This window comes from Amborella trichopoda, chromosome 13, assembly GCF_054954075.1.
Source record: "Amborella trichopoda isolate Santa Cruz 75 chromosome 13, AtrichopodaSantaCruz75HAP2 v2.0, whole genome shotgun sequence".
NCBI lineage: Eukaryota > Viridiplantae > Streptophyta > Magnoliopsida > Amborellales > Amborellaceae > Amborella > Amborella trichopoda.
In genome coordinates this window covers 6,604,585-6,669,475 of record NC_142348.1, presented here as the reverse complement: position 1 = coordinate 6,669,475, position 64,891 = coordinate 6,604,585, and the positions used below count along the sequence as shown (strand labels likewise).

The 64,891-nt window shown below is 37.6% G+C and overlaps 3 protein-coding genes across 5 annotated transcripts; 2 read left to right on the top strand and 1 right to left on the bottom strand.

Annotated features, from left to right (window-relative positions):
* Nucleotides 1–4,480: 4,480 nt before the first annotated feature.
* LOC18423970 (F-box family protein) lies at nucleotides 4,481–7,543 on the top strand. The gene is made up of 2 exons (XM_006828564.4): nucleotides 4,481–4,914; nucleotides 6,050–7,543. Exon 2 carries the CDS (start codon nucleotides 6,124–6,126, stop codon nucleotides 7,375–7,377), a length of 1,254 nt encoding a protein of 417 aa, XP_006828627.2. The 5' UTR covers nucleotides 4,481–4,914; nucleotides 6,050–6,123; the 3' UTR covers nucleotides 7,378–7,543.
* A 16,200-nt stretch (nucleotides 7,544–23,743) lies between these two features.
* LOC18423971 (sec34-like family protein) lies at nucleotides 23,744–56,985 on the top strand. 3 transcript variants are annotated; one of them, XM_006828565.4, is made up of 25 exons: nucleotides 23,744–23,862; nucleotides 24,938–25,021; nucleotides 25,635–25,742; nucleotides 28,526–28,570; nucleotides 28,662–28,736; nucleotides 28,885–28,980; nucleotides 33,376–33,453; nucleotides 33,778–33,863; nucleotides 35,665–35,731; nucleotides 35,942–36,004; nucleotides 36,935–37,036; nucleotides 37,394–37,498; nucleotides 37,588–37,680; nucleotides 39,828–39,916; nucleotides 40,484–40,703; nucleotides 51,872–51,955; nucleotides 53,260–53,376; nucleotides 53,491–53,523; nucleotides 53,739–53,825; nucleotides 53,924–53,986; nucleotides 54,185–54,301; nucleotides 54,784–54,876; nucleotides 55,853–55,978; nucleotides 56,102–56,202; nucleotides 56,643–56,985. In XM_006828565.4, exons 1-25 carry the CDS (start codon nucleotides 23,773–23,775, stop codon nucleotides 56,770–56,772), a joined length of 2,352 nt encoding a protein of 783 aa, XP_006828628.1. In that variant the 5' UTR covers nucleotides 23,744–23,772; the 3' UTR covers nucleotides 56,773–56,985. The 3 variants fall into 3 exon arrangements, with proteins under 3 accessions (XP_006828628.1, XP_088710885.1, XP_088710886.1); XM_088854759.1 differs by having other exon boundaries at nucleotides 51,872–51,964; XM_088854760.1 differs by lacking the exons at nucleotides 51,872–51,955; nucleotides 53,260–53,376; nucleotides 53,491–53,523; ... (5 more) ...; nucleotides 56,102–56,202; nucleotides 56,643–56,985 and adding exons at nucleotides 48,633–48,758; nucleotides 48,848–49,430.
* Nucleotides 34,338–34,883, bottom strand: LOC148778970 (uncharacterized). The gene is made up of 2 exons (XM_088855307.1): nucleotides 34,634–34,883; nucleotides 34,338–34,573 (listed from the first exon to the last, which is right to left on the bottom strand). Exons 1-2 carry the CDS (start codon nucleotides 34,881–34,883, stop codon nucleotides 34,338–34,340), a joined length of 486 nt encoding a protein of 161 aa, XP_088711433.1.
* Nucleotides 56,986–64,891: the final 7,906 nt, after the last annotated feature.

Genomic DNA, 64,891 nt, shown 5'->3' with positions numbered 1-64,891 from the left:
ACATTATCTAGACCATCTATTATCAAGATATTTAAGTGTTCATAGATGTGCTAAATCTGAACTATTTTTTAATCTTTCAATTTCATAATAAAAGTGAAAAACACATTTTTAAGGCGAACATAAGAGTATGGACGCCTAAAATACATGAGATTTTGAAGTGCACCCTACCTTGACCTTAACCCCAACCCCTAAGAGTGGAGACCCTTGTTGCTCTTCAAAAACCCTAATTCTTTGGACCATGGAGTCATATAAAAAAACATTAGGGTTTCTATTAGATATGGCTTGCTTTTTTCTCACCAACACCTGGGATTGGCTCTTTTAAGGGCATTGACTTAATCCAAATAAAAAATAGAGGCACGAGCACACACCCACACGCGCACATTACACACCCAAACGTACACGTACACGCATTAGATTCCTCAAACGACGTTGCTTTTGCTTTAACAAGGTCAGCCGCATAGCCCTGACACCCCTTTGACATAGCACAATAAACCCCCTTCCTCCGCTTTTGCTTTCTTGTCACCATTTTTCTTTTCAATTTTATTTGTGACTCAAAACCCTAACCCCCCCCATCACTTTTTAGGGTTTCGTTTCTCCCCCTTTGACAGTGTAACCGGCGGCCACACTGGCTTTTGTCTCCCGAACCTGATTCCGGTTCGGTAAAGCAAAGCGGGTATCTTGGAAATCTTTTCTCTTTTCAATTTCACTATCATTAGAGGATCAGATATTTGCCTGCTTTATTTTTAACGGGTGAGATTCATCCTTTGGATAAGTACCCTCACCATTTCGAAATGACAAGCGTGCCCTTTCTTCTATACTGTTTGTAGGGGTGGCAACGGACCCACGCCCCATCCGGAACATGATGTGTTGACCCACCAGGGTTCAGGTGTGGGTCCAAAAATTGGACCCAATGGATCAGGCTTTCGTTCGGGTCCCATATTATATTTTCAAATCTAATTTATAAAATATTAGTAAAAATAGAGATATTTTAATTTTTACGTTGGGTTGAGTTGGGTCGGGTTGAATCTGGTCTGGGTCCCACAGAAATAAGTGAGATATTTAATACTTGCTGATTGATAAATTAATCTCTTTTCATTGTGCTTCCACGCCAAGTCATCTATATACCCAACAAGTCGATTTAGATCCATGAGAGTTTTAATTGATGCTCAATTCCTATTTTTAAAGGTGTCAACCTTATATTACATAATGTACAACTAAAAAATGCTCTAAAAGAGGGTGTTTTAGTATTGAAAAACCCTCCAATTGGTCATCAAAAACTTCAAGCGTTAGTAGATTTGTTCTACCTTTATTATTTTTGGAATTTTAGATTTTATATCAAGGGATGAAAATAGATTGCCAAGCCACTGTCAGTACTAGTACTACATCTCTGGGCAAAATATGAAGCCGCCTTACTTCTACACAATGAGAAACTAAATTTTACTGCAAGATGTAGTTCTAATGTCGAAAACTTTATGATGGCTTGAAAATTCATTCTCAAGCCTAATTATGAAATTAAAGTTCAAAACATGGTATAGATCGAGCATGTATATAAGCACTTAAATGAAAATATACAGTTCATATAACTTGTTACAAGATGTACTATGTTTTAAGACTTCAAAATCTTTTTTCTTTATATCTATATATATCAAGGTTGAGATGATCAATTGGAAGGTTTTCAAACTTATGAACACTCTTTTCTACTTGATTTTTGAGGCACACTTTACTTCTATAATACAAGATTGAAAACTTGAAAGTTTTTCTAGAAAAAGTTTATATATGGTGTCAACCTGAGGTAGAAAGCTCACCTCCAAAACTCATTGAAAAAGGATGTTCCGGCATTGAAAATCCTTTAATTTGATGATCTCGACATTGAAAAAGTGAACAAAACAAGTTTTCATGTCCCTAAAATAAAGCATTTTATAATGCATTATTGGGACCGTTCATTTTCATGATTTTCAAGTATTCATATATCTTTTCAATCTATGCTATTTTTGAAGCTTTAAATGAAGGATGCAATTGGCATACGGATGCATCCGTAGGTGTAGAGGTAAGGTGCATCTTCAAATTTATCATCGTATATAATTTTGATGTAAAATGGTCTTAGGTTTATCTTAAAATCTATTTTTATATCTAATTATAAAAGTTTAAATTTAAAAAATGGTTAAAATCAAGTAGATTTATAAACATATGAAAATCTTGAAAATGGACATTATAGATAAGAAATTGTAAAATGCACTATTTTTTAGAGTTAAAATCTTTTTATTTTTTATATTCATACATCTCGATATCGAGATGATCAATCAAAGTGTTTTTCAACATTAAAACTACCTTTTCCGATGGATTTTTGAGGGGCATTCGTACTTCTACATTATAAGGTTGCATCCTTATATAAACTTGTTCCTTAAATGAATTAGAATGAGAGGGATTCTTGACACAACATCTTCCTGCACCATTTAAAAGTGCGTCTTATCTTAATTGTCCCAGGCCGAACCATATACAAACTGCACTCTAATATTTTTTTTTCCCTTATATAAAAACACTAATATAGGGCTAAGGGTGGCAATGGGTAGGGTCGGGTTTAGATCTAACCAGACCCGCACTCGAAATATGATATGGGACCTGAACCTAAACCCGAATTCATTGGACCTGGACCTAATGGAACTCGACCTAAAAATTAAAATATCTATGTATTTAATTATATTTAATTGTATTTCATATATTGTGATCCAAACAATACTATCAGCTCTAGACTCAATCGAACCTGACTCGAATCCAGACCCAAATAGTATTCAGGTCCAAGATTTGGACCCGGACCTGACCCATACTCAGACCTAGATCGGGTCCCGCTCGGTGCTGGGTCGGGTCGCGGCCCATTGACCCTTGTCAAAGCTTCCCAATGCATCCTTATACAACATGGCACAGCGAGTGAGGTACATGACATCTCCAATGTCCATTTAAGAAATGGATGGTTGAAGATGATTTCGTTGGATTATCGGAGACATGTTGTATGGGCAGCCACATGTTGCTCACCCCCACGTCCAGTCCCTATCATCCGTAAACGATAAACTCCAGGCGTCGACATTTAAGAAGGCAGGTACGATATCGTACACATTTTAATGTATACATCACTGTTTTGCAACACCTTATACTTTTATGCTCCCATTTTCCAAACGACTTAAATCCTTAGAATTTGTGGCTATCAAAACACATCACAATGTCGTCTATTTCTATTGTACACTTCGATCCGGGCCTTGCAATGGGCTGGGCTTTGCCCTGTCTATGTAGCCCACGAGGGTCCAGGCAGCGTAGCCTTTTGCCATATTTTGTTGTTTTTTTTTGTTTTTAGTTATAAAGGACATGGCTGATTGGGTCTCTAGTTCTATGTACTATATTGTTGATTGGGTACCGAGTTCTAAGTACTCTATTTAGGAAGATTATTTTAGAAGTTATCGAGTTGATTCATAATCACTTAACATAATTTAAAATCACATGGAAAATTTAGAATCACTCTATTTTTTATTTTATTTTTTTAAAAAATAGCTATGTCTAACTTAGACCAAGCGACCTGGGTCAAGACTTCGATGGGTCCAATCCTAGATTGACTTCTTAAGCATTGCTCATGACAATATTCCATTGCTCATGTTATTGAAACACTAATAAGAAAAGGCGGTACTGTGCTCTAAGGTTGTTTACTTCTAGAATATAAATATCACAATCATTCTTGATATCAAGTGTGAAATTAAATACCTAAAAGTATGACAAATTTCAAAAAAAATTCTTTTTGGCTTTGAGCATAGAGAGTAACAATCCTACGCCATACCATTTTGCCCATGATCTTAAGCTCCTTGTGCCAAAGTGGTATTTTAAAACCCATAGATATGAATTGAGAATGGTTGATCCAGATTTGAAATTACTGAGCCCATTCCATAAAGGTACCTATGCCAACCCGATCCCTCCAATAAGATCCCCTTTCCCTAATTTATTTTTTCTTTTTTTAAGGTGTATACAATATTTTTTTGGGTCCTCTCCTAAATCTGCACCAATAAACCCTTAATTTTATTTTAATTTTTTAAATATTTTTTTAAATGGGCAGTTCAACGTGGATATGTTGTTTGACCCATCGAGTTTTGCAATATTGTAACAAAATAAATGGTAGAAAATGAAAATACCTATTTAGTATAAGGATATTATAATTATTTATAACCATCCAATGTGAAATCCAATAGCTTAAGTACGTCATAAAATTCGATAATTTTTTTTTTGAACTTTGAGCTTGATCAATGAAATAAATGTAGCCACCCAACTACATATCTAATGTTCAAGATTAATTAGGGCTACCTTATACCAAACTTATCATGTAATTTTTTTTTAAGAAAAATAAGACTAAGGATGACGACAATGAGAAGTGATTATTGGCATTTAGTAAAAGTGAAGGCTGTTTTGGTAATATGGAAAAGGCATCAGCGTCGGCAACAACGTCGGCGTCAGCGTCAGCGAGCCTTCCGCTACAGTGTACGTTAGAGAGGGAAGCCATGGATCCGAAGCTACTTTTCTTTGTGGCTCGGATAAAATGGCCACTAAATACACACTGTTGGACACCCCCTCCTCCTCGTCTCTCTGTCAACGCAAACAAAAAGAGCTTCTCAGGAAGCTTCCTACTATCTCACCAATTCGCATTTCCCCCACTTTAAAGGGCATCTCTCTCTCACTCTTCTTTCTCTCTCTATCGTCTTACTATTCCTGTTTGTCTCTCTGGATTCTCTGTCAATCGATTCTCTGTGTATTGTGGGCATCAGCATCGGAAGTTACCAACATATCTGTTTCTCTCTCTACTCTCTGTTTCTCTCAATATTCTCTATCTTCCTATTGTTGGGAGGAAGGAGCTAGGGGCGAGCTTGCCTGCAACTCTGTTAGGTACTTCTTCTTACATTACTTAATCTCTTCTGAAAACTGTTCATTTCGGTTTTTCTTGCTAATATTTTGATACCCAATAAGCGGTATTTAGTATTGATTCTCCCTCTAGCTCTGGTTTTTGTTTTTGGGGTTTTAGAGGTTGGGGATTACGATTTTTTTGTTTTTGGTTTTTGGGTTGTTGAGATTTTTTGTTTTTTCTTTTGAGATGGATGATTTGTTCTATTGTGATTTTTTGGGGGGTTTTTCTGTTCGTTTTGTTTTCTTATTTAGATATTGTTGGTGTTCTCGAGTCTGGTTTTCATCTTTACCCCTTTTATCAATTTTGTAATTTGCAGAGGTTTTAGTGGGTATATTTTTCTTTCTCGACCGTCCAATTTGTCGGTTTTTTCATTTATTCTTCTAATTGAATGGTACCCTATGATCTCAACAGCTGGTTGATTATTTCCATCCATCTGCAACTGTTTTGGGTTTTTCTTTTTAGGCGGTTTAGGTTTTTCTTTTCCATTTTCTGTTTTTTTTTTCTAGGGTTTTCAGTTGTTTTCACTTGGTTAAAGCTTTTTTTTTTACATTCCCATCTTCTTTTTTCTGGGGTTTATTCTGTTCTAGGATGGGTGGTTCAGTTTGTTTAGCTCTGCTCTTGTGGACTTTGGGTTTATCTTTAGACTCTCTTCAGTCTTATTATTCTTCTTCTTCTTCTACTTGGGTATTTTATATACTCTAGGTTTTATAATGCAGAGGAAACATGCATTTTATTCTATTTTTCTCTGTACTGATTTTCGATGCATCAGATGATGACTCCTTTTCTGACACTTATTCTGTGTATCTTGAATTTAGGTGTCTGTTTTTTGTTGTCTATCCTTTCTTCACATCTATTCCCTAAACTCCCATTAGGCATTCCTTTTCCTGAAATTCCCATGAAAATCACAATTTGTGAAGTTTTGGATTTTACTAATGTAAAATTGTAAAAAGAAAGGATTTTTTTTGTAATCTTGTTACAGTTATCAGCATCATAATCTATATGCTTTACCATGATCCAAAAATTGAAAAACCGTGTAGACTTTAAGAGAGAGATTGCAAGTGTATTATCTTGTATACTCTTTACTGATACTGATTCATGGGTCTTGTTTATTTCCAGATCTTCATCTAAGGGAGCCCTGTGCCATTCATAATCTCTCTCTCTCTCTACTTTTCTTCCTAATCTTTGTGTGGATGGATCAAAATGGCACCTGGTTCACGAAGAAGAGGCTCCCAATCTACAGATACGAAACCAGAAAGCGCAAAAAATCAAGCGATCAAACCGCTGATTTCTCTTGGGACGATTTGAACCAAGACCTTCTCGAAAGAGTGCTCTCATGGCTCCCCACCTCGAGCTTCTTTCGCCTACGTTCAGTGTGCAAAAGATGGAGTTCGGTTTCTCTCTCGAAAACCTTCATGCTTGCCTGCTCTCAAGTCCCCAAAAGAGAGCCATGGTTCTATATGGTGGATCCCAATTGTAGCAAACCCATCATATATGACACAGCCCAAAGCAAATGGTGCAATATCAACCATCCTGAGCTTTTAGAAACCAACAATGGCCTTTTACCAGTGGCCTCTTCAGGTGGATTACTGTGCTTCCGGTCATTTTCCGGTGAATTTTTTATCAGTAATCCAGTTAGTGGCTCACACCGAAAATTACCCCATGTAGATATCGAAGATACTGTCCATGCCATAGCCATGTCATCCTCTTCATTGTCATCATACAAACTTATCTTAGTCCATGGCGACCCATCTTCTCTTACTGTAAAAACATTTGACTCTACTTTGGACCACTGGACCGTTTCCATGCTTCACCGGAAAACCAAATTCCAGCAACTAGCTTTGCCAGAATCTGGCGATGAATATGGGGATGAGACCCTTTACTATTTGAGTAAGGCTGGAGATGTAGTGGCCACTGATATGCAAAGAAGTCCCTCTAAACAGTTCTCATCGGTTGTGATCACGGAGAAGAATGGGAATGAAGTCCTCTACTTTTTGAGCCAGTCAGGGAGGGTGGTGGGGTGCAATTTGAGTGAGGGGTTTTGGTATGAATACCCCAAGATTTTACCCCCCTTTTTCGAGCACTCACTAGATTTAGTAGAGTGTAGAGGAGAGATGTTAGTGGTTGTTATGTCGGAGCTTTTAGAGAGCGCTAGCCTTCGAGTTTGGAGGTTCAGCGAAGAAAAAGGACTGTGGGTTCAGGTTGGGGCTATACCCCCCTCTATGTCCCATGAATTTTATGGGAAGAAGGCTGATATAAACTGTGTTGGCCATGGAAATTTGATAATGGTTTGTGTTAGTAGTGTGAGTTGTGGTTTTAATTGTGAGGTTTTGTGTAATTTGGAGGAGAATTCATGGGTGGAGTTGCCTGAGTGTTTCATTTCAGGGAAGCCCAAGGAGTTTGTGTCTGCATTTTCATTTGAACCAAGGTTGGAGGCCTGTGTGTGAAGAAGTGGGGGATTTTGTGATTTGGTTTCTTTGAGATATATTTGGCTGTTTAGATTTGTTGTACAAGCTGCTTGTTGTACAATTGCGATGGGAGTTTGGCTGTAATCTGTGTAAACTAACTCTGGTTTTTAATGGAGTTTCTATGTCTGAGATTTTGGTTCACAAAGACATTGTTGCATTCAGGATTAAATCTCACTCTGTCACTCAGTCAGGAATAAATCTCTCTCTTTCTCGCTCATTCAGGAATAAATCTCTCTCATATGTGGGTATGGTTTTCTGACCTGCATTACTCTTAATGGTACATTGCATCTTACTCCACAATTTGTTCATCACGTCTTTTTGTTGTACTTCATAGGTTTTGTTTCGTACATAGGGGTTTTATTTAGTAAGTATTTTGGTTGTTAAGAGGGGTGTGATCCGTTTACATGGGATGTGACATCATCATCATGGAATATTAAATAGAGTGTGACATCATCCACATGGAGCATTAAATATCATTGGTCCATGTGGATGACATTATATCATCCTATGTCCAAAAATACTCTTATTAAAAAAAATACGCAATGTACAAAACAAGAGCATAAAAGTGTTCAAAATCGTTGACAACGATGATAAGTTACCTCATAGTGAGCACCTTGACATTACAATATATTTTCATATTTAATTATAAAATTTAAAGCTTCAAAATAGTGTAAATCAAGTAGATCTATGGAATCTTGAAAATTGACGGTAAAAAAATGCATTACAAGGTGCCATATTTACAAAATCTGAAATCCATTTTTTTCTTGTGTTTATACATCTTATGTCGAGATGATCAATTTGAAGATATTTGTGCATCAAAATAACATCTTTTATTGAAATTTTTAAGGTGGGTTCTAATTTGATTGTTTAGAGTCTCGGCTTTATATAAATTTTTTTTCAAAGGAAAAGTAAAGGTCAATGATCTAAAGGTCAATGATCTAAATATATATATTTTTTCCCCAACATATATTAGTATATTGCATAAATATGTTTAACATTTTTCATACTAAAAATAGTTTTGGATTATTATATATTTATGCTTGATTTTCTAACAAATGGTATTGAGTGGCTTGAGTTTGAGCCTAAACTGTGTCACTCGAAGGTATTTAAATAAGGGAAAAAGAAAGGAAGGGGAGGGATTTAGCTGGTGGCTTTGGAAATGATGATAGTCATCATCAATGCTTTATTCCAATTAATTTGTGTCGGCTACACAAATCAAGTTCTATCAAATGCCATATTTTTGGTAAGATCATAAGTCTTCATATCTTTTTTTACTATTTCTATCTATATCTTTTTGGGCCTTTTTTTTGCTTTATTAGAGCATTCAACTTGAATAAAATCGTATTTCCTAACTGGTATTGTATTCGGTCTGTATTGCACATGGCTAGTCTACCTAAGTTTACTTTCTCTCGTCTTATCGCCTATTAAAACTACGCCTAAGTTCCTTCAAATTTATTTATTTCGATCTCTATCATTTCTTGTCTTACCACTCATTCATCTCAACATTCTCATTTCAACTACCCGCATCTCTAGGTATGTTGTTTCTTGACCGCCAAACATTATGTTTCATAAAATTAAGTTAGTTTCACAATTCTTCTATAGAACTTCCCTTTCAGTTTCATTGGTATACATTGATTATATAAAACTCCAATTGCATATCTCCACTTCGCTGATCTAGCTCTAATTCTATATGCAATATCTTCCTTAATCTCTTTATTTCTTTGGATTATCGATCCAAGTTATAAAATGTGTAGTCTTTTAGATATTTATTGGCCAACAATATTTAACTACTTCTTCATTCCTACTCCTATTATTACAACCTTAGTTTATTTTGCATTTCATGTAAAATAAAGTAAAATATAAGATAGAGTGGCCCTACTAGAAGTTGGGTGTACATGTCCGCTACTTGGAGTTTGGGATTGGTTAGATCTTGGATTTTATTACTAACTTCAACTGCTCTTTGGGGATGTGCTAGTTGAAGCTAACTTGAGTTTTGGCTTGAGAAGGTAGGGGTTTTTTAAAATGCGGGATGCTGCTAAAAGTGTTTGGCTTGAGAAGGTAGGGTTGCTGCTAAAAGTGTTTGGCTTGAGAAGGTAGGAGTTTAAGGCATTGTTTTAAAATGCGGGGTGCTGCTAAAAGCGTTTGGGGAGGAGGGGGGGGGGGGGGTAGAACGTGGCGATGCAGCTCGATGCGGTTTGGTGGAACGTGGCGATGCAGCTCGATGCGGTTTGGATGTGGGTGCATCCCTGTGATGCGGTCAATAAATATAAAAAAATTTTAAAAATTTTGAAAAAAATAGGTTAGTACATAAAAATATATATGGATGTGATATATGTGATAATATGCATTTAGTTTATTCATTAACTCCAAAAGTATTGGTTGTCAGAGATTTTATATCCATTATCCCCTAATAGAAACTAGAAACTTGAAACCAATTTCATAAAAATATTCAACAATTAACTACTATAAGCACAAATCTGCAACCACAAACTTTAAAATTACAAAATACTATAAACTAAAAGCCCATGAAGAGTAAAGAGTTTAAAAGTAAAGCTCAAGAAAAGTCAATACAATCATCATCATTTCTCAAGTCTTGAGAATGAGATTCTAAATTTCAATTTTTAGATACTAATTAGAAAAGTCATCTTGAGAGTGAGATTCTAATTTCAATTGTTATCACAACTTCACCTAAACTTCCTCAAATCAACACCCAAAAGATACAAATCAACAACCAATTATCAACAAATGCACAAATTGAAGAACTTCAATAAATAAAATTTTCACCCAAAGTTTTTTATTTTATTCAATCGATCCAATAAAAGCCAGGGATACGACTGAAAAATGATGTTTGGGACCCAAATCCTTTCCCCCTATTTTTTAAGACCAAAATGACCTTATTACCCCTGCTCGAAGGTTTCAATTTCTAAAAAAATAGAGGATAGATTATGCGGCCTGATGAGCTCGAAACGAGATACGGCTCTGATACGGCGCATATTGGGGCACATCTCTCCAAACAATATATGCGGGCATGTCGATGCCTTGAGCAATACATAGCACTTGATGCGGTCGCATTTTAAAACACCGAGTCTAGGATTAAGTCTCACACAAGGTTTGGGTTAGGGTCAAGCATGGTACGATGTCTTTTTGTATGTTTACGGTAGGGTAGTACTTAAGTTGTATCTTCTGGATCTTAAGGGCCATAGCAAAGCTGCTATAATAGGGAATTAGTGGTAGCATTTGGAGGAAAGCTAGGGTTTGTAGGTTGAGGTCTGAATCCAGTAGGCATTCGCCTAAGGTTAATGAGAAGTCCTGTTGAATTCAAAATAAAAGGGCCTATTTATAAACAAAGGAAAAAGTTTATATAGAGTTGAGGCTCTAAACAATTAAATTAGAGCCCACCTAAACTATTCCACTATAAGAGGTTGTTTTGATGCTTAAATATCTTCAAATTGAGCATCCCGACATCAAAATGCATGGACATGAGAAAAAATAGATTTCAAATTTTGAAAATAGTGCATCTTGTAATGCATTTTTGGATTATCAATTTTTAAGATTTATAAGTTCTCATAGATCTGCTCGATTTACACTATTTTTGAAGCTTTAAAATTCATAATTAAAAATAAAAATATATTTTAAGACAATCATAATGATTTTCAGTATTGAAAACACATTTCTCGATACTATTTGAAGGTACATTTTACTTTAATTGTTTAGAGTCTCAGCTCTATACAAACCGCACCCATAAATAAAATGGGCCGTCCATCTCCACGTGACCCCCGTTAGTCTCCTGACCCAAAGCGGTTGCGCGCCCCCTATTCAGGCTGTTTCGCGCACGTCCCCACACGCCCATTGGAGCATTTTCCAACCTTTGGTGGGCATTTTTAGGGTTTTTAGGTGATAAATGACCAGTTAATAAAATATTGTTAATTATTTAAATGTGTCCATTTTAGATTCGACTAATTAGGTTGCCTTAACTGGTGATCCGGGGCCTAATAGTATAGGATTGGGCGACTTAGCCTGATTTGGGTTGTTCTAAGCTTAAATACGAAGGTTAGAGAGGGGCTTTGGGCTTAATATGGTAGGTTTAAAGGTAACTATCCGGTTAGGTGCTTAGCTAAGTTGGCTTAGGCCTAATTAAATTGGATTTAGTAAATAGAAAAAGTTTATATAAAGGTTGCAACCTTAAAATGTGGAATTACAGATGCACCTTAAAAATCCATCGGGAAATGTTGTTTTAATATTGAAAAAGCCTTTAATTGGTCATCCAGACATCGAGATGTAGGAATTTGGAAAAAAAAAAAAGAGAAAGATTTTGAATCTAAAAAATAGTGCATCTTGCAATACATTATCTAGACCATCCATTTTTAATATTTTCATATGTTTATAGATCTACTTGATTTTAACCATTTTTGGAGTTTAAAATTTTATAATTAGCTATGAAAATAAATTTTGAGATAATCCTAATAATTTTTTTCACTAAAATTACATGTTATGATACAATTTGGAGGTCCGCCTTAATTGGATTGTTTAAAGTTGCAACCTTATAGAAACCACACCCTTAGTAAATAGAAGTAACCTTTTTAGAATGTATGGACTACAGGGTATGGTAAATATGGTGTATCATGTTAATGTGGGCCCTACGGTAGCTTAGGCTAGGCAAAGGGGATTTTGGTGAGGTGAAGGCCGTAATTAGGTCCGGGATAGGCTTGGGGAGGATTTAGGTCAAGGCCCTATGGTTTTTGCGATTCCTGTTTTGTGGAATTCCCTCGGCCGGGAAAAAGGGTGTCTACATTATATTTGTAAGTTAAAATTATCTTGAAGAACAAACAATATAATTATAGATTTGATGAGTTCTACTTTCTCTTAATGGAAATATGATCACAATAGAAAGGAAGGTTCAATTTTTAAGGCTTTGCTTTAGAATCTAGTTACTTATTTTTGTGTTGTTGTCTTAATTACAATATGCTAATAAAAGTAATAATAAAAATAAAGATAGAAAATACTACCTGTTAAAAGTGAAAATCTTTTATGTTGAATACAAATTTTTTTAATTAAAACTAGTATTATGCACGTGTGTTGCACGTGATATAATTGGCTAAAAAAGCAATGGTTAATATGGACGTCCATCACTGCCATTTGCATTATTAGCATTCTGCTGTTTAATGAAAGGACAAAGAGAGTTCGAAATGAATTGATTGATTAAAGCCCTATAAATATATCATTCACGATTTATTAATTGAATATAATTTTTTGGTTTGAACATCTTAGTTATGAGATATTTGCACATGCAGATTCGCGCAGGTGAAGAATAAGAAATTTGCAGTGCATGAATATCTCATTGCATATATTTGATTAATATTGCATCAAAGAATTTTAATCCAAGATAGGGTAGGGATGGGGTTTGTAAGTTAAAAAATCATCATTAATTCACCAACAGAGCATTTTATCGTTTATGTGTTTCTAGATAGTCATGGTTGAAGAAAGTGAGGGTTTGGATGCTTCATCTTATTAATCAACTTGTACTAACTAACCTATACCCACATCCATGTATATAGGATGAATACGATAGTGTATGTTTATTGAGAGGATTTTAAAGCGACGAAGAGATGCACTCAAGTACCTACCTCACCGCGGTTTGAGTTCGTGGGATAAGCTCGGGCTATTGTTCTCTTAGATTAATGAACGAAAGCCCTCCGGCTGTCCAGTAGCGCTGTTTGAATTCGACTCCCTCTCTAAACTCAACACCTCACCTAAACTCTCACTTGAAAACTGCTAATGAAATCCAAATAAAATGTACTCCTCTTTGATGTGTTTTATGGGTTAAAATGGCTCTAGTTTTGGGGGTGGAGAGACGAGAAATAAGCAAGAGAGAAGAAAACGAAAAAAAAAAAAAAAAAACTTGATAAGAACTTAGTTTAGAAGTGAGGAGAAGAAGAAGATGAAGAAGTCAAAGTAAAAAGAAGTGGAGATATGACCCAAAGAAAATTGGGCAGCCTCCCGGTGTAACATCTCCTAAGAGATATTACCGGAGACGAAGAAAAGGACTAGGATTGAAGCCTTGGTACTCGAAGGGTTTGGAAAGTGGAGTTACAAAACTAAGCCTATAACTATGTCACTAAACCAAAGAGCCCTCTGAAAGTGATAAAGGGTTAGAAGAAGGTGAGAAAGAAAGAAAGAGAGAAAGATGAAAGCCTCTCACAACCTGAACACTGTGTGACTCGGTGGTTAGAGTAGTGAAATGATCAGAACTCTAAAGAAAGCTGACTCAGGATGACTCCAACCCGAGTGATTGAGTGTAAGAGAATCAGTATCTCTTATAACCCGACTTCACTGTACGAGCTGATGGTTACAATAATAATTTGAAAGTTAGAACCCTATAGTACTATCTCAGGACGATCCCGAATTGAGTGCTCAAGAGGTGAAAGAAGCAACATACAAAGAAAAAGAATAAGTAACAAAGTAAAATGAATGAGAAATTAAGATACGATTTAGAGCGAGAAAAGAGTGTTAAAAAAAAATGAAGGAAGATGGGTGAATGGGGTCAAGGGATGATTGAGCCTATGAAAGAATGAGAGAAGGGCGGCTAACATGTGTGGAGTGAGAGAGTATGGCGGATGAAGGGTGGATAGGAGGAATGAGAGTGGGGTGGATGAGAGTAGGGCAGATAGGGGGAGTGGAGTGAGAAGAACGAGTAGGGGAGTATGAGAGTTGGGGTAGTTAGGGGTGTGTAGTGAAAGAGGAGAAGATGAGGAGAGTGGACTGAGAGTAGGGGAGGATGAGGTGTATTAGAGTAGGGGGGATCGGTGTATGTAGTGAGAGAAGGGCGGATGAGGAGGCTAGAGTGAGAGAGGGGCAAATGAGGTCTGTGTAGTGAGAGGGGTGGATGAGGAGAATGGAGAGAGAGAGAGGGGCAGAGAGAATAGAGAGAGGGTAGATGGGAGAGAGAGAGGAGGCGAATGGGAGATAAAGGGTGGATGGGGGAGAGAGTAAGGGCCGATGGGTCCAGGTCTGGAATGAGCGAGAGAGGGAGAGAGAGAAAGAGTGAAGAGAGAGAGGGCTTGAATCCACTTTGGGTCTGAGTAGGAGGAGAGAGAGAGAGGGAAAAAGAGAGAAAAAGAGAGAGAAAGAGGAGAGAGACTAGACCTAGAATGTGCTTGAACCTAGATACACTTTCCTTGGTCTCTTCGCATGCACATAAGGGAGAGAGGTCTTGTTTTGTGAGGGTCTAGGTTAGGGTCAAAGGCTTAGGTGTATAGTTTAAAGTAGGTTAGGTTGAGGTATAGTGTATGGGAATTAAGGTATATGGTAGAGGCTAAGGTGTAGGATAATTAAGGTATATGGGATAGGTTAATGTGTATGGTGCGCTATAGTGTATGGTGTAGGGTGACTAAGGTAGGACATAGGGCGTATGGATTAGGACTGGAAGTTAGGAGTTTTAGGGGCGTATAGAAGCTAGGAGTTCTAGAGAATATGGGATTGGGAGTTAGAAATCCTAAGGTAGTTGGAATTTTAGGAGTGTAGGGTTCCTAGGGATATTTTCTCTCTCTAGAAAATATTTCTCTCTCCTCTCATCTTGAGTCATAAGCTTCAAAGAAAAGTAAAAGAACAAGCTCCAAATGCTCAAGTGTTCAAGAGTTTGATTACAAATGACTAAAAGAGAGTATTACAAATGACTCGAGTTCTTTATATAGAGCAACCACAAAACAAGGGTGAAATGCTAAAAACCTACCAAAATTATAAAAAATGCTCATTTTATGAATTAAAATATTAATCCCATTTTTTCTTGAAATGACCAAAATACCCTTCAACACTTTTCCACAAATAACAACACCATCCCTCTATGAGGGGCCTCTTGCCATTGCTAGGCTTCAAGAGTTTTATTGAATGCTTATGATGGTAATTTGGGCGATCAATCGTCATAGAATCGATGCTTGAACTATTGCACGTGTTTTTGATACCCTTTGATCGTCTCGAAACGGATTTTTAACGAAGAACCTAAATCTAGCCAAGTTTTATAAACTCGTGATTCTTCGACCACTAATCTGACACAATCAATGATGTTCCAAGCCTTCATTTTGGTCACAAATTGAAGAGGATACTATCACAATCATTTTATGATAAATTTTGTCCATTTTTTTCTCTGTTTTGGCACGTTCCAATTTTGGGAAGTTGCCGAAAAATGGTCCGGCGACCGGAAAAATATGCCATTTTCGGCCTCAAATTCATGTCATCCGACCTCCAATCATTCACAAAAATTATATCAAACTGTAGCTCTTCGAAACACGGTCTAGGTTTGGATTCTCTATTGGCCCTAGTACACATATTGTCTCTCTCTAAAAGTATGGAATTAATTTTTTCCTTTTTTATAAATTGGAAACATCTTAGTTTTTCCAGGAATAATTTCGTAGAAAAAAAGAGCTTTTGAGTGTTTATAGTAGTTTTTTTATTTTTTATATTAGCTTTTTTATTTTTTTATTTTATTCTGTTTGTCTCTAAAACTTATGAATAAGATGTCACCATCCTTCTAGGCTTTTTAATCTACATAGTTGTATAATTATGATAAATTATTTTGGCACCATCTAGGGCTCAATTCTTATTTATTCTTGATGGAAGATGAAAAGCTACAACTAGAAGAATGATGTACAATTGTCGTTGTAATTGTTGCAAAAGGTTGTAAACAAACTTTAATGTATTGTATCCTCCAAGAATAATTTTCTTACAGTTTGTAACATACGCAATAGAAAAAGACAGGAAATTATTTTGATTAATTGGTTAATCTATTGATAATGGAAACACTACAAGGTTCGAAGTTCAAGACCAACTTATTTCGAGCTATACACAAATGGAACTGTAATAATAAAATTTGCATGAGTTTAGTAGTTGAGATACGAGCTTCTCCTACTCGTCAAATTTGCAACATCATTATAGTAGTAAAACACCTACCAAAAATGTGTTCAAATTTATGAAAATGTTTCACGTAATAATAGATATGTGCTAACATTTTTTCTTAACGAAGTTAAGCATCTCTATAATCTAAATACGTAAAATGTGATCACATCTATTTTATATATTAAGTGAGAGAATCATCCCCCTTATTCATTCACCATATGTATTTTTTTTTTTTTTTTTCAAAACTGCCATATTCTAGATCCTATAAACATTTGTCTCTCCCCACCTCCCAACAGCATGTTAGTCTCCTCTTTCTCTCTTTCTCTCTCTCTCTCTCAATCAATCAATCATGTAAATCTTTTTTCTCAAAACATTCCCAAAAAAAAACCATTATCTCATATGTTTATGTGTGAAAATTTTGACAGGGCAATTGTGCTCTCTACCTTGATTTTGGGCCTAAACTCGTTAAATCAATGGTAGATGAAGGGGTCCCATTGAATTGTAACCTAGTGAGAGACTAGCCACAAGTCTGCTCCCATAGGGGTTACCAGTAATGCCGACTCAGGACAAGGTAACACTAAAAACTCACGAGAAGATTTTGAAATGAGATTTTCTGATACTAGAATGGGCCACTATATACACCCCAATTCCCAACTAAGGGAATTTCAGGGATCTGAAGTACCACAGGCTAGCCACCATGAGCCCTAGGGTAACCCAAAAACCCCAAAAACCAACACCTTGAAACACAGACGGCCCTATTGTCCATTAAGTGGGCTCAAAATCAAGTCCAGAAATCCAGAAAAGTCCCCCAATAGACCAAAGCCTGCGTCATGAGGAGCAACATCAAGAACATGGTGGGCGGATGTCAAGCCTCAAAATGTGGTTGCAGATATTCATGAATATTTCGACAATGGGGGCATCAATTCCAGTGCCATGCCCAACAACGTCGATCTCTCATTGGTCCAACATGCCGGTGAACGTCAAACCTCTGAATGTGATGGAAAGTGGTAATGATTATTTTCACGAGGGGGGTGGTAGCACCGGCACCAGGGCTAGTAATGTCAGTCTCCCATTGGCTCAGACAATCACCAAACCTCAGATCTCAGAATGCTAGAATTGTAACATAAAGTAACCATGATTACCCTGGCAACGGGGTAGCAACGTTGGCGCCAACACCAGCGATGTTAGTCTCGCATTGGCCCAAACAGCTAGTAAGAATTGTAACATAAAGTAACCATGATTACCCTGGCAATGGGGTAGCAACGTTGGGCATCAACACCAGCGATGTTAGTCTCGCATTGGCCCAAACAGCCAGTAGATGTCAGATCTCACAATGCTCGGATTGTGGTGAGAAGTAACCATCATGATCCTGACACTGAGGGTGCCCACGCTGGTACCACGACCAACAATGCCTAGGTCAATCTTGAACAATCTATGCCAATAGCAACACCCAACACTGCCCCTGGTGTCGTCGACCATCTGATACATCACCACCCAAAATCACATTGCCCATAATGAAAGGTTGCCAGTATAACCCTGGGTTCAGTCTAAGGAATTTTGATGGACTCTAAGGATGTTTTATCCATAATGAGGTTAATCCCCAGTGAAAACATATCCTTAATATACTTGATCCCCAATGAAAACATATTGAGCAAGGATATTCTTGTCCCTAGCATGTTCGAATACCACTGGAGATACATCTTTTGCTATCAGTTAGTTGCTGCATGATTTCCACTAAAAAAACCTCGATGACTCATAAAAATCATGGGAGTCCCAACTACCCCATCAACCTGAATTATCATCCCCGTGAGTCAGGTAAAATATCATTTTCTTTACCCAAGAAATTACCCTATCATAAACCATCCTAGTAACCCCTGTTTACTTGGGCTTCACCTCAGAACTCCATTGTCCCCATGGAGCCACACCAAGCATACCCTTCCCATTGAGCATTCCTAAGACCCCATGAGTAATATCATGCTCAAAGAGTCATAAGAACCCCTGATGATCCATCACCCCCAGTGGATCACTACTTCCAGTAGACCATTATCCCAGTAGTCCATCACCCCAATGGTTTGTCACTCTATTGATCTATGATCCCCAGTGATAGGTCATCATCATCAGTAAGGCACTACCCTCAGTGGTGTGGGTACACTATGACCGGCGTCTAGAACATGTTATAATCTCATCACTCAAAGGAGCCTTTCAACCCCCGAGGGAGGTGACCATTTTTTTACCTTGAAAACACATATTATCCCGAGGGAGTTTTTCATGCATCAGTCATTTACTAATCCACCTAAAACCCCCAATACCTAGCAAGTGTGAATCATTCATCACCTTGTATAAACCCAAAACATCTCTAGTGGTGTTCACCTTCCTAATAAAAGCATCACTCTTGGTATCTATTGCCTCAGCGAGCCTTGTACAGTTATAACCCCTCTATCTTACGCATCATGAGGTTAATCTCTTAAAAAAAAAGAAACCGGGTACGATGAGCTTCCGATAAGGATCATCATGAGTAAAAGTGGGAGCTTCAGGCGGACATTGCCACAAAGCGAATGTAAGATCACCTAAAATAAAAATTGGGTATGGTGAAAGCCCAAAAGGGCATCATGAGTAAAACTGAAAGATGAGCATGACCATGAAGCCAAGAGTAAAAATGTTCTAAAATAGAAAATTAGGTATGGTGAAAACCTGAAAGGGCACCATGAGTAAAAATGGAAATAGAAAGTGGACGTGACATCAAAGTCACAGATAAAAGAGCCTCAAAAAAAGAAGAAGAGAGGAAGTTAGTGAAAACCGTTCTGCGACACCACTTCTATCTAGTTCAAGTGAAAACCTGAAATGTCACCTGGACTAATAAACAGATTGATGCGGCATTTGATCAATGCGGCTTTAACTAATTATAGCAAAAATTTGGTAGTTTAGGAATCAATACCCCTCATGGGTACCTTACCATCGAAACCAAAAAACACAGAGCTTAAGAAAAATTCAGCAACTTGGGTCAACCTTGTTGAGGACCCTCTGAATATCAGAAGAATCATCAAGATGGCAAGACAAGATAGCTATTTGTTGAATGGATTCTCCAATCCAAGACGTCAACCAAAAACAAGAAGAACACGTTGGCATTCCGAGATAGAAGTTCTTAGTAAGGCAATTGATTGCCTAGCCTAGATCAATGCCCTGGTTCCGAGGGTAACTGTCTTACTAAGGCTCCAATTGCCGATAAGTTTAGACTTTCTGGATGGCCACCAAAGAGCCCTTGACTTAGCTCGATATATTGAGTGTAAGCCCCCAAAGGGACCATCTTACTAAGGCTCCCATTGCCAATAGGTCTAGACTTTCAAGACGGTCACCAAAGAGCCCCTACCTAAGCTCAGTATATTGGGTGTAAGCCCCCAAAGAGATACCCATTTGTCATCAGTCCAAGTCTTGGTGAAGTAGTTCATATGCCCCACTAAGGGCCATCCTCGGTTGTCTATCTAAAGCAACTTAGACAAACCAAATGTTTAGTGTAAAAAGGGAAGGAAGCCCTTAAAAGGCCCCCCGCTGCTAGCCTTTCAAAAAAAAGATCAAAGGTTCAGTGTAAAAAGGGAAGGAAACCTATAAGCAAGGCCCCCCACCACTAGCCTTTTAAAGAAAAATCTGACGGATTGGGGAGGATATCGACAACACCTGAGAGAGACGCGAGAGCAACGAAAAACTGACTTTCTCTTTAACTAAAAGGGAAATCACTCAAAATTTTAATGAGAACCGATTCTCTACAAAAAAACAAGGCTCTCAATCTTCGAGAGTCTATAAGAGTCACTATCTTAATGTTTTCTTTCCGTAAGAAGCTCTCTTCTATCTAAGAGGAAACCTTGCATCTTAAGCACAGGATGCCCTGCCCTCCCTCTCTCTCAAAAAGAACCAATATTCCCTTATGGTCACTCTCTCTCTAGAGGAACTAATATTCCTATATGGTGACCCAAATAGGGAATACAAATTCTATGCACTTTCATCCTATATATATAAATAGAAAACTTTGTATTGATGATACATATATCTAGAAAAGAGTCATAATTTTTTTTTAGATTTCTATTTTCTTTAAGAAACTTATCAATATCAATATCACATAATAAAAAAATATCTCTATCCCCATATAATATTAGAATATCTCAATCCCACGTAATGTCGGAATATGGGTGATTTTGGATAGCACTAAATCCAATATATTCCTCGCTAAAAACCTAAATTATTTTTATTTTTTTATTTTTTTTGTTCGCTAAACTATTAGGTTCCCACCCATTCGATTAATATGCCAAAGAAAAAAGTACAAAGATAAGAATTACACTGATTATTTGTCAAAAAAAAGATAAGACATACACTGGTCACACAATGTATTGTGTCTCTCCTATATGTATCACTACATGGAATTATCAGTCTAGTGAGCTTTGGGGGGTTCAATTCCTCATATCGTATAAACATTTCTTACTTTTATTCTTTAGTGGGATAAACATATTTCTCAAGATTTATTTTTTCTTATTTATATTATTACATAGTGGAAACTGAAATAACTTACAAACAAAATCCTAATAATAAATGTTAGAAATATACTAAAACAATAAATTCATTTCAAAGCACATGGATTTCTATCAAAGAGGACGTAACATCGAGTTCTTAGTAGGAGGAGATTTTATCAACAATGAAAAACTTGAGCAAAAATAAAATTCATATAATGGAGAGATGGGGTGCGGTGCAGGTGGAATCATAAATAGAGAATGTTAGTACAACTTTTGATAGTAGTCAATGGCAGTCATGCAAAACTCTAACACCAAGAAGATTTGCTATTGATACTTCATATTTATACTAAATTGAAATATAAAATAATTAGCATATAAAATTAAAATACTAAAAAAATAAAAAAATAAAACTGAAAACCAAATAAATTTGACTTTAATGAGGGAAAAAAAGTATGATGATGATACTACGAAGAACCAATTGAAAATAATTCTCCAACCAATGTTTCACAATATGAAAAGTAATTGCAACCAGGAAAAATCCTAAATGACAACAATAATCAATATTTACTCATCCGATCTATTTGCTCATCCTCAAAACTAATTCAAATCCTAAATTTAATTTTATAATTAAATTTTACAACAACAATCAATATTCAAGTCTTCTTTTAAGTTGGAGACCACAAATACAAAATTTAATAAAACTAATTCAAGCCTAAACTCTGAATGCCAAGTTTGTGAGGCTGGTTGGTAAGTTTTCTTATTCATTCTTATAGTTTTGTAATTTTCACTCTTTTATGATTCTAGTTGATTTAATTTTATCGGTAATTTCAATTATGATTTTATCAATAAGATATTAATAAGATATTAAACTCTTTATAAGTAGGAGTATATCTACAAAAGATGGATCTCCATTAATTTGTGGAAAAGAACAATAAAAAAACAGCAACAAAAAGAAGTAAAAATAACTACTCCTTAATAAAAATGTGTGAAACTTGGTTTCAAACATGTCTATCAATGGTCTTTTTTTTTTTTTTTTATTCAATTCTCTTCAAGTATTTTGATAAAGAATGTTCCAAATTGAAGAACTATTAGAGGAAACTCTCTCAACAAAATTTATAGGCATTGAAATTTAATTAAAACGCAAAGAAAATGAAACAAATAGGAAATTTCAAACATGCCACTTGAGGGTAGGGGCATGTTGGTCATATTAGATAAAGGCTCGGTTCGTTACATCTCACGCAGGAGCATACCGCATATTTACTTTCTCAGGTAAAAGAGTGGCCAAGGAGGGTTTATTTTTTGAAATTTTGGATCCACCTAAATATCAACATATGATTATTGTAAAAAGGAAAATTTATCATGAAATAATACTCTTCAACAATTTACATATTTGCAGCTATTCCAACTCATTATCATGTATGTTATGTTAATGAATTTGAAATTATGGCTAAAATGTTAAATAGTTCATAGTATCTTATGGGTATTTCAATAAAGGAAAAAAATTCATATAAGGTTCACACCTTATATTGCAGAATTAAGGTGGATCTAAAAAATCTATCAAAAAAAATGTTGTCTTGACATTCGAAAACTATTTAATTGATTATCTTGATGTCAAGATGTATGGATATGGGAAAAAAAAAGTCCCTATCCAAAAATAATACATCTTGTAACATATTATTTGGACTGTATTTTAAAGATTTTCATACATTTATAGATTGGAAAAGGTTTCTATACTTCCCCTACCATCCAACCGTCCAATTTTGATCAAGAGAGCATCTCACCGTTTGATCTTAGATCCATCGTCTCAAAATATTTTATTTTTATTTTTTTATATAAATTGTATGAATATAAAATTTGGTATGTGCCATCTTCTCATTGGGGCACACCTATAAAAAAATATTAAAAATAATTTTTCGATAAAATATAATAACCAAAATACCCATTGAAACTTTCCTGGGTATTTTGGTTATTTTATTTTATTGGAAATATTTTTTTAATATTTTTCGCTAGTGCGAGTTTATTAGAGGGTATCAAAATAGTTTATGGAAAATGGTTAAAAATAAAATAGTGTAGAGACGTGAGATTGTGATTGGGGCAATCTTAGCCCTCAAATTCATAATGGACGGTTGGATAAGAGGAAGTAAGTTGTATGCTGTAGGGGAAGCATAGAAAACTTGCCCTTATAGATTTTCTTAATATGAACTATTTTTAGAAATTTAGATTCTATAATTAGAGATAAAAAATAGAGTCCCGAGCCTTCTAAAGAATTTTCGATTCTAAAATTACATTTTATAATAAAGTTTGGAGGTGCGCCTTATTTTGATTAGTTAAGGATACAATCTTATACAAACTGCACCTTTTCGTAAATTTCCTTTTTAAAAATTGATTTTTAATTTTTAACAATTAATCTAATCTCCCGATTGGGTATGGCTTTTTGAGGCACATAATATGATTTAAAGTTGTCTTTTTTTATTTTTTTTATTTTTGTTTTTGTTTGGGGGGTTGTTATTTGCCGGGAACTTGGAGTCCTTAAACCAAATACACCGAGATTGGGTTCTCCCATGAGCGATCGTAAATGGACAGTATGATCCGCAGGAGCATATAATCTTTTAACTACGATACATCCTTAAGAGGGAAAAGTTACTCGGGTGTAAGAGCGAGCTGACTCACCAACGTTTACAAAAAACACCCACAGTGCTAAAATGAATTTTAGAAGGTGTCAAAATTTTCTTTAAAAAAAATTACTTTTGGAATGTTAGAAAAAATTATATGTTAGAAAAAATTATATTATTTTATATTTATGATCACCTTAACGTTGGCCATAAATTCTTATAATTTTGGATTAAAAATCTATTTTCAAGATAGGTTTACGTGGGTTCAGCATATGTACAGTATGGATCGGCTACCTCATAGAAATCCATCCGTATATAAATGCCCGAGCCGAACGAAAGCGGAACGAAACGAAATTCAGATTTGGTGTTTGGCGATGGCGGGCAGAGCGAGCCCTGTGACTCCTCTTCGCAAATCATCAGCTGCTGTTTCCAAAGGTTACGGTTTCGCTTCTTCATGGGAGCAGGTATCATAATTTCCCTTTTTCATCACTCTAATAAATCCTAATTTCACCAATATTTACAGAGAAATGCTGCTCCATTTTTCACAGATCTTCAATTTACAGTTCGAATTTCTGCTTTTATTTATACAATGAAGCTTAAATATGCATGTAAATGGAGCTGTGTTTTCATGGATCTTCACATTACAGTCCGATAGTTGTCTTTGTGATGAGCCGTAGAATTCCTGTGAATCTTTTTAGTGTGACAAGTTTTAACATATTACGTGATGAATTTATTTGGTACCTAGATTTATTGTATTTCATGGTTAAATGGGGCTCCATTTTCATGAATTTTGTGTTTTAGTCATGTTTGGTATCAATTGATAAAGTCTAGTTACATCGAATTTTATTACAAAATGCGATTGTGAGACTTATTTGTACTGACTTCTATGATGAAGTGAACTTCCATTTTTGATGATATGTCCCAGTTTGAAATAGTTGTCATTAATCATCTTAAGGAAATTGATTTTGATGAGTTTCTTTCTGAAATGTAAAATGGCAATGCTTGGACCTTGAGGTTTTGTTTCTGATCTGATTCTGTACAGTAGCAATTATTGTAGGTCTGATAAGAAGGAAGAAAAGGCAGGAGAAATAATCATAAAAAGGGAGTGAAAATAAATTGGCCATTCATTTTAAAGTTTTTCTCTGATAAATAACCTAAATTATAAATAGGATGATATACTCTACTATAAAGGTGTAGTTGCTAGGATATAAGCTTTCTTAGGCACTAAGATTTTTTTTGGGAACCCTTGAACTGGCTTGAAGTTGGAACTGCATCCCCAAAAAGCACCATTCCTCCATAAGCTGCTTCACTTTTTACTAAAGGTCCAATTGATTAAAGAGAATACTAAGGATTTCAATTGATAAGATCCAAAGTTTACATTTATTCTACCTTCTTGTTACTAAGGATTCTTAGCATTAACTTATAGAATTTTAAACTTTCCATTCTATTCACGTGGTTTAGTAAAAAATCATTTTTATGTGGGATACAAAGTTGCTTATTAGAGCTGACTACATCCTTACTCATTGTTCTTTCTTTCAGAATGCTCCTTTAACGGAGCAAGAAAAAGCAGCAGTGATTGCACTTTCACACGCAGTCACAGAGCGACCCTTTCCATCGAATGTGGTAAGCATTTATATTGGGGCTGTGGTTTCCATATGGTTGTAACCTTTAAAGTAAGGTGCACTCCAAACTTTGTTGAGATGCAATTTTGGTGTCGAAAATTCTTAAGATGGTGCAAAAATCTATTTTTTATTTCTAATTATAAAATTTTAAACTCCAAAAATAGTTCAAATCAAGCAGTTCTATAAACACATGAAAAACTTGAAAATGGACAGTCCGGATATTGTGTTGCAAGATGTACTATTTTCAGCACTTGAAATCTCTCTTTTTTTTTTTTCTGTAGCTATGCATCTCAACGTCGATATGATTAATTAGATGTTTTTCCAACATCAAAACAACTTTTTTCGAAGCATTTTAGGTGCACCTTAATTCTATAATTTAAGGTGTCAACCTTATACAAACTTTCTCCTTATATTGGCTTGTTTCTATTGATATCACCACCTTCACAATTATTTTCGGTCTCATCATCTTTATAGAGAATGCAATGTTAACTATTTGGAGTGTCTTCTCTAATATTAGTTCGTTCCATGTGTACCATATGCCTTTGACATTGACTTACCTTTTGCTTTTATTTGTTTCCTTGTTTAATAGTTGATGCGCATGTTTATTCGTGCAGTCACAAGAGCAGATTGTAAAGCAGGAAAATAGCACATCAGTTTACACAAAGGACAATTCGTTGGAAACTCCATGGCCCATAGAAGCAGTTTTGGTTAATAGTCATCAGGTGCCTTGCTCAATCTTAATTGTACAGAACTCCATGTAACTGATTACAAATTTCATGTGGACCTCCAGGTCTGTCAATGAGAGACTGCTTGGCTTTATGGTGTGAAAATGGCACCTTTTTGTTGTTTTCTACCATATGATGTTGTGGCTAGGAAGGTCTTTATTCCAATCGTTAGTTTTAGATTTGAATCCATGTTCATAGCAAGCCATCCCTACTCTGAACACTCATGAAAAGAGAAACTCTAAATTAATAGCTATGCCTTCCTGTTATCTGCTTTTTCTTCTCATCTTAGCACTTGGACACATATCCGACACTAGAACTACATGTTCTGACAAAATTTAGAGGTTCCACCTTACATGTACAGTATATGCAGTGTTTGAAAATTTGGCTGCCCGACTGCCTAGGCGAAAAATTTCAAAAACTGCCTAGGCGCTGTTTGGGTGGTGGAATTATGTGGCCTGTCTCCAGGCGCCCACTTGGGCGCTACAGTCTCGGCGCTGCTTAGTGACAATTTGCGGAAGGGCGAAAAAAGCCTCGGCGAGGGTAAAAATAATGTCAAGTTTTCTCCTTTAGAAAGGGGGGAAAAAGGGTTTGGGGGGTATTCTAAATCCCAAAACAAAAACCGTAGCTTTTAGGGTGAGAAAAACTCCCTAAAAAACTACTCTTTTGTGATTTATCGAAAGATCGATAAAGTTTTGATTGCGATTTCTTCCCAAAACAAAGACAATAGTTCGTGGGTGGATTTAGAGCTTCTAGTAGTTGCTTTTGAGGACTTTTGGCGACCCAATAGATGAAGTATGCAACGACATCGATTTGATTTTGATATTTTTAAAGTATTATCGTATTTGGAAGAGGGTTTTGATTTTATTTTGCTCGAACATATTATGTTGCGAATCATGTGTTTTTTCTTTTACTTTTTTTTTTTTTTTACAATATATTTACATGTTTGGTTGATGACTTGATGTATTTGTTTTTTCATTTTGTCTTGTTGACTTTGTGTATCATTTCTAGTTCAGACTTCTAGTTTCCTACAATGATATTTGGGATTTCAAACATTTTTATGTCTTACAAGTTATAATCTCTTTGAGACTTGTATCTGTAAATCTGTTATGTGATTGTACTATTACAGTTTCGTCTATTTCACGAGGAGTTTGGGGCTCTAAAATTTTCCCTAAAAACTCCTAGAGACTTCAAACCATGCCCTAAGAATTCCCTTGTTTTTTTTTTTGAGGCGGGGGGTGGGGGGGGGTTGAATTTTGGTGAGGGCCCCCTGTCTTTGGACGGGCACCTAGGCGGCCAGGTGGACGGGCACCTAGGCGGCCAGGCACCCAAAATGCCTAGGCACCCGAATCCACATTTTTGAACATTGAGTATAAGGTGGGCACCTTATACAAACCTCACCCTTGGAAATTGTATTTTACACAAGCAAAATGGTGTGCTTCCAAGTCTCAGCCACTCATACTTTCACCAAGGGCTTGCACTTATCTTGTTTTCAGCCAAGGCATCTTGAGGGCTTATCAAGGCCGCTCTCAAATTGCGCCTAATGGTTATAAGGTCAAAAAATCATCCTCCCCTTGGTTATAATGGTTATATAGGTGACTGCAACTTTGGTCTTTTCCCCAGCCTAGGCAAGTCATTTAGGACATGATGTCTGTTCTTCCACTGTTGGCTTGAAAACGTTTTTGTGGAACCAATGGGTATCAGCCCTGATCATAGGTATGTACAGTCATGCAGGACCTTAGCTATTCTTTGGAATATACGAACAATGTTTGACATGAATATCCACTTCTGAGTCATGTCTAGTCACGTGTCAAGACACATGATGAACGCATCTATCAAGACACATGATGAACGCATCTATTTTAGACGCTTTGAAACATGCTTGACACGCATGTTATTATATCATAACGGGTACGTTTTATTTGATTGGATTGAGTTTAACTTTAGCAAGTTCATCATTGTTTTTATTTCTAGTTGGGTTAAGTTTTATTTGATTGGCTTGAGCTTAACTTTAGCAAGTTCGTCATTGTTTTTATTTCTAGTTGCCATTCATTTTAAATAGAAAATCGTTAATGGTTTTTGCTTTATTTAAGGCCTCATAAGCCTTATTGAGGATCTAACCACCTCACTTCTTAACTTACCCATTCTCTTTTCTATTCTTGAATTACAGTATCTAGAAAATATTAGTGTTTACATTCTATGGGGAAACCTCTTTCTGATTAAATGGAAAGTAAGGGATTTTTTAGTGATGCATTTCCATGAAATTATGGAATGTTTGTTAGCAAGCTGCTTGTTCTCCTCTCCTTAGGATAAAGGGCTTTTTCCTTCTTCTTTTTAGATAATTTATTGTAAAAACTAGTTCGATGCATTCTTTCTTTCTTTTTATTGAAAGAGTTGTTTCATGCCTTTATTGAAATTTTTTTTTTTTCTTTTTTGTTAGTTATGATATTTAACCGTGTTTTATGGCTTTCCAGAGTTTTTTATTGAGATTTTTAAGTCTGTACTTATTTTAACTTTTATTGGATTCTATGAATTTTCCTTGAACATATTTTCTAGGAAATTATGTATGACTTGGTGGGTGTGCACATGTGTACGTGTGTGCGCGGGTGTTGTGTGATGTGCCCATGCTTGCACATGTTCATGCATGCATGGATGGAGGGAGGAAGTGAGGGAGCTTATCTTGCTCCTCTTATCCTCGAGGTTTCTGGTTTTATGAGTCAACTTACTTGTTATCTTTACATTCGTTGTGTGATGGTTGCTGATTTTACTCTCTTTTTGTGTAGTTCTATAAATGGTTCACTAGTCTCGAATCAGCTATGAAATCAGAGGTCAGTCATATTCCTCTCATTTTTTTTGGATAATTTCTAGCTTTTTAGAAACAAACACTTTAATAACTGGAGTTTTTCTTCCATTGCATAGACTGAGGAGAAGTATCGGCAGTATGTCAACACCTTGACAGAACGTATACAAACATGTGATGGAATTCTTTCTCAAGTATGGCTGATTTTATTCTCTATGTAATATCAAGTTATATTGATACTGTAATCTTAGTTTATGTTTTTGAGACCCAGTTTAATGTTTGAGCTAGATGGTCATGATTTTACTTTCCTACACTAAAGTTATTCTACTTATGTGAATGCAGGTCGATGACACATTGAGTTTGTTTGATGATCTACAACTGCAGCATCAGGCCGTTGCAACAAAGACTAAGACCTTGCATGATGCATGCGAACGACTAGTATGTACATTCAAATCCTTACTTTCGCATCCTTTTTTATTTAGATTTTTTTTGAATTTTATAAATCGTACATCTCATCCAAGACACATTAGGAGAATGCCTTGTGAGTGTGATCATCTTACTTTAGGGGACTTTTTTCCTATTGAATGGATAGATAGTACCGCTGGTGAGAATGCAGTAAAAGGACTGTTCACATTGAGTAAAAATACTTTTGTTACTGTTTGCTTTCTTTCTTCTTGGTTGTGAATGAGGTTCTTGGTTGCTTTTGATGCCTTGAGAGGGTAAACATATGCCTGTGTACTGTTGGGGCCACATGGACATCTTTCGGTGCTTTATAACTGATTTGGCGAGTTGGTCAATAATCAGCAGCAGCAGAGAAGTTTTCTACTTCCAGTAGATGTTCCTGGAGATGCTGGTAATGGGAGCAGGATTGAGCATTTGTTGCTTCATTGTTATTGGGTTCTTTTCTGGTTGTGTTACTGCATTACTGGCTGGGTGAGGGCACATTTTAATTCTTATGCGTCTCATATATTGTCTAAATAGCAAATATTTTGTTCTTTCTCAATGCATCACTAATTCACTCTGTTATTTGGGTTTAAGGCATATATCCTACTAAAGGGTGGTGTAATTGACAAATAAAGTTTCTTGTCTGTAATCCATTCAACAAATTATATAATTGATATATTCTAGTTTTTGTCGTATAGTCTTTAGGCATAGTTATATCTTTCTTTATTTCTTTTTTAATTATTTTATTATTTTTTTAGTTTGGGGTTGTTTTTTTTTTGTGGGTGGGGGGGGGATGTTAAGGGGAATACTACTGTCATCAGGCATATGATTTGGTGATTGCAATTGTAAGGAGTAAATAAATCTATCTAATTAAGATTCCATATTGAAATTATCAAAAGAAAAAGAGAGATTGGGAATTGAGATTTGAGCTCCGTGATCAGGGTACTTAAGGTTGAATTGCAACATCCCAAGTGAGATTTGAGCTCCGTGATCAGGGTACTTAAGGTTGAATTGCAACATCCCTGGTTCGAATTCCATTACTTACCCACCTTCAAGTCATCATTGAAGCCTTTTTCCAACTAATTGGGGTCAGCTACATGAATCCTGGTCCACCATTCTGCTCTATTAAGGGCTATACCCTCAATGAGGCCATAAGTCTCTATATCTTTTCTCATTACTTCCAACCATGTCCTTTTGGCCTACCCTTTGCCCTTTTTGAGCCTTCTATTTGAACTAACTCGCACCTCCTAACAAGTGTTATTTTAGGACTGCACTACACATGCCAGCCCACCTAAGTCTACTTTTTCTCATCTTATCGTCTATTGATGCCACACCTAAATATTCTTGAATGTATTTATTTCGAATCATTGCTCCAAAAGGCGGACCGCCCAATGCCTTGACAGTCCAGAGGGCCTGGGCTAATGTTATCAAATTCGCTTTGCTTCAGCTGAAGATGTCGAAGCCTTTGGATTTTATGCATAAACCAAAGAGAAGCGAGGCCTAGTGCTGTTGCTTCGGCTAGATTCGAGGTGCTTCGGTTAGATTCGGGTATACTTCGAGTCTACTTTGGCCTGCAAAGAAATAACTATATAAAAATATAATTTTTAATTTTTTTTTTATTTAAAATTTTCCATTATTTGTATATATAAATATCTAATTTATTTACACTAAATTAAAAAAAAGTTCGAAGTCTTCCCCTAGATCGGCCGAAGCACCGAATTGCTTTATTTTTCTCACCAAACTGAAGAAGACTTCGGAGCGAATCTGGCAACATTGGCTTGAGTGCCTTGCCTAGGCCTAGGCGGCCCATCCAAGCGGTAGGGCACCCGCTTAGGCGGGTCCTCAGTGTCTAGCCTTGGGCGGCTTCCCAGGGCCTGCTCCCTGCTTAGGGGAGGAAATGCCCCTTTTTTAAGAGCATTTTTGGATTTTTTTTTGGGTTTTAAGTTCATTTAAAACGTAACCCCATTGGGGCACATTTTAGAGAGAAGAAAACCTAAAAAAAAAGCTAGTTTTTTTTTGTGATTTTCATAGGATCGAAGGATTTCGATAAGTCACAAGAAATCGATCCAAATATCACCTATTGAGATTGAATTTAGTTTTAGAGTTTTTTTAGGCCTATTAGAGGGTGATTTAGAAGATTTTGACACTAGAAAACATTCCAAAGGTGGAAGTTTGGAGATCAAGCAATCAAAGTAAGTGCAAAATTTTATTTTTTTAGATTGCTTGTATTATTTTGAGATGTCTTCTTTAGGATCTAATCGAAGTGGTAATCTGAGTTAGAAAGATGGCTATAACCCAAATCCTGTAGATAAGAATGGCATAAGATGCAATTATTATGAAAAGGATGCAAAAGGGGGCATAAACTAGTTGAAGAAACAATTTTCCAGTATTAGGAGGAATGTTGCTTTTGTAAAAATGTTATTGAAGCTATAAGAGAGGCGATTAAGCACTATATGAGTTCATTAAAACACAAACAAGAATAAAATCCTTGTCATTTGGATGGGTCTATTTCTGGTTATGCTGGAAGAGGTGATCCGGATTGGAAGTATGGTTATAACACGAAACCAAATGATAAAAATTGTATAAGGTGCAATTTTTGTGAAAAAGATACTAATGGGGGTATTAACCAATTTGAGAAAATATTGCTTCTTGTAAAAAGGTTCCTGAAACTATTACGTATGAGATTAAACAATATATGAATTTAGTAAAACCAGAAAAGGAAAAATATGAAACTTGTTATATGCAAATATCTTCTCCAGGTTCTTTTAGAAGTGGTGATCCTGAATCCAAATGACAAAAATTGTATAAGGTGTAATTATTGTGGAAAATATTCTAAAAAGGGTATTTATCGGTTCAAGAAACACCTTGTTGGTATTAAGGGGGATGTTGCCTTGGGTAAAGATGTTTTATGAGGTTATCAGAGAGGCGATTAAACAATGTTTGAGTTCAGTGAAACACAAAAAACAAGAAAAGTGTGAAGAGGCACCAGGTAGAGCAATCAAGACTCCTAGGGCCTCATCTGCATAGAGTAAGAGGGGAGTAGAAGAAGAGGGGGAAGAGGAGGATTAAGAAGAAACAGAAGAGGACGAGCGTTATGTTGAAGAGGGAGATGATTCTGATGATGATGTTCTCAAATCCGATGATGCTTACTCTACTCCTCTTGATGATGATGACTGAAGACACTTGACTCTTGGTGTTGTGTTTTAGACTGTATATATTTTTTCTTTTTCTTATTTTCTAGTTTCACTATCTACTCTTGTGTGTGCTTGTATGATTTTATCATTGTATAAAAATATGGATTATGCCATTATGGACTATTTACTATCTACTCTTTTTCCTTATCTTCTCTTATTTTCTTATTTTTCTTATGGTTCTAGGTCGCCCATGTTCTGGGTGGCCGCTTAGGTGCTGGGCGGGCACCCTACCCCCGCCCCCCCCCCCCCCCCCACAACCACCTAGGCGCCGCCCAACATATTTTGGAGCACTGTTTCGAATTCTATCTTTTCTTGTCTTTCCACTCATCCATCTCAATATTCTCATCTCAACTACACTCAATCTATGGATATGTTGTTTCTTGACCGCCCAATATTCCGCCCAATAAAGTAAAGTTGGTGTCACAGCTGTCTTATAGAACTTGCCTTTCAACTTCATTGATATGTGGCAATCACATAAAACTCTGGTTGCACATCTCCACTTCGCCCACCCAACTCTAATTCTATGTGCGACATCATAATCTCTCTATTTTCATGGATCATCAACCCAAGATATCGAAAGTGCGCTCTTTTTGGTATTTCTTGGCCATCAATCTTAACTACTTTCTCGTCTCTACCCCTATTATTACTAAACTTGCGTTCTATAGACTTTGTCTTAGTCCGGCTAATTTTAAAACCTTACACACGTCCAAGTAAAAGACCGAAAAGATTCTCTAGTGCTCATAACAAGGCTTAGAAGTCTCCTCTGATTATGTATGAAGATGCATACTGATGCTATCCATGGTGCTGTCTATTCAAAAACTTTCCATCCTTTTGCTATGTTCATTGAAGTGTTACTTTAACTGCAGTATTTGCAGCTCATGCAATGTCATTTTCAAGCGAGCGATAAAATTAGAATGGAGGGCAGGGATGCTTGTTTGCTTGGGTTTGTTTATTTTTAACCTTCAATGTTACACATTATTATTTTAGAAGCTGTATTTTTTATTGGTATTACTCACTTACTTTATTGCATCTGGTTTCCTGTTCTCTTCTATGTAGAAGGTGGGCCATTTAATAGTATTTCAATGACATCGATGACTTCAAGCCATGCAAATTTTCATGGGAAATTTCAATATCTCGTACTGTTCTACTAATTATATGGCTGTCATTCCTGAGGTTTGCTTTCTTTGAATTGTAGGTTATGGAAAAGGAGAGGTTGGTTCAGTTTGCAGAAGCTCTTCGTAGCAAGCTTAACTATTTTGATGAATTGGAGAACGTAAGGTTTATCTAAATATCTTAACGGTTTCTACACATTTAATTTTTAGAAAAACTATTTAGTGTTCTACATGGTTACATTTAGAAAGAAATATTTTTGTGCCTTGTATAGGCCTTATAATCATTGGCACATGTACATGTGGGCATGAGGTGCACTTAATGTATGAAAGTATCATGCATTACTGCACGCTTTGTGTAGAGCTGTGTAAATTTATGCATATGAGTATCTCTATACCTTGCAGTTTTGCCTATATGTGTTTATGTATGTTTGCATATGAATGTCTCCCATTTATTAATCTTCCAATACTTTTTTGCTTGATTTCAGGTCGCTACAAATTTTTACTCGACAAACATGAATGTCGGAAGTGGACATTTCCTTCCTTTATTGAAACGACTTGATGAGTGCATTTCGTAAGTGACAAAGTTGATTTGTTTTATATTCATTTAAAGTTTATTGTGTTAAAACTAACTTCTCAATTTTTGGACTTTAAGACAAACAATTAAATTGAAGTAGGGGAGTGTTCCCGTGTATTTTCAATACAGTCTTTGGATATTTTAGTTGGTGATCGTCCATCCAAAACAAAAGTTGAGATCAAAACTTACCTTTACCAGGTAACCTTCTCCCTCTCTCCACCTGTCCTTTTGTCCATCCTTTCACCTGTGTCCTCTCTGGCCCACCACTCATCGATCCAGATTTACAGATATGTATCTCTTAAACAGGGAGAGAGACCTCAATGATCCATATTTACAAAGAAGTATCTGTTAAGCAGGCACGGACATAGAGAGAGAGAGAGAGTATTCAGATTACCATCTCTCTCACTTATCAACATCCTCAAAGGAACCAACATAGTCATCACACTCAATTCTCAGTCTTCAACATCCTCCTTAGAGACCCACATCATTACAATACTCACTAGTATAATCATCCTGATCAATATTGATATCAAGTGGCACAAACTTGACTTGAATGGGCTCAGGTGCATTGTTAACGATTGGCTTCTGAACAATTGGAACAGTTTCTTCAGTTGGCTTAGGAAGAAGAACATCTGCAGCTGGTAGCTCTGTAACAGGGAGCAAAAGAACAGTATCACCAGATTGCATAGGAGGTGGGACTATCACGCCTTGGATTGTCTTCACACAACAATGGGTCCAAGCAAATCAAATAGCAAATGGTGTCTCACAGATGGGTTTTATGGTTTCTTCCTTTTGGGGCAACCCAACATCAGGATCAGCAAATGGATACAATTGAGAGGCCTTCATTTCTTCTTCTTGAGGAGCAGGAGCGAGAGCTCCTCTAGGAGGAGTCTGGCTTGAACCAAATTCAGATGGGGCAGAAGTGGTGTTTTTTTTAGGTAAGATGGGGCAGAAGTGGTGTAACTGATTAAATGAGCATAAGATAAATTGTTCACAGTTTGAAATAAGAATCCCCATTATTGCCAGGTTGAGAATTGGGCTTCCATTAGTTCTTGTGTTCCTTTTGATCTTTGTGATCATCTATCAAACATTCAAGGAGTTGCTTTTATGACTTTTTTGACAAATGTGAGCATTTCTGAACCTCTTAGGTCGATTGTCTTGTTCTCTTATGTTTTGTTTCCTTTAGGTCGAGAGCTTCTTTTTATTCAGTTATGGATTAGTGGGTTGGGTTTGGCAGAAGAGATGAGGGAAAGGATCTCCTTTGTTGTTGACTCTGACGATGCCCACTGAGGGAGGGTCGAGGCTTGGATAATGGTGGGGTGGATCTGTTGCCTGATTTGTGTGTGTTTGTGAGAGAGAGAGAGAGAGAGAGAGAGAGAGTTAATCTTTTATTGTTATTGGGAAGGATGAAATGTTAAAACAGAAAATAGCAGTGGGTACCTGATGAGTAGGTTACCAGGTAAGGAGTGAGCTTGAGAGAGAGAGAGAGAGAGAGAGAGAGAGTTAATCTTTTATTGTTATAGGGAAGGATGAAATGTTACAACAGAAAATAGCAGTGGGTACCTGATGAGTAGGTTACCAGGTAAGGAGTGAGCTTTAATATCGAGATTTGTTTTTGATGGACAGTTACCATAAATACCTTACTACTACTGTGTATTGAAAATACATAAGATCGGTCCCTATTTGAACTAAATAATAATGTCAACAAAATGTGTAAATAATTCTTATTGTTATGTTAAAAAACGTTTCTTGTTCTTGTGTTATCTCATTCCTAGTTTGAATTCTTGCATGAGCTCAGGTATGTGGAAAGCAATCCACAATATGCTGAATCTAGTGTTTACTTGGTGAAATTTCGGCAACTCCAGGTAAGTTGTTTTCTATCAACATTATCTGCTAAAATGCATCCTGTTTTCTTTTCTCTGATACCGGTAGTTTATGTCATGCATAAGTGAAGATCATCTACTCTTTTGACATTCCTTTGTTTGGAATTATGAATTCAACTCATCACTACCAAAGGGGAAAGTGGGAAAAAAAGAGAAAAAAAAAACTGATGTGCACTTTCTGTTTGAACACAGTCTCGAGCGTTGGGTATGGTACGGTCTCATGTGGTTTCTGTTCTTAAAAGTGCTGCTTCCCAGGTATTTTTTTCTCTCTCCTTTTTATAATTACCATGTTCAATGGCAACGTATCGGTAGGACTCTTTAAAGATCATATCTCTATACAAAAAATATTAATTGATTTTTTTTTTTTAAATATCTGGAATGATCTTTATTCAAATCATATATGTGGCAAAAGCAATGGTTCATAGTGACATGTATAAATTTCATGTCATCACAGATGCAGAATGTTTTCTGAACAACACTAGATTGTAAATGTTGCTAATTCTACATCATGTTAATGTGTGTAGACTCTCTAACTAGGAAATCTTGGTTCCTAAATAAACAATATCTAGAATGGGTTTATGAAAAGCAAGGACATGAGGTTTAGGACCGTCATTATGTGTTAGAGTCTCTGTTTACAAATGCTCTCACACAAACACAAACGCAAACACAAGATGTGCATACACATATGAAAGTTAATGGAGTGTCAACTACAAAGTCATTCTGGCCCTCTTATTGTATCTAGCCATAATTCGTAATTGCTTCCTCGGAAGATATAGAATAGCATAATTTGTTATCTTGCGGGCCTAGGGAAAACTTATCATCGAACCAAAATGCATGATTTGGACAGTGTAATTTAACTCAGCATGATTTGACGCCCTCTTTTGAAAATACCGTTGTGCAATAATATTTGCCTTGCGATGAGGAACCACCAAAGGGTTATTATTGATGGAGTTTCTTAAAAGGATATTACAAAAAGAGCTAATGGATCTCTATGCAAATTTTGTTCAAGTTGTTGGAATTTTTGGGAATGGAGTTGAAACTTGGTGGAGTGATTTCTTTTACGGATTTAATGCTGTATTGAAGAGATTCCTCATTTATTTATAACGTTGCACATGCATATCAAACTTCCTTTGTTACATAGTATGTGCATGCCTGCTATTTATAATTTATATTCTTCTTTATTAGGTAAACATAGCCCTTCGGGATAGTGGCCATGGTAAATCTGCTCTTTCTGAGGGTGTGGAAGCCTCCGTTCTTTATGTGCGATTTAAGGCTGCTGCTAGTGAGGTAACAACCTTGATCTTACAGAATCTGGAGTTTTCAACTTTTTAATGTTATACATTATTAAATGGCACTGTGCACAATCTTAAATTGTTAATACCAGCTTCTTTAGGAAGCTCTTTTTGAAAAAAAAATGATCAGCTACTTATATATATATATATATATATATATATATATATATATATATATATATATATATATATATAGATAGATAGATAGATAGATAGATATATGTATATCTTTTTAAGAGAAGCATCTTTTCTTGTTGAAAAGTTCTATAGTAAGCGAGCTAGTTATCAGACTACACTCGATCTCGTATATGAATTTGTGAGTAATGCAGTTGATCCAGTCAATGTCTTGCAGCTGAAAGCTGTGCTGGAGGAAATTGAAAGCAGGTCTTCTAGGAAAGAATATGCACAAGCTCTTGCAGAATGCCACCGTTTATATTGTGAACAACGTCTTTCGTTGGTATATAAGCTGATTTAGTTAAGTGCTTTCTCTCTCTAGTTCACCTTCTTTTTGAATGTAGTTCTCATTGATACCTCTTGCTTAAACAGGTAAAGGGAATTGTGCAGCAACGGATCTTTGAGTTTGCCAAGAAAGAGATGCTGCCTTCGTTGACGAGATCTGGATGTGCATATTTAATGCAGGTTTAATTTGAATTTTGACAGTGTTAAGGCTTACCACGTAGTGGAATCTCCAATCACCTCCTAATAATTTTCGTGTTGCTCACTTCAGTAGAAAATTATAAGATGAGAAATAAAAATGACAAAGTTAAATGAAACAGAAAGCATATTGAAAGACAAATATTGTGTTAGTATCACAACTTCTGTCGACTGATTCAGCCGTGATTGATCCGTAAGTATCATGTATTCGTGTTCTTGACTCTTGTCATGGGGATTGATGTCTTGTATGTGCAACAGGGTTGCAAAACTTTTTAATCTGTTAGTTTTCTAATGTGTGGTTTTCACTCCTTAGTATTGTAGGCTCTCTTGTCTTTGATTTTGTAATTCTGAACATGGAGGCCTCAAACTTGATTCTAGAGATTTTGTGATATTGAACTTAGGATGGGAGTATCCACTGTTAGGCATGAACTGCATGTAATGGTAAAGAACATAAAAATCAGTTATAGTCACCTTACATGTTCCCTTTCTCATGTCCTTACTCCATGAGATTGAAGCCTCTAATGTGGAAAACTCGTTGCAAGAATGGATCAGTTATACTTCATTCTACTTTACTCTCTCTCTCTCTCTCTCTCTCTCTCTCTTTCTATATATATATATATATGTATATATATAAAACATCACCTCCTGTACTGGTTCCTTCCCTTTCATGCTTCAGAGCCAGGATCCTGCAATTTACAGGGAATTCTATAATACCTTAGGAGGAGACAACATGCTCTCTATCTCTCTCTCTCTATATATATGTATATATATTTATGTGTGTGTGTGTGTGTATGTGAAATAGGTATATAACATACCTCCAAGGCCCTGCAACTTGCAGGGAATGCTATAATGCCTTAGGAGGAGGCACCATGTCATCTGCTGCTTTTGTATTATGTCTGCATGCCCTATGCGTCTACTTGTTCATTTGCCTCTCATAGTGATAATCTCCTAATGCTAGTAAAATCACTACATAATTGGAGATCCTTATCATCCTTATATTGTTCCTCAGCTATCTTCTATGTTAATTTGGCTTTGGCACATCCCATCCGAAAGATACAAAACATGTGGAACTTTGTAACTGAGTTTTTGGTGAGACTCAACCAATTCTGGGTCTCATCCGAGTCTTACCAATCTCTTTGTTCATTATTATTATAAGATAACAACTTCAGAAAAAATAATAAACATTTTCATTCTGTGTTTTAATACGGTTAGTTTCTGAGTGAAGTAAAATTGGACTGAGCTTTATTGCATAATGTCTTTTATCTTCTTGTCATGGGGCTTAAAAATCTTGTATGTGCAACAAGGTTGCACAACTTTTTAATCTAGAAGTTTTTGAATGTGATATTTTCAGTTCTGGCTATTTTAGGCTTTATGTTTTGAGTTTGATATTGTAGTTCTTAATATATTGCACAAACGGAAGCCCCAACCTTGGTTCCAGACGTTTTGTGATATTGAAAGTATCCACTATTAGGCATCGACTTCATGAAGTGATATCAGAGAACAGAAAAATCAGTTATAGAGGCCCAGCAGGCTGTTTCCCTCTCAAAACATGTCCATGGCAGTCTCCTAGTGGCTGTATGATCAGTATATTATTGGAGGTTCTCATTGTCCTCTTATATTGTTCCTCAGCTATCTCTTCATCTACCTGTGCTCAGGACCTCAGATTTAGGTTTCAGCACTCTTCTATATTTGATTTAGCATTGGCACATCCCATGCTAAAGATGCAGCACATGCAAATCTGTATGGCTAATTGAGTTTTGGGTGAGACTCAACAAATTCTGGGTCTTATCCAAGTTTGTTATTATATAATAGTACTTTAGAAGAAAGTTAGTTACCGAGTTAAGTAAATTGGACTAACTTTTATCTCAGTAGTTTCTGTTCTTATTAATCAGGTTAACCTTTGTATAAAGGCTGGGACTGGGCTTTATACAATCGACCAAGGCTAATTGTGAACTTTCTTAGTATATTAATGTTTACCTTACCTTACTGAAATGCATTATTGGTTAAGTTTGTTTTGATATTTAATGTGTTTGATAATTGTTTCATGTTTTAGTTAATGCGTTATTTTAGCAATGGTTGGTATGACCCTGAAGGGAGAGTTTTTAATTGTCTGATATTGATGCACTTTGAAGGTTTGCCAGCTTGAACACCAGCTCTTTGACCATTTCTTTCCATCTTCATCTGCGGATGTTGCAAACTTGGCTCCATTGATAGATCCGTTGTACGTTTTGTTTTCTTTCCCTACTATCCACTTAAATTTCTCATCTATGTAGGTTAAGATCAACCTCAGGGGCAGGCATCATAAATTCCGAGTTACTTTAAATGAAGATCTTTTTTTGAAGTTATTTGAGGGATGGATTTGTTTTTGATTTTCTTATCATCACTGACGGTAAGTTTAGGGCATGACTGCTGTCTGCTAGATTTTTGTAAGGTGTTCGGGAATTTCTGGAATAAAATTTTTTAGATGGTTTGCTAGGATCTAATGAATTTCGGAAACCTTAAGTTGGAAACTATCTTTTCTAATTGTTTTTGATAGCTACTCTTTGTTTGAGTTATCCTCAGAAACTGTTGTTGATTTGTCATCAGATTTATCTTAGTGCGAATTAATGACTGAAGGCTGTTTTTAGCTTCCAAATGTGGCATGCGTCTCGAATATGTCATTTGCTAGGAAACTTCTATGTGATATCAAAAAACACTAGCAGTCAAGAATTAGTGACCTTTTAGCTTTGTGCTGAAAAACTAACCACAAATTAAATTTTAAATTCTGGTCTATAAAATTGAATTCCAGGTGCACTTATTTGTATGATATTCTTCGCCCCAAGCTCATTCATGAGTTGAATCTTGATTTCCTTTGTGAGCTTATTGATATTCTCAAAGTCGAAGTCTTGGGGGAACAACTTGGAAGACGAGGCGAATCAGTTGCAGGATTACGCCCTACTGTAGATAGAATTCTAGCAGATGTCCATGAGCGATTGACATTTCGTGCTCAAACATATGTTCGTGATGAGGTATGGCTTGTTGCATGTGATTAACTTTTTCAATTCCTTTAAGCAACTTTCAGAGATGATTTCAACCATTTTCCTTTCAAAATGTTTACTTTGTTGTATCATATTGTTTACACTGAAGACAAGCTGCTTAGGTTTTGTGGCTTAAGCATATTTTTCTTTTTGCCTTTGCATTATCCTGTTATGCATTTGTCCTTTGCTCTTCATCTTTTATTGCTGAATTGAAAGATATTGATTTTTAGTTTAAATATGCTGTATTACCCTCTCTCTCCATATTATTTGTCATTACTGTTATTGTTGTGCCTCTTTCGTAGCTTGGTCTATTTCTTGAGAAGTGGTTGAACTCTTGGAAAATCTATTATTTCCGTTCTTGAATCAGTAGTGATTACATTTTCCATTCTCGAATCATATATTCCATCCTAATTCAACAAAAATCCTCAAACACTAGAAGCAAACTGACCCCCTGCCGGTCTATCCTCTTCGCTATCACCACACTACTCTGCCTGCAGAGAAGCAGAACAGTTGGACGAGAGTATCTTGGATACGCTCGCCTCGTAGGACTCCCCCACACCAGTTTCCCCGCCATGCTTACCATTACCACCACCCGCCACTTGGTAGAACTACTCTCCCACCGCCTCAAACTTCTCTACCACCACCATCTACCTCCTACCTTCCGCCACCTGAGAGACCGGTGTTCCCGCCGCCTCGCCCCCCACCTCAAACTTCATCACCTGCACCGCATCCCTTCCCCCCTATGCCACCACGTCCACCACCACCACCACATCCACTGCCCCCGCCATCCCCCCCCACTCTCTGCCTCTTTCTGCATTGGACTTAACCACCCCTGTGTTTTTTCCTGGTGCGTTGGCTGAGGAGCTGCCGGCAGTTGACCGACTGGCCACGAGGCACTCTCGAGTCTCTCCAGCCTCGCATCCTGGCACATTGGGCAAGGAGCCAGCAGCTTCCTACCACCTTGCCACATGGCATCATCTGCAATTTCCGGGTCGGGCTGATCCATCTTTAACGTCACCTCGTCAGGACTTTCTCCTGCGACCGTATTGATGCCTCTGCCTTTACCCATCGCTTCAGCTTCTTTCGTCCCTTCTAGGGTACGTTTGGATGACTCCACGCATGCCTCTGCATGCCCATCGTTGCCGCCCCCGATGCAAGACATCTGTCTACTGCCACCCTCCCTGCCTTCCACCTAACACCCCCTGTTGTCCCTTCCCGAGATCACCGGCTCCCTGGGAACTGTTCACCCTTACTCATCCTCTCCTGCAAAAATTTTATTCGGCAACTTGCCAGAATCACTCCATCTGCCTCCTCCCCAGGATGACCGCCCAGAGGTTCACCCACTCCACCGTCACTTCCATTGCTGTTACACACTGCCCCTTGGCTCAAATGCCTTCATCACCTCCGGACATCCCATCGCCTGATACATCTGAGACCCTCCGCCTTCCCTCGCTTAACCCATCACCTATGGCCCTTTCTTCACAACCTATTCATTCTAGTTCAAACAGCACCTGCTCTACTGCTCCCCCTCATCGACCTCCTTTCAAACTGGGGGGACGACTTGAACTTTCAAGACCTCTCTCCTCCTCCTGATCCAGAGAAGAACCCAGAAGGCATGGACCCTTGAACCCTGGTGTTCCCTCCCGTTCTCGTGGGTGTTCCGGCTGACCCCACCAGTGATGAACCCATCATCATCTTGGTATCGGTGGTCACATTTTCCTCTCTGCCCCCAATCATCCCCAACCTCGCACCCTCTCCTCTTGTACACCCAACCCATCCACAACCTGACCCCTTTGCCGCTCTCCTCCCACCCAATTTTTCGAACTTCATTCTGCCTGCCCACTAGAGAGACCCTACCTTTTTACCTTACTTCCCCTCTCTCCCCCCTCCCCTCGACTTTTCTCCTTGCTCCCCAACCACCGCTTTGACTTTGCCACTCTCACCTACCCTTACCCACCCCTTTATTGTTACCCCCACCACACCAGGTTTGGTCACCAACCCATTTGTGACAACTTCTCCTACTTCCTTTTCTCCTGAACCTGCTGTGGCCTTTTCTTCCTGCTTCTCTCCTCTTACCTCTCAGGCCACTCCTTTTTCTCCTTCCACTTCTTTGATTGATAATGTCACCCACACTCAAGGGGATCCTTTCGGGCTCTTCTCGGGTATCTTCCGACCCACAGAGGCAGACGACCTTCCATTCCCTGTGTTGCCGGCATTACCATTGCCTTTGGCTTCTTCCCCTGATTTCTCTCCAGGAGCTTCTATCTCAGTTGATACTATGGGGGACCCTCTCTCCCCTCCTTCAGTGGACTCCAATTTTGTCGACGGCATTGACAAAGGACATGGCCAGATTCTGGAGGTCATGAAAGTCATGGGTTTCCCACAAACCGAACGCAATGAACACTTTCAGGAGTTCTTCAAGGATGAATTGAAGGATCGCGTTCGGGTAAGCAAGAAGGGTTCTCGTGAATTAGCCAATTTGGCCTGCAACATCAATTACGACTGACCCTCTTCTTCTAACATTTCTACCTCTCCTATACCTCCTAAGCACCGGCCTCTTGGGCGCATCTTTAGGAACTCACTTCCATCTCCTGCTTTTACATGCTGATCCTATCTTGGAACATTCGTGGCCTTGGGCAAACCCATAAAAAACAGGCAGTTAGGGATCTTTGCTGGAGACAGACGAATTGTGTTGGCCTTTACAGAAACAAAACTACCCAATCCGACGTTGTCTCTCGTTCGAAAAGTTTGGGGTCGTTGACCCTGTCAATGGGTAACCCTCCCCGCGGAGGGTGCTTTGGGGGGAATTTGGATGATTTGGGATCCTACAGCCCACTCCCTACATTCTTCCCACTTGAAGAGATTCTCCGTCTCCATCTCTCCAAAATTTCTGACAGCCTTCATTGGAAATTCTCAGCGGTCTACTGACCTAATTCTGATGCTGATAGACCCATTCTTTGAGACGAATTGAGCCTTATCGCGCAACTTCCTCACCAGATTTCAACATGATTAGGTGGGGATTTCAACATGGTTAGGTTGTCCCATGAGAGAAACTCCTCCTCCAGAATTACTCCGGCAATGTCCGCCTTTTCCGAATTTGTTGCCCTCAACAATTTGGTCGACCTACCCATTCAAGGTGCCCAGTTCACCTGGTCTAGTCATGCCACCAACCCATATCTTTCCAAACTAGACCGTTTCTTGATCTCCATTGATTGGGACACAAACTTCCTTGGAACCCATTCTTCAGCTCAACCAAAACCTTCTTCAGATCATTGTCCCATTTTACTTGACACTAAGATTATCGACAATGGCCCGAAACCATTTAGATTTGAACTCACTTGGTTAGAAGAACTTGATCTTCTTAACCAATTCCCCATTTGGTGGCAATCGCTCTCTAACCTAGTAGAAGGTTGGGCTGGGTTTAAACTACAGAGAAAAATCCAACTTTTGAAGAATCATCTTAAAACTTGGAGTAGGGGTCTTCCGGGATTCCTTGGGCCTCAAAAATCCTTAACCCTGCAGTCCACTCAATCCCTAGACCTCCTTGAAGAATCTAGACCACTCTTGGACAGTGAACTCATCAGCAGAGATGAGCTCAAATTCCAATACCAATCAATCCTCAAGAAAGAGGAAATTTTTTGGTATCAGAGGTCCAGGATTAAGTTGCTGAAGGCAGAGGACCTCAACACAGGCTACTTTCATAGAACTGCTATTTGTAGGTGCAGTGACAATAGTATCACCCATCTTCAAGTGGGGGATAATCGCTTGGACCAAACTTCTGAGATCGAGCAAGCCATCCTTGGCTATTTTCAAAATCTTATCTCTGCCCCACCATCTTCTCGGCCTCCCATGGGTAACCTCGATTTCTTGATTCTCCCTTCAGACAAGGCCTCGTGGCTAGAGAGGCTGTTCTCTGAACAAGAAATCTTAGCAGCCATTTCTGATTTGGACTCGGATAGAGCTCCTGGTCTTGACAGGTACCTTATTGCTCCCTTCAAAATGTTCTAGGACTCCTTTAGAACAGATTTCCTAGACCTATTCAATGAATTCTACTATAGAGGGGTTCCTTCATAGGGCTTTGAATGCTACTTTCATCATACTTATTCCCAAGATCGAAGGAGCTTCTCAACTCAAAGACTATCGCCCTATTTGTTTGATCAATTCCACTTACAAAATCCTTGCAAAAGTTCTAGCCTCTCGTCTCAAAGAGGTCCTTCCCCTAGTAATTTCTCCTATATAAAGTGCTTTCATTAAAGATCGCCAGATCTTGGATGGGGCATTAGTAGCCCATGAATGCATACATTCAAGAAACTTAGCCGGGGTACCTGGCATTGTCGTTAAGCTCGATTGGGAGAAGGCTTACGACCATGTAGATTGGGACATTCTTGAAGAAACCCAGTCTAGGATGGGTTTCGGTTCTAGATGGAGAACCTGGATGAGAGCTTGCTTCTCGCACCCTTTCTTCTCCATCCTTATTAACGGTAACCCCAAAGGCTACTTCCCCTCTACTAGAGGCCTCAGACAGGGAAATCCCTTATCCCCCTTTCTCTTCGCAATCGCAGCCGAGGTTTTCAGCCTTTCTCTTTCAAGAATGTACTCGGCTGATCGCTTGCATGGCTTCTCGGTCTGCCGTAGAGCTCCGACAGTATCTCACCTCCAATGTGTCGACGACACATTGGTTTTCTGTAATGCCTCACCCACTAGAATTCATAACCTCTTCCTGTTTCTTAGATAAAGTGGACCGTAGGCTAGCTGGTTGGAAAGGCCGTTTCCTCTCCTCAAGAGGACGACTTACTTCGATCAAAGCAACACTTGCCAACATACCGGTTTACTAAATGTTTATTTTTCATATGCCTGTAGCTGTTAGTTCCAGGATTGAATAGATGATGAGAAGATTCTTTTCCAACAACAAAATCCATCTGATAGCATGGGACAAAATATGCCCGACCGAAAATAGGGGTGGCCTTGGAATCAAGAACCTCAGAATTCAAAACAAGGCACTACTAGGAAAATGGTGTTGGCGTCTCTCAACACTGAGCAACCAATTATGGATTGATGTCTTAAAATGCAAATATCACTTGCCGAACTCTCCTTGGCTACCGAACTGCAGGGCTAACCAGAGGTCCTTGGGCATGTGGAGATAAATTTGCTCTACCTTTCCAACCTTTTTGTCCCGTATTATTCCATCCTAGGTTGGGAAATAGAATTGTCTTCTGGTCAGACCTGTGGATAGGGCATACCCCTTTGAAGGACAAATTTCTCGATCTCTTCTCCTTGGCCAGAGATCAGGGAGCAACTGTGGCTGACGAAATGCGACCGGCAGGGCCTCTTCGATCATGGAACCTAGATTTCAAAATGGTGCTCAATGATCTCGAAACTGAGAGCTTCATCACTCTAGTGGCAGAACTCCAGGCCTTTTCCATAGCACCATCAGGGCCTGATTGCATCATTTGGTGTCCTTCACCATCAAGGGACTTCTCGGTTTCCTCTTTCTTTCGAAGCCTTTCTCTTCCACCCAGTGTTTCAAAAAGCGGACCACCCAACACCTGGGCGGCTGCCTAGGCAGTTCAGGAGGCCTGGGCGCATCGCCCAGGCCTAAGCGCCAAAAATAGGTGGAAACCTTGGGTGGCCGCCTAGCGCCCAGTGCCCAGACCTGGGTGGTCGCCTAGGGACTGCGCCCTGCCCAGAGGTTGAAAAGGCACTCAGTGGGGGCATTTTGTGTCATTTGTTTTGATATTAAGGGGTAAAAAATGTGGGTTTTAGTTTCATTTGAAACCTAAAACTCGTTAGAGCCCATTTTAGAGAGAGAAAATCCCCAAAAAAAACTAGTTTTTAGTATTTTTTTAAGATCGAAGGGTTTCTTAAAGTTAGGAGAAATTGATCAAAACATCACCCATTGATATTAGATTAAATTTTTGATATTTTATAAATCTATTGGGGGGTTTTTTAGAAGATTTTGAGTCCTTAGAAGCATCTTTGAGGTAGAAGTTTGGAGATTGAGCAATCAAACTCGAAGTAAGTGATTTTTTTTATTGCTTGTATAAGTTGTATTATTTTGAGATGTCTTCTTCGGGATCTAATAGGAATGGTGATCCTGGTTATGGCTACAACCCAGATCCTAATAATAAAATTGCATAAGATGCAAGTTTTGCAAGTTTTGTGAGAAGAATACAAAATGGGGCATAAACCGGTTCAAGAAACATATTGTCGGTTTTAGGGGGGATGCCTCATGTAAAAAGATTCCTGATGCTGTTAAAGAAGAAATAACCAATTTTTTGAGTGTGGTAAAAATGAAAAAAGATGAGAAATTTGCTTCCATAGCAGGGATTATGTTTGGGGTTTGGGTCAGTTATGATGATGATGATAGTGATGAGGATGTGGAGGGATGTCAAGAGGTAGAACAATCCATTATTAGGAGAAAGGGAAAGGGAGTTGTAATTGCTTCTGGTTTTGGGAGTAAGAAGCCTCGGGTTAAAGGTCCTATGGATAATATTTTGTCCCAACTTGACCTTGAGGTTGCAAGAGAGAAAACAAAGAAGCAAACCACTATTGAAAATAGAATGAGGAAGGAAGAGAGAGATAGAGCGGATTTTTTTTATTGCTACATGGTTTTATGAGGTGAGCATTTCTTTCAATACCGCTCGCTTAAGCAGCTTCGATGCCTTGGTAGAGGCAATTGGCCAATTTGGGTATGGGATGAAACCCCCAACCCCATATGAGCTTTCAGAGCCTCTTTTGAAAAAAACGGTGAGTGTCACGAAGGATGCTGTAGAAGTTAAGAAGGATGCATAGGCTCAATATTGCGTTTCTATTATGACTAATGCTTGGAGTGATAGGAAGAGAAGAAGTCAGATGAATTTGCTTGTGAATTGTCCTTTAGGGACTGTTTTTTTGAGTTTTATTGATGCATCTGATTATACCCATGATGCCCATTACATATTCCAAGTTATAAAGAAGGGAATCAAGGAGGTTGGGGAGCATCTTGTTGTACAGGTTGTCACAGATAATGCTCCTCCTAATGTTGCTGCTGCTAATTTGTTTCTCATAGCTTATCATATAATATTTGAGATACCATGTGCAGCACATTGTATAGACCTCATGCTTGAGGCTCTTGGCGGTTTAACCAAGATATCAGGTGCAGTGAAGGAGGCAAAGTCATATGGCCACCATCTCACCTTCAGCATAATGCGTAGATTTACAAAGAAGAAATAGATTGTGAGGCTTGGGGTCACGAGATTATCGACCTGGTACTTATGCCTAGATAGTATACATTCAAGGAGAGTGCAGTTGAGGCAAATGTTTATACTTCAGATAACTGGAGAGCATGCAAGTGGTCCAAGTATCAGGTTAGGAAGAAGGAGAGAGACATTACCATTTTTAAGGCATTTTGACGAGGGGTGAAGGACGCTCTTAAGGCATTTTTTCTTCTTGTCAAAGTCCTTCGCATGGTTGATAGTGGCAAGGCTTCTATGGGCTAGATATATGAGGCTATGGAGAAATGCAAAAGAGAGATAGCCCAAAATTTTGATGATGATGAGAACCGCTATAAGCCTGTTTGGAAGATTAATGATGAGAAGTGGGATTGGCAGCTACATCAGCCATTGCATGCAACTGGTTATTATTTGAACCCAGTTTTTTTTTATGTTGACAAGGATATACACACACATGACACAATTATGACTGGATTTAATAGGTGTGTAGATGTGCTAGTCCCTGATCCTGATATTCAGTATATTATATGTGCTGATGAGCTGATATATTACAAGTGCTCATTAAAGTCTTTTGGGAGTCCAATGGCGATGATGCAAAGGACCAAAATTGATCCAGGTAGTAATAATATTCTTAAGTTTATTAAGTTCATGTAATCAAGTTTCATTTTTATAATTCTATTATTTATTTATGATTTTATTATCATTGCAGCTAATTGGTGGAGCCAACATGGGTGTAGTTCTCCAAATTTACAAAAGTTGGCCATTCGGATCTTATAACCTAGCCACTTTCTCGTTTGGTTGTGTGCGCAATTGGAGCACTTTTGAAGGGGCAAGGGTAATTTGTATAATTGTATTAGTATTACATGAACTGTAGATTATAATTATTTAATATTTATATTAATTAGTTTCATTTGATTTTATTAGATTCATATAAAGAAAAGGAGCAGGCTTGAATCAAAGAGGCTCAATGACTTAGTCTATGTCAAGTATAATCGATTCTTGAAGGACAGGTTTGCTAAGAGAGATAAGAGAGACCCCCTCAGATCAAAAAATATGGACAATGCTATGGAGTGGTTAGTTGATGAGGATGAGGTCGAGGGGCATGAAGGATTGACATGGGACATGGTCATGGATGCTTCAGAGACATCAGCGGACCCTAGGGCCATTAGATCTTTAATTCAGAGGACGAGGGTAGAGGAAGAGGAGGATGAAGAGGCAGTTTCAAAAGAGACGGAGGAGGACAACCAATATGTTGAGGAGAGTATCGACTCTGATGCATATGATGCAAATGCAGCTGACCCTACTTTTCTGATGATGAATGATGAATAATGATTAAACTTTAAACATTGATTGAAGATTCTTTTGAGTCTTCAAATATTACTTATTTACTTTCATTTTTGTTTTCTTCCTCTTGTTTGTGTATTGTGGATAATGGATTTGTAGTTCCACTGGTTTGGTATTTGGTAACTTTGGTTTAGTAATATGGTTGGTAAATTTTAAGTTTTAATTGGATATGGACTGACTTATGGTTATGCTTATAGAGTGTGTGCTAATTTGTAGTATACTTTTAAATTCTGATGTGCCCTAAATACCTAATTCGTATATTGTATACAATATATATACTGTTAGAGGCTATATAATCCTTTTTTGATTCAACTGGGCAGCTCAGGTTCTGGGGGCCCGCCTAGGCGCTGGGCGGCCTGGACCCCCCAGGCCACCTAGGACCCGCTTAGCGCTTTTTGAAACATCGCTTCCACCAACCTTCCCTCTCGCCCCTGCGGCTACAGCTGCCCCGGCCTTGATATCTTTCGCATCACTAAAAATCAAGATTTTCATATGGCTGGCTCTCTCATAGAGAGTTCAAATAGTAGATTAGCTACAAAGACGAGGCATCCTGATTCCAAATAGGTGTCATGTGCCTCTCGCAAGAAGAGACAAACAACCACCTCCTACTGCATTGCCCTTACGCCTTCAATCTTTGGGGAGCTATCCTCAGATTATTCAATGTGTAATGGGTGCTACCGGCAGAGGTGACCTCCATCATATGTTCCGTCCAACCTTTCCCTTGGCATAAAGAAGGGATCCTTCTTTGGAAAACGACGGTGATCGAGAGGAATAACAGAATTTTCCGAGGGGAATTCTCAAATTGGCCCAAAGCCTTCAGCAAACTTAATTCCACAATCATTTTTTGGGTGACCAACTACCCATTCTTTGAAGGTGTTCCATCCTCGGCCTTCAACCAGGATTGGAGCAGTGTTCGTCAATTCCATCGTTTGCGATTGCCACGAGCATCAAGATGGAAAGCTCCACCTGTGGGGAAGCTTAAGCTCAACTTTGACGGCTGTTCTCTCGGTAACTCTGGTCCTTCAGGCATCGGAGCCATCCTCAGAGACCACCTCGGTGCTACTGTGGCAACTGTCTCCAAACACATTGGCCACACTAATTCTATGGAGGCCGAAGTGATGGCACTCTTGGAAGGCCTCAAACTCATCCAACCCTTCCACCTGCACTCCCTCCTCGTCGAGGGAGATTCCAAGAACACAATTTCTTGGGTGCAGAGTCTTCCCTCCTCCCATTCACCTTGGCATCTGAACCACTTGTTTGATGAAATTGAATACCTTTGCAGGAATATGTCCGTCATGTGGAATCATACATGGAGGGAAGGAAACCTAGCAGTTGACTCCCTTGCCAAAGAAGCAGCAACAATGGCAAACGACTAGAAGTTTTCTAGCCTTTTTAACTTTTGCTTTCTATTTTTTGGACCCAGTTTGGTGGATAGACCTGTTTTTCTAGGTTGCAGTGTCTCACTGTAACCTCTTAAAAGAGGATTTTGATTCCATTTTTGGCCCTCTCATCCCTTGAGCATCCAACCTTTACTGTGGATTGCCAAGGTCTCTTGTACTTATTCGCTCTTTTATTAAAGGGAAAATATCTCCAAACCCCCTATTTTTAGGTTTCATTTCGCAATAGACCCAAGGTTTTAAAAGATATCTTGGGGCATAAAAATTGTAGATTTTATTTCTTCTAACCCCCTAAGGTAATTTAAACATGTTTTTTAGGCGAAGCAAATCTAAAAAGACATGCCTTTCTAAAAGCCATCCTCCCAAATTTCTCTCTCCCCCACCCCTTCTCTCTCTCTGTCTTTCTCATCTCTCTCCCCTCCCTCTCTCTCCTGCTCTCTCTCTTCATGTTTCCAGATAGAGTGAGAGATGTAGGAAGAGAGAGAAGGAGAGAAGTTTGGGGTATATAAGTGGAGAGAGAAAGGATTGGGTTGCATTTCATGAAGGTGAGAAGTTATTGGGAGGAGAGACACAAGAAGAGAGAGAAAGAGAGAAGTTTGAGGTATATAAGTGAAGAGAGATAAAGGATTGGGTTTAGAAAGTGCATATCTTTCTCATATTTGTTTAGGTTAAAAAATAGGGTTAAAGGGGCCAGGGGGTTAGAAGATATCTTTTGAAACCTTGGGTTATCAAGAAATGAAACCTAAAAATAGGGGATATGGAAATATTTTCTATTTATTAAAGGTTTAACATTTTCGAAAAAAAAAAAATGTAATCACTACTGAAACCAAAGGGAACTGAGCCTAAGTTTCAGTACTATAAGCCACCGAAGGGCAATTCTAATATCTCATCTTTGATCAGTTTCCTTGAGAAACCTTTCGTTGGCCATTTTTGGGGCATGCATACTCTTTAGGGATAGCAAAGAGCTTATATTAAAGTTCTTTGTGGGACCACTTCTACCGTATGATTCCTTTTGGATGGAAGCTCAAGATCTAGGATGATCAGTTCAGTAATCTCCTCTGAGGGCCTAGTGCGACCACATTTCCTATATATGCATATGTGTTCTACTGCTTTGTAATTGAATAAGCAGTAAGAGAAATTTGTGAGTATTAGCTTTTCAATTTTTGCTTTCAATATTAACCTTACCCTTTTGTTTTTCATTTTGTAGATTGCAAATTATCTTCCATTTGATGATGACCTGGACTACCCTGCAAAGCTAGAACGAGCTGCTGAAACTAGATCAAGCACTAATGTCAGTAAAGTTGGGTTTTGTTTCCCCATAATTTATAGTCACATGATGTGTTACTCTTTCTTGCTGTTTACATACATGCATATTCATTTACATCCATTACCAATCTTCAGTTGGTACCTTTCCCATTAGTTAGAAATTGGCTTAGCAAGTCATTATCCATGTATCTACCTTTTTTGTTCTCGAGGCAGTATAATCGAGGTAAGAATTTCCTGGAGACTTTCAGTACAATCGTCATATTCTATCCCTGTGAGTGATGTCATTTTTCTTAAAGAAGTAAACTACGTGAGAAACTAAGTTGGATTTCTGAGCAATAAGTTGGACCCTTAAATAAAGAAGGTGGTTGTATTTTTCTTGAAACGAACTTGTTGACTAAACAGGTTTTCTTCTTCAAGTAATAAATAAAGATAGCAAGATGCAATTACTTGTCCAATATATATATGAAGATAACCAAATGGACAACAAAACAAAACAAAATGCAGTATTTTTTCACCTGGCCTGAAGCCCATCATAGACCACCAGTGTTGAAAAAAGCATTCGGAGCTGCTTAGTTTGCCGGGGTGGGGGCTGGCCGCCTAGGTATTGTTTTCGAGGTGCTCCACATATATGTATATGCATGCATGTTCTCTCCAAACACAATGTGTACGCGTTCCCACACACACACATATAATTTTGCATTCATGTGTATCCCAGACATAGTTTGTTTGCATGCGCTCGCGCATGCCTGAATCACATTGAGATCAGCAATCCTTGATCATTGGTGTTTTGGATGAATATCAAGCTCTGAACTACCCAAAATATTATCTTATAACCTCTCTTGATAGCCAGGGGGAAATTCCCTTCCAAGCCATGACCTGCCGAGGCGGGCAGCTCAGTTGAGGCATAATGCCCCCGCCTAGGTGCTTCCTCAGGTGTCAAGGCAGCTGCATAGGGGCAGGCTGCCTATGAGGGCCATTTCGGCCTCATAGGCTGCTTAGGCAATATCCTGCATCAATGCTGTAGCTTAGGCTCAATGAGGAACTCTTTTTTTACATTGTAGACCGCATACCCAGAAAGTTGGTCACTGCCTCTTACAGCCAACAGGCATCTGCGTTTTGCATGGGAGCCTAACACTACCTACTTCATGCTGTTTCCCTCACCACAAAGAGGCAGCGTCTGAGCATACTCACACTTGGTCCCATATCAACTGATAAATTTCACGGTCATTTCGTTTTTCTAATTTACTTCTGGACGGATGTTGATTGTTTCCTTCCTGCCAGGGATTAGTGGGATCTCTCCGTTTACATGCTTTCTGTTCTCTATTTCAGGCTGATGAAAACTCTGACATTTTCAAAACATGGTATCCACCATTGGAGAAAACCCTCTCTTGTCTGTCAAAGCTTTATCGCTGTTTAGAACCCCCTGTCTTTACTGGTTTAGCGCAGGTTTGTGGTTCTTTTTACTGAATTTTGTGTGCAGTGCTATTTTTTAACCTTGGTAGGATATTGCAGGCATCAATATATTATTTTGCTGCTGAATCTTTTTCCTATCACTTTCAGGATACTGTTGAAGTTTGCTCGACATCTCTCCAGGTCAATAGTAATTTTCTGAAGCAAACCAAATTGGTTCAATTTCTGATTTTTTCCTAGACATCTAGTGAACACTTTATGGCATTATTCTTTTCACTTTTCTTTCTGAAATTTCAATTCTAACCAACATATTTATGATGTTCAATGGTACAAGAAGTTACCATTAGAAAATGATTATGTTCTTCTTCCACTGCTCATTCAGCTTTCTTTATTCCCAGAAAGCAAGCAAACTCGTTGCAAAGAGATCATCCCCAATGGATGGGCAGCTCTTTCTAATCAAACATCTCCTTATTTTAAGGGAACAAGTAAGGATTCTCAAGATTATCATTCTTTTACCTGGAAGTAGTCTTGTTTGAATCAGTATGCATTGTCCTCAACGTTAATTTTATCATCCACTTTCCAGATTGCACCTTTTGATATTGAATTCTCCGTGACTCACAAGGAGCTCGATTTCTCTCATTTATTGGTTAGTTATCTGGACTTAGCTTTTCAGAACTGTATATCACGCTTTCATGGATTTTCTTTTGGGTTAATACTATCATCCTTTGGTTGTTGAGACTTCTTAGCTTTTCACCTTTTGAGCAGTTTATTTATACTTATTGAATGCTACAGTAATTATGTTGTGGTTAAGTACTTATGAAAGTTATCCTGAGTGCTTCGCTAGGAGCATTTAAGGCGGATACTTAGGGGTCAAGCTTCACTATTTGACTGGACAAGGTCAACTTCATTGGCAAGAACTTTGTCACCGCGTGTTTTGGAGAGTCAGATAGATGCTAAGAAGGTATGTGGCAATCCATACTTCCTGTATCCGATATTTTCCCTTGTGTCATCTGGCTTTAACACTTTTGCTTTTCATTTGGGGACAGGAAATTGTTGTTATTTTCTGTAACATTGGAAAAGTAATTTGGATACATGTATGATTGGTGCTGAGCTGCAAGAATTGGCACATTCACCCCATTATTGGCATTAAATATCATAAATTAACCTAGATTCAATGGACATGGTATCTGGTTATTAATGTTCAAGTATTGAGCTCATTTAAGATTGTTGGGATGATGGCTAAAGAAGTCTAGAGTTTAAAATATGGGATTAACTTTTTCTTTGGGTGGTGGAATTGACTAAAATTATGTAAAATAAAGCGATTTAATTTTCATCAGTGTCGGTGTGAATCCTTGATGTTACTTTGGAGAAATGTAAGGCTTTTTATAAGTTGATTTGTTGTTCAATGTTAACTTGCTTATGGTAAACAATGGAGTTCTGCAGGAGCTGGAGAAAAGCCTCACTGCTTGCTGTGAAGAATTCATCATGTCAGTCACAAAGTTGGTTGTGGAGCCTATGCTTTCTTTTGTTACAAAGGTGGAGTATACCCCTTTATCTCCTCTGAAATTTGAACTTTGGTGACAAAGATCCCCTGGTAGGTTCTCAGGACAATATAACATTTTAAGTAGATAAATAAAGTTAGTACATTTTACCCTGATCTCTGAGGAAAAAATATAATATCTGATGCATCTGGTTCTATAACATAGAGAAATGGCGCTGAACCTACTGGTATCACTTAGATTCATGGTACCTTGTTGGGAATAGCTCATTCTGCAGCTCCACTTAACAACTGAGTCAGCGGCTGGGCATATGAATCATCCAAGTCTCAAAGGTCTAGATAATGTGAATTAACCAACAGTGGCATATTGGAGTTGGAAGTGGGGAACATTGGCCAAGTTATTAATATCCACAGTAATGATAAGAATAATAACCACATTACCAATCTAATAATGACAATAATATAGCTGCAGTAGCAAACACACTAGTAGCAGTTGCTGAAAAAATTTAAAAATAAAATACTGGACGTAATAATAATAAATTAATAGTAATGATGATGATGAAGAGGAAGAGGAGCACAGGGAGGAGAAAGGAGACGAACAAGAAAATATTGGTCATTGTTCTGGGAGAAGAGCCAGAATTGTTGTCATTTTAATATTTCATCTTTTTCTTAACTACGACACATGCTAGTTAAAACTTGTCGTTGTAGACTGGTTCTCCCGAGTATGTTCTCTATCTGTAATCTGTTCTGGAAGTGTCCTTCTGCAACTGTTTTAATCCATAGCGTTTGGATCTTGGTAGAACTCAGACGGTGCTAAAGGGCAGCATAAACCACATAGAAAAGGACGTTATAAAATTTTGAAAAGCAAAGCAGGTAGCATGTTGGGCATTTGCTTGAATATGTAGGATTCTCTCAAAAAGGAATGCACTTCTCAATCAGTGCATCTTATGACAAAATATTTGTTGACTATTAGATTGATATTTCTTTTGATAATAGGACATGCTGTTCTGTTAGGTTACTGCAGTGAAAGTTGCATTATCCTCTGGTGCCCAAGACCAGAAACTCAATTCAGTTTTGGCGAAACCTCTCAAGGATCAAGCATTTGCTACACCTGAAAAAGTAGCAGAGCTTGTGAAGAAGGTAGATGTGGTTTCTTCTTTATATGTAATAAATAAATTAGAGAGAGAGAGAGAGAGAGAGAGAGAGAGAGAGAGAGAGAGAGAGAGAGAGAGAGAGACCTAAGTTTTGTGTTATCTTGTGCAGGTTGACACTGCCATTCAACAAGAATTGCCAAAAGTCATTGCGAAAATGAAGCTTTATTTGCAGAATCCTTCATCGCGTACTATTTTGTATAAATCAATCAAGTAAGTTATCTTTCGCATGGTCTTATAGCTTTCAATTATTTTTGGGGAGCTCAGGCACAAGCTCAGATATTACTGTTGGGGATTTTATAGTTTTTTATCTTGTTATATATTGTCGTATGCCTTCTCTTCTTTTGTTTTTGGTGGGAAATTTGGGAATTTAATCTGGCTTGCTAATTTGGACTGTTGTGGTCAAATATTATGAGATGCTGGACTGTGTGCGTGAGAGAGAGAGCAGATGGGACCCTGAGAAGTTGGAAAATCAGAGTTACATTAGCATAATAATTGTATTTCAATCGTATCATAAATAAACTAGAACTAATTCTCCATGCGGCATTCTCTATCATAAAATTTATCATGTGTGACTTAAAATCTTGGGTTCCCACTGAACATTTAATCTTTTTTCTTGGCTAATATTGTCCAACATTTTATTTTTCTCTCAGGACAAATATAGCGGAGGCTCAGTTACAAGTACATTCCCTTATAAAATCCGAATATTCCGCAGAAGAAATGGCGAGCATAGGTATGCTTCCTGTGCAAGACTTGCAAGCTCTACTTGACAGTCTTTTGTAGATTGTGTAGATATAACGGCTGCAATTTTCCTCATATTCTGGTATTCTTTTCCTTTTCTGTTCCTGTAATTTTTTTCTCGGAGACCTTGAGCAATGATATAGCAATAGTTAATTAATATAATTTGTTCAATTCCTTTATATCTGACTTAAGATTCTGTATCTTACTTTCGATGTATCAAGCATAACTTTCTAATATAATCTTGTCATTGAATTCTTTGCCTCAATTTGCAAAACGATGGAAATGGTCCCCAATTAAATATACCCAAAAAAGGGACTTACTGATGACCTCTTAGCCAAAAATGGCACCTAAAGTGAAGAGTGTGTTGCTAATAGGCCCAAGCTGAATTAGTTGTGGTTCACGGATGTCCTGGAGCAAATTTTGTATTTAAAGCAGGATAATTTCGAACGGTTCCATGGGCCATAAGAAGTTGGCCCATGGGCCAAACACCTAGTTTTGAGGCATTTTTAGGGCATCAAAATTTTCGGATGATTTTGGATTTACCTTGTGATCATTTTTCAAAAAAAGAAAAAGAAAAAAAGAAAATTTATTTTGAACTCTTAAATCTGTCCAAGAAATGGAGGGCCGTGATCATTTTGGAGCCTTTGCTCATTTGGAACATCGTTTTAAACTTTGAAATATGTTTTTTGTTTGTGTTTCTATCAAAGATGAATTTAGAACTTTGGGGTCAAACAAATGCTCCAACTAAGGATGTTGGTATATGGGCCAGTTACTATGGTATGGGCTCGCGGGACTATAAGCACCTTTTCCTTTGGATCAACTTAAAAGAAGAGATAAACATAGGGGAAATGTTCATCTTGCCACCCAAAGTAGAATTTCTTTTATAGCAAAGTCATGCCATGGGTGATTTTATGGCCCATGGAATTCATCTCTCCTGCAGGAAAGAGGTTCTCTCTCTAAATTCGCCTCCAGTCAAGCAGGTAGTTATAAAATTAGTTCAATACACCAGTAGGTTAGAGAGAAAAATGGCCTGAAAATCATACACCTGCATAGGCTGTGGATAATACACATGCACGGCAAGGATTATTAGTCGAGGTCAGTGTTCTCAAACTCAATACTGAAACCGAATTGTTGATCCATATGAGAATCGGTCGGGATTGAACATGTTATGAGATGGTAGGGCTTCTGGTCTAGTCCCCTGCTTTTCTTTCCTTTTTAAGCATGTCTAATGACTTTTTAGATTCTCATAAAACTCTATTTTTAATTTTTAATTTATCTTTTATTTATTATATTTTTTTGAATTGCCGATTCTGATTGATCCAAACTTGATCCAGATTGTCAATCTAGTGATCAAACACGGATCTAGAGGTTAAACCATATGCCCCACATCCTGGTTTTGAAACAATTGTCGTGGTTAAGTAGGTTGCTTTCTAGACTATGTATCTTTCCATCACAAAATTCTTCCGTAGAATAAGTGCCTTCCACTGTTGGACAGTTGAGATGGGCATTGCTCTGTTGTGGGGAGAGGTTAACTGTTGACGATACGTGCAACGAATGCTACGTGTATCATGGTATGCTTTTGTATCGCACAATGGTTTAAAAATTGGAAATTGTTTTGGTTGGGCTGCGGCCCAATCAAAACTAAACAAGTAAGTAGGGGTAGTAAAGGACCCGGATCGGACTTGACCTGGGATCCGAAGGGTATACCTGGTACTGGTCTGGGTATGTGTCCAACATTTGGACCTGGCGGGTCGGGTTCGGGTCCAAAACCTGGACCCGATTGCTATTCGGATTCGGGTTTGATTCGACCCGACCCGTACCCAACCCCTACCTATAGACTAGTGGAGATAAAATATTTGAAGCCCTATTTGTTTAGACGCATTAAGGATCATATACAATAAGAACTAATAATCTTTTTTAGCTATTAAACGACAAATCAAACAACTTTAAATGTAATGCTGGGTGATTGTGACTTTGTTGCCGATAATATGGGTATATGATAGTAAAAAAAAAGGCAAACAATAGAGAAGAAGCTCATTGCGAAGGTGGCAATGGACCTGAGCGGACTCGTAATTCTATGGGATAGACCCAGGACCCAACATGTATAGGTATAGGACCAACTTTTGGACCTGACGGGTCGGGTTCAGGTCCCCGACTCGTTGCCACCCCTACAAGTGAGGCCTCATCTTAAAACTCATTGGAAATTATATTTTCGGTTTAAGGAAATATTCAAATTGATAATGTTGACCTTGAGCATTAAAATTGTGAAAAAAAAAGGTTCAAGCCTAAAACTAATGTATCTTATAACACATTATCTAGACCATTCATTTTTCCCTAAAAATAAGTATCTAACACATTATCTAGACCGTTCATTTTGCCTTAAAAATAAGTATTTACGGGTTTGCAAGATTAGTTATTTTTTTAGTTTTAAATTTCATAGTCGCTGTCAGAAATTGATTTTAGAGTCATCATGGAGATTTTCGATGTCAAAAGTGCTTTCCAGATGAGGATTCAAGGTGAGGCTTTGTTTTGTTTTCATAAAGCCTAGAACTTATAGAAATTCCATCCTTAAAAATTATGAGCTAGCTTGGAACTGGTTGTACCGTTCTAGATCCAAGACCTGTCAATTTTGCCTGGTTACCTTTGGCTCTCAAGATACACAAATGCTCCATGAGTGACCTGACTGGTGGGTGACCGATTCAATCCACAAATCTGATTTTTAAAAGGGTGTGGTTTCTATTAGGTTGCAACCTTCAACAATCCAATTAACATGCACCTTCAAATTTTATCATTACATATAATTTTGGTGCAAATGCTTTTTAAGATTATCTGAAAATCTATTTTCGTATCTAATTATAAAATTTACAATAAAGTAGATTTATAAACATATAAAAATCTTGAAAATGAATAGTCTAGATAATGTGTTGAAAGATGCATTATTTTTTTAACTTAAAATATATATATATATATATATATATATATATATATATATATATATATATTAATCTCCATCGAGATGATCAATTAGAGGGTTTTTTATCACTAAAAAAACCTTTTTCAATGGATTTTTGAGACGCAACTGTGATCCTCCAATTCAAGGTTGCAACCATATATAAAGTTTTTCCTTTTTGAAATACCAGACTACATATTGCTTTCATATGAATTTGGAACGTACACACTCTCCCAAAATAAGAATTTAAGAGGGGGAAAAGTTTATATTGTATGTAGGACATGGTGTTTGGATCCCGATAATGACACGTTCCGAATATTTCCGGTTTCGGGTTCTTGCCAAGCGCGCACTGCACTTTTGTCTCCAAGCATTGTAAGATGATGCAGCCAACACGGGCGACAAACCGGCTTTTGTCAAATCCCATTAATATATTGAGATTAGGTGCTTGGTTTGAATAGTGTTTTCAAACCCTAGCTTTAAAACTTGTGCATGCTGTCATATACAGCGATTAAATTTAGAGAGAGAGAATAACATTTGGTCCACAACTCTGGCATGCTCCCTTAAACAATTCTTATACCTTGGGCACCTACCCAAGATCAAGAAATTTTCTTTCTGGAAAAAAACACTAACTAGTGTTCTAAGCCAAACTCACTTCATTTGGTAGTTTATTGGCTAAAAGCATAGACTTTAGACCCCCTGTTCGAAAAAATTGAACCTGCCTCAGAAACCGTCCAAGGGCTGGTTTTGAGTAAGCTATAAATCGGCCTAATTGGGCAAGTCTCGGCCAGTTAAAAAAGTATTAAAAAAAAAAATAAAAAAATAAAAAAATCTAAAAATATGTGAAAAGTATATTTAAAGTGTGATTAAATAAAGCACATCCAAATGAAGATGAAAATCAGTGAAAAAATGGATTTAAAAAAATAAAAAAAATGTAAAAATAAATATTCATGACCAAAACACTTTCTATTTTTTTTTTCTAAAATAATAAAAAAACATTTAAAAATGCATTGCAAACAAATTCTTTATTTTTGAGATTTTAGATAAATTTTTTTAAATACCCATAAGAATCACTCAAAGTGGCCTGTGGCCGATTCCGATTTGTACCAGCCGATATTCATTCACTGCTTTAGACTCTTTTATATCCATGAGAGACAGAGAGAGAGAGAGAGAGAGAATTGTTATAAAAGAATGAAAATAATGAAGTGGTTGTGGAGTAGCAGACAAACAGGGCTCTATACTTTTATTTGTTTAAAAGATAGTTTATGTTTTAGATAAAGAATCCTTGTATTCCTTTATTAACGTGCAAACAACCGGATGTATCTGTAGCCTAAGAACTTTGACCCTTAAAATTCTTTTTATGCATAAGAGCCAGCTGTGCATGGAAGCATGCGAACTTGGGTTGTGGTCTTAGCTTAGTTTTGGTCATGAACTTTCTTTGTTTATTGAATTGGAGTTTTAATATATTTACAAAATGAAACATGATTCTATTAAAAATGACAAAAAAAAAGAAGTTCGCCTTAGTGTTTGGTCATGAGCAAACCTAAGGGTGTAAATGGGCTGTGACGTGGACCATTCCCAAGCCCACAATGAGCTTGAAGGATTGGGCTCAACCATGGACTTGAGCAATCGGAACTAAAGAAGGCCCAGGCCCAACCCCAACCCCAGAACTCATCTTTTTTTTGGGTAGAGAGACAGATTGAATAATTCAGAGAGAGAGGTGATAGTTTTAAAACCTGGATGGGGCAAGGAGTGGTCACCTACTAGACCCATCTGAATCGCTGATCTAGTCCGATTTGGACCGATTCTTTGGTGTGATAATCAGTCCAAAAAATTAAAATAATGATGATTCTAAATTTGAAAAAAATTCAAATTTTTTAAAAATAATAAAAAGTGAAATAGATAAGAGTTGGGCTTTTCAACCAATCTGATCGTCTTGACAGACTCGCCTAATTCTTTGACACAATCAAAAGAGTATACCAAAATTGGACCTATTCGTGATTTCGTCGAGAAACCAAGTAGGTCCCCACTAATTTTTTGTTAGGATCAAAGATTGTTAAAGCACTGATTTTTTTTTTCCATATGAAAACTCTTAATCCTTTCACCTTTCAAATCCGAAGATGCATCCAAACGTTATCTCACCCTTCAGGATATGCAAAACTTGATTTTGCATATACGAGGTCCAAATGACCCAATTATCTTACGAAATTGTTATACTAACGAGTTTTAGATGAAGTAAATCCTATAGGGATTATCCAAATTTTTTAAAAGACAAACTTATATATAAAATTACCTACATGTTTATCTTAGTAACTTTATAATGGACATTGTCAAACAATTGATAATTTATTATTACGATTAGTTTTATTAAAATAATAAATTACCAAGAACAATGACTACATCCAAACATGCCATTAGATTAGGGATATCATTCTACTTAAAGTACGATAAGGTTACAATTATTTCTAATTGTCAAATATGAAATCCAACAATTTGAAGTTTTAAAACGATTTCGTTTTAAATTTTACGACTAGTTTGAATAAAATTTTCTTACAGACTTTAAGCCCAGTCAGTGACACACCCTTATCTACCGAAATTTACTACAAGCAACCTAGGAGTATTGTGACCTACTTGAATCAAAAGCCAATGTTTTACTGAAAAATCTATTAAAATAAGACGAATCTCCACATCACGTTAAAAAAAAAAAAAAAAAAAAAAAAAGCCTATTTTCACCATAACTATGAAATTTGAAGCTCCAAAAGTAGTGTTGATCTAGTAACTATATAAATAGTTTAAAATTTTAAAAAATAGTTTAAATAGAGTATTATGAGATGCACTATTTTAAAAATTCAATTTTTTTTTTCTTTTTATTTTGGTACATCTTGAGGTTAAGATTATCAAAAAGGATATTTTTATGGCATTGCATGACCTTTTTAGGAAAGGTAAATTCCTCAAGCAGATTAATTCTACATTAATTTGCCTTATCCCAAAAGTCAACTCTCTTAGTGTCATGAACGAGTCCAAGCCAATTGGTTTGTGTAATGTTTTGTACAAAATCATTAGCAAACTTATCTCGAATAGATTGAGAGAAGTACTACATACTTTGATTGATCCCAGACAAGTCGCTTTTTTGAAGGGGAGATTAATCACATATAACATATTGATGGCTAATGAGCTTATTTCACTATGTCACAAAACCTCAGCCAATCCTAAGATGTGTGTGCTGCTGGATCTAAGTAGTGCCTATGATTGAGTTTCCTGGGGTTTTGTTCTTGTGATGTTGCATGCTTTAGGTTTCCCAGATCTTTTCGTATCTTGGTTCCTCAAGGCCCAAGGGGATATTTTCAAGGAAAAAGAGGCTTACGGCAAGGGGACCCTTTATCTCTGTATCTTTTCCTGTTAGTAATGGATTTCATAAGTAAGCAGTTGGATCATGCAATACAACAAGGTACTCTTCCTGTGGCTTGTCCTTCGAGCTGTCACTATGGAGTATCTCATCTATTTTATACCGATGATGCAATTATTTTCTGTGAGGCTTCTTTACCTGCAACTAGACAGATGAATTCTATTCTCCATATTTTTGGAAACACCACATAGTAGAAGTTAAACATAACTAAAAGTAGGCTTTCTTTTTTGGTACTTCCATGAATGCAAAACATTTGATCTTGAAGGAGTTGGTGTTTGGTGAAGGTTCTCTTTAGGTTAGGTACTCGGGATTGTCTCTGTTTCATGGTAACCCAAAGCACCATAATTGCCAGAATCTCGTGAGAAAATTCATTAGCAAGATACGAACATGGCAGACCTTATCCCTCTCTTATGTAGGTCGCTCACAACTGTTGAAATGGGTGTTAAGTTCCTTAGCCATTTTTTGAGTTCTATTATTTATACTACTGAAGCGCACATGCAGTATTTTAGAGTGGCTTTAACGAAATTTTCTAGGGGTTGGTACAACTCATAAAAAGGGGGTTCACATTGTAAAGTGGAGAAAATGTATATTTACCAATGGAAGAGGGGGGGCTTGGAGTTCGTGATACTATAGAATTCAATAATGCAGACATGATGAAGTTGACATGGAAGATTTTGGTGAACCCATTTTCTCTTATAACTTATTTATTTAGGCACAGGTATTTCAGAAATTCTTCTATTGGGGAAGTTGACGTAAAGTCCTGCTCCTACGCATGGAAGGGCATTCAAACAGGGTTGTCTCTCTTGCGCCATAATGTTCGCTGGATTATTGGAGATAGCAGGACAATTGATTTTTGAGCAGATCCATGGTTTTCAAAAAAATCCATTTTGGAATTTTATGATTCCCATATTCAGAAGGACATGGGAAGTTTTGTCAAGCCTAAAGTCGCAAACTACTTAAATAGTTCTCAACAATCCTGGTATTTCGCCGGCCCCACATCAGGCCTTGCACTTAGAACTTGGAATCAATAGGTTAGAATTTAGAAGGAAGTGCATGTTGCTTTAATTCCTCTGAAATCCCAACTTGATTTTCTGGTGTGAATTCACTCTTCAAATGGAATATTTTATGTTAAAGAGGCATGGGATTTCATCCGTCATAAGGATTCTTCTCAACCGAACTTTAGAGCATTATGGCCATCTAAGTGTCATCCAATGGCGGCTAAATGGCTCTCTTGGTTGAGCCTCTATCGTCGTTTTCTTACCTCTTCTTTCATGTAATAGAGGGGAATCACCCTTGTTTCTGTGTGCTCTTTTTGTCATTCTAATGATGACAATATTTGTCATCTATTGCTTGAATGTGTCCTCTCGCAGGGGATATGGAGGTCGATAGCATGGAGATATGGTAAATGCTTTACTACAGATTTATTGCAGCTACATTGAGGAAATGGTTAGCATTCAGGTTCAAGTTTGATGGTATTTTTAATATTTGGCATTCTCTTTTCTTCACAACGGATGATTTGAGAGAAGCGTAACCAATGTATATTTCAAGGGAGAATACTCTCTCGTGAGAAGTTGATTCGAAGGATTGCTTGCCATGGTATATGCTAAGGCATCGATTTACTATATCTCAAAAAAGGAAGTTTATGAGAACTTACGTCTTACATCGCGGCAGCAAGGGAGCAAGCTACCCATAACAGTGCCATGGGCTTTTCTACCGTCACATCATTTTAAGTTAAATGTTGATGGATCTTCTATTCAGAATCCAAGTCAAGCTGGTTGTGGAGGCGTCATCAGACGGGATGATAGGTC

Coding starts and splice junctions, on each gene's coding strand:
- LOC18423971 (XM_088854759.1), top strand. CDS start 23,773: ATGGCGGGCAGAGCGAGCCCTGTGACTCCTCTTCGCAAATCATCAGCT. Junction 28,571..28,661: donor AATCAGCTATGAAATCAGAG/GTCAGTCATATT, acceptor TCCATTGCATAG/ACTGAGGAGAAGTATCGGCA. Junction 37,681..39,827: donor GATGTGCATATTTAATGCAG/GTTTAATTTGAA, acceptor TGCACTTTGAAG/GTTTGCCAGCTTGAACACCA.
- LOC148778970 (XM_088855307.1), bottom strand. CDS start 34,883: ATGGGGATTCTTATTTCAAACTGTGAACAATTTATCTTATGCTCATTT. Junction 34,574..34,633: donor AGAAACCATAAAACCCATCT/GTGAGACACCAT, acceptor AGACAATCCAAG/GCGTGATAGTCCCACCTCCT.
- LOC18423970 (XM_006828564.4), top strand. CDS start 6,124: ATGGATCAAAATGGCACCTGGTTCACGAAGAAGAGGCTCCCAATCTAC.